Source organism: Helianthus annuus, chromosome 5 (genome assembly GCF_002127325.2).
Source record: "Helianthus annuus cultivar XRQ/B chromosome 5, HanXRQr2.0-SUNRISE, whole genome shotgun sequence".
NCBI classification, from domain to species: domain Eukaryota; kingdom Viridiplantae; phylum Streptophyta; class Magnoliopsida; order Asterales; family Asteraceae; genus Helianthus; species Helianthus annuus.
In genome coordinates, this window is record NC_035437.2 from 53,535,960 (window position 1) to 53,608,048 (window position 72,089).

Below are 72,089 nucleotides of genomic sequence, written 5' to 3' on the forward strand. Positions count from 1 at the left end.
CCAATCCAACCTTCTAGCTCAGATTCGTGATGCTCAGGTTGAAGCATTGAAAGCAGAGAACATCAGGGCTGAGTCCCTACGAGGATCGAGGCAACGGCTAGAACAAAAGGAAAACGACGCCTACTATGTTAACGGACGCATCTGGGTTCCGCTGTATGGAGACTTACGCGAGCTTGTGATGGATGAAGCACATAAGTCTCGTTATTCAGTACATCCTGGTTCGGATAAGATGTACCACGATCTAAAGACTACATACTGGTGGCCTGGTATGAAAGCCAACATAGCGACCTACGTCAGTAAATGCTTGACTTGTGCTAGAGTCAAGGTCGAATACCAGAAACCATCAGGCCCACTTCAACAACCAGAGATCCCGAAATGGAAATGGGAGCAAATTTCCATGGATTTCGTTACCGGCCTGCCCAGATCTCAACGCGGAAATGATACCATTTGGGTGATCGTGGATCGACTGACCAAGTCTGCACATTTTCTGCCTATCAAAGAAACGGATAAGTTTTCTACTCTAGCGGACATCTACCTAAAAGAAGTGGTATCAAGGCACGTAGTGCCAACCTCCATCATTTCTGATCGTGACGCGCGTTTTACCTCTGAACTATGGCAAGCTATGCACAAGTCTTTTGGCTCACGATTAGACATGAGCACCGCTTATCATCCACAAACGGATGGGCAATCTGAACGCACCATTCAAACCCTTGAAGACATGCTTAGAGCATGTGTAATCGATTTTGGTAATGGCTGGGAAAAGCATCTCCCATTAGTGGAGTTTTCATACAACAACAGTTACCACACCAGCATCCAGGCCGCTCCATTTGAGGCATTGTATGGACGAAAGTGCCGATCACCTCTTTGTTGGGCAGAAGTTGGTGACAGTCAAATCACTGGTCCAGAACTTGTGGTAGATACCACCGAGAAAATTGCTCAGATACGACAGCGAATGGCGGCAGCTCGTGACCGTCAGAAAAGCTATGCTGATAAGGGAAGAAAACCACTCGAGCTCCAGGTTGGGGATCGAGTGCTACTCAAAGTCTCACCTTGGAAAGGTGTAGTCCGCTTTGGCAAACGAGGCAAACTCAATCCGCGTTATGTCGGACCATTCGAAGTCATTGAGAAAATTGGCAAAGTCGCCTACAGGTTGGATCTACCTGAAGAACTCAGCGGAGTTCACAATGTTTTCCATGTGTCGAATCAAAAGAAGTGTCTGTCAGATGAGACCCTCATAGTTCCTCTGAAGGAACTCACTATCGACGAACAGCTGCGATTCGTCGAGGAACCAGTAGAGATTACGGATCAAGAAGTTAAGATCCTCAAGCATACCAGGATACCTCTGGTCCGAGTTCGTTGGAATGCTCGTCGTGGCCCAGAGTATACCTGGGAACGAGAAGACCAAATGAAACTCAAGTATCCCCAACTGTTTAAGAAAAACGCAACCACTACTGAGGCTGAAGCTACTGCAGAATTTCGGGACGAAATTCCAAATCAACGGGGGGATGATGTGACACCCCAGGAAAATCAGGAAAACAACGCAACTTAACTAGCTTCCTCAGTAACCACGCGCTAAATTTCGGGACGAAATTCTCTTAACAGGGGGAGAATGTGACAACCCTCAATTTACATGTATTCCGTACAATTTATTTAATAATAATTTAAGTGCTTGGTAACTGTGTTGAAATATTTAACTGCTCTCTGATTACTGAACTATACTTAAATGTGCGTGTTAGCATACTGGTAGTATACAGAAAACTCACTAAATGGTCCGGTATATTTTCCTATGTGTTAGGAATTTATTTCGTTACAAAAAAAAAAATATAAATAAGACACTTTACGATAGAATTAAGCACTTTAACGGAACAGTATCCGACCGAACAACCGGACATTACCCGGGACACCAAATATTTGTCAAACACGTTATTTTATTATTTATGGCTAGTCATGATCCCCGTATGCCGTAACACCCACTTAAATTCAATTTACTACACATAAAAGTTCATACTTACAATCTTACTATCCTTTGCATTTTAGTTACACATTTTGCAATTAGACCCCCCCCTCCCCCCCCCAACCAAATTCTTGGCTCTTGATGGACCCCACCATATCAACCTCCCATACTTCAAATATATGTATTGATTTTATGGCATTTATTTATTGGATGTTTACTTGTGTATCTAAACATAATATATGAGAGATCTTATAAGGACATGGCACTAGATTTATCATAATATCACCTCCACCATTTCACTCAACCTCTCACTTCTCTCTCTCTCTCAAAATCGGCCAGACCTGGGCTGCCATCACCACCACCATATCACCCTCATCCTCCTCCATTTTGAAGCTTCATTCAAGCTTAGAAGGTGATTCTAGGAAGCTTGCAACTTGTGGAGCTTCAAAGGGCCTTGTTTCTTGCTTTCTCATCATCATTTTCACCATCATCTTCAAAGTGTTCTTCCCTAGCTTGAAAGCTAGTTGTAAGATTCTGATTTACCCTTGTTCACTTCACATTTTAATGGTTACAAGTTGTTGTTTATTGATTCTCACTATAACACCTTTAATCATAAACAAAAATCATGTTCTTGAAACTTAAAATTTATGTAAACCTGTTGGATAGATGTTGTATAAGACATGCATGGCACTTGATCATTGTTTACTCGAAATTTATATTGTTATTCTGCTGTGCATATGTGGATTGTCGCTTATTATGATTATCGGAACCGAAATAACTCACTAAAGTTTGATAGAAAGCTGAAACAGAAGCTGTTTGATTTTTACAGCCAACTTCAGTTGGCTGTAACTGGAGTTTAACTCAGCGAAAAATGTATTTTCTGAAGTCTAAAACGTACCTTTTCGAAATACCGTTCCAACGGCTCTGGATTCATAATTTTTCGACATCGTTTACTATTTTAAATGGAATTTCTCGTAACAGCGCGCTGGGCTGTCTAGTTTCAGATGAAAATGCAGGTCACGATTTCGGTTATATCTAAGGGGTTATTGGGACTTAATTTACGAAATTTAAACTGGAGAAAATATGCGAGTAAACTGAAATTCTCCAACTGGAATCACCTCATTCGGAGACTCGGTGATTCTGGAATAAAATAAACAATGGGCAGGGGTAAAATGGTAACAAATCAGACCACTGTTCTTTGCTGGAATTTTTATGAAAAATCTGTAAACATTTAGACCTTGAAAATTTTACAGGAACATAATGAGACTTTTTCAAATGTCATATATTTTTCTGGGAATTTATTGTGACCTGTAACTATTTTATTAAAATGTCCGAAAACAGCCCGGTTTTGAATATTTATGCTGAATTGACATAAGTTGTGACTTGCGTGTCTAAATGTCGAGTATGCTATCGGTGAATTATCTAACATGTTATATGTGTTACGTGCAATATCGTATGTTTATTTATGAGTGGGGTGGATGGGAAACTTAGAGGGGCATAAACCATTAAAACGATGCATGTTGTGTGATAGATACGTGTATGAACTTTGTATTCTATTTGAAAGCCACTAAATGACTAACTGGTAAATTATATTAGGACGTGATTGACCGACCTTGACTGTTAGCTATGTTTGAGAATCTAACCGAGCGAACCGAGGTGAGTTCACACTCTTTCTAAGGCATGGGATTCCCAGGGGTTTGGGAATGGGATTGATTAACTACTTGTACTATCATTACTATTAAACTACTTTTTACTGTCCTCGGATTGAAGGGCACGTACGTAAAACCTACGTACACGATCATAAGACCATCAACTCTATCAATTTAAGTCCCTCATTTATCGACTTAATCGCCGAGGCCTATGGCGAGCGGGTCATTAGTTAATAGCGCTATTAGGTTTAACAAACTCACACCGTGCCAGTCGGACGGGCGTGTACTAATGGACTATGGGCAAAGGGTCAATGCTGATAGACATTGACTTAGGGCACCTCTTATATTTTCGTAGCAGTCGATACGCGTGGTCTAGTAACACATGGGAAACCCCCACTAATCTTCGCAAACATGTCAGAAAGACCGCGATGCAAACTCATACGATACATGGTTTTCAAAACGAACAAATGATTTACGAAACGAATGCTATAACTAAACAACCAACTGTGAATTCACTCAACTTTGTTGTTGACTCGTTGTTACATGCCTTACAGGTCGCTAAATGCTTGGAGCTTGCACGAGGAAGGAGTCGTTGTGGTGTACGGACGGTTATGTCCCGTGTTTAATATATAATCCTTATGAACTTATTAAACTCGCGTTTGAAACTTTAACTTGAACTATGGACTATGTTTTGAACTTATGTTTTATGCTTCCGTTGTTAAACTAAAATCGATTTATTTCCTTTTGGTCACCAATCGTATTGTGTTTGGTTTTATTAACTTAATTATGTTGTTCGATATGATTGGTGGCTCGATCCTGGTCACGTCACGCCTCCAAGCGGTGGTACTCCGCATGGTGAATTTTGGGGGTGTGACATTATACTCTGCCTCCACACTTCCATGGCGGAATCAAACTGACCGACTTCCCTCAATTTTAGATGGTTTTAATTTGTTTCAACGGTTACAACCAAACCACCATTACTTCAGGCAAAATGTGGTGTCACAACCGTTATTCGGTATTTTACTTATATAAGATATAGATCAACTATGGCACAAAATGGAATTTTCGTTTTTTATATTTGAAATGATTCAACAAGTAAAGATGTGAAAAAGAAAAAAGAAATTTATAGAATGCAACTATCTCCACCTGGAGTTTCTAATATTCTGTCTCATGAAAAATGCAACCCTTCATTACATACCGCAACTATTATTGAATTAATATGGTAAATTTAGAAAAAAAGTTGAAACTGCAACATTTTCTTCTATAATCACCCTTACTCATGAATTCTTTAATCAGAGTTCTCGTCAAGTCAAAATACGGGCGATCACAAGGGTGAAGACAAACACGAACCTCGTGTTCTTCTAGTCCTTCCCGATGGTCGGAGCTTCCGATTCCGGTGAGTTTGCAGAAGAATCTAGCGTCGAGTACAATGAAATCGATAGGGTGATGAAACAGAAAGGTGCGAAGAGTTGCTTGTGTGTCCTGTTTATACAAATTTGGTGTTTAAGTCCTTGAACGATTAACTCCGATGTCGTTTTCATTATTGGGTTTCAATGGAGTGAGTTATGCGGACGATTATTGGATAATATCATTCGGTTACAAGCAGGGCATGATCATTAGCAATAATGTGCCTTTAAATATGATTAAATCGGTCAAGAAACAGAGAAACGGCTTACTGGAGTTCACGCCGGAAAACTGATTTGCCGGAGAAGCAAGATGGGGAGCTTGTTTCAAGATTTCAAAAATAGAATTTGCACTTTGGTCCTTGGTTTATGAAGATGTAGACATTTTGAATTTGGACTTTATTTTCACTTTGGTTCTTGGTTTATGAAGATGGAAAACTTTATTTTTTGAAAAGACCCTGTGTTTTGTCTATTTTTCATATTTAGTCCCTAACTTTCTAAATTTACATTTATAGTCCCCAAGTTTTTGAATTTCGTTCCCGGATAGTCCCTGGCGTGGATGATGGTTAGTTTTTGATGTTAGGGACGTGTGAAATGACAAAACTTGGGGACTATAGATGTAATTTTAGAAAGTTAGGGACTAAAGGTGAAAAATAGGCAAAAACAGGGACTATCTGAGCAATTTTCTCTTATGAAAAAAAGGAAATGACAAAAATACATCTTAACTAACTAAGGAGCATGGATGGGGTTAAGTTAGTTGGATCAAAATGACAATGGTGAAATCTTTTTAGACCCATAGACAATAAATAAAACCTTTGAACTTATACTGACAAAATTGTCCAAACCACATTGACTATTTTGGCAATTTACTCTTTCTAAAATAAAAGAAAATATTTTTCTCTTTTTCGTGTAACATTGATTTAAATAAGAGTTAAATGCTTGGTTGGTCCCTGTGGTTTGCAAAAATTGCAGACTTGGTCCCAATGGTTTACTAATTACACGCGTGGTCCCCAAACTTGTCAAAAATGCACTCGGTTGGTCCCTAGCCCTAACATCAGTTAAATTTCTCAGTTAAGTCCATGTTAAATGACCAAAATACCCTTGCCTATTAATAAATTCAAGTGAGCCCTGTCTCATTCATCAGACCTTGAACCAGTCAAGGGAGCCCGATTTCCGGCGATCTCCGGCGATCTCCGGCAACCGGTTCCTCCGGCGAACCCCCATAACCACCGTCCTCTTCTTTCTCTCACACATACACACCCCTGAAGCCTTACATCACTTTCATGGACCACCCCCAGCCCCTGTTATCTTGGAATAGACAGCCGGCCACCACCAATGGTGGTGGCCTACGACGATGAGACGGAGAGAGAGAGAGAGCAGACGGCTCAGAGAGCAGACGGAGCGATCTCCGGGAAGAAGAGAATGATGATGATGATGTTTCACGGCGGCACCACCTCCGGTAAGTTTTTTTTGGTTGTCTCCCTTGTTCTATTCCATCACAGCTCCTTTAGATCCCCAAGTTTTCCCCGACTCCACAGGCCCAATCGATGGCGGATTGAAGGGTGGAATTTTCATCGTTGTTCTTGGCGGATTGAAGGTCGGATTGTTGTTGTTGGTGGAGAGTGGTGGCGGTGGAGAGAGGGAGTGCAGCGGAGGAGGGTGAGAAGCTATGGAGATATTGTTGAGTTCAGATCCGTCGGATTGTTGTTGTTGTTGAAGTGCCGTCGGAATCTCCAAAGGGGCTATATTGTTCATGCCGCAATCAGCAGTCATGGTTCGTTCTTTCTGCCTTTTTATTTTCAATAGTTGATAAGTATTTCGATCTGGGTATGATTCGTTGTTTGTATTTAATTTTGGGGGTGGGTTTTGGTTAGTTGAGATGCAGTCTTATAAACCCTATCGAGCAACAGAGAGATGAGAGACAGCGATGATGGCAGATGGCGGTGGTGGTGGTGGAGGTAGTTGCAGGTTGTGGTGGGTTGTGAAGGTGGAGCCGTGGAGGAGGCGGCAGATGGCGACTTGAACATGGTGGAGGTAGTTGCAGGTTTGGGGAAGATGATGTGGTCAAATGGATTATTTAAATTATAAAAAGAGTTAATAAGTAAGGGTATTTTGGTCATTTAACATGGACTTAACTGAGAAATTTAACTGATGTTAGGGCTAGGGACCAACCGAGTGCATTTTTGACAAGTTTGGGGACCACGCGTGTAATTAGTAAACCATTGGGACCAAATCTGCAATTTTTGAAAACCACAGGGACCAACCAAGCATTTAACTCTTTAAATAAACTAATGGCATGTTATTTAGTTAATGGTGGGTAAGAACAACAGGCTAGCCGAATTAGGAACATGAGTCAAAAAGAAAAACTGTTTGGTTCAAGCTTGTATCAGTGGTTGTTAAAACGGTAGATAACAAGCATGGATTATAGATCAGAGGGTACCTTCTTTTACTACAAATTATGGTGGCCAAAAATCTTGGTCCTTTCTGGTGGCAGTGAAGAAGCATACGACTGGAGACAACTTTCGTGTGTTGGTTGGTGCGGTCTAACATGGCTGCAAGATTCAGTGGTCGTGAGTCTCGTGACTACTGCGGCGGTATATGGTAATTTACATCGGTAAAAAGGCGGCGGCTTTACAAGAGTGGTGGTCCTGATTCGGGCATAGCAACAAGAACATGAATGGTGGCGGTGATGATTCGCGATTCCACGCAGACTTTTGTCTCTTAATCAATAATGGCAGAAGATGGTGTTATAATCAAATTCGTATGCAATCGAATGAGTGAGAACTTGTGAGACTAGATGTTAATCATCTAATACTCAATCAATCTAAGGGTGGTCACGAGTGATGGAGGGTGGCAGTGTGGTGAACGATATTGGTTTGAGGGGGTCCCATTTAAAATAATATATATTTTTTATCCCGATATATACATTCAACATTTACCCATTTATACACACTTTATATCTAAAAAATATACATTTTATATCTAACACTATATATACAGTCGTAGATTATTAATTTTTTTTTTTTTTTGCAACGTTATTTTTTAGGTTCTTTTTTATTTCCTTAAATTCGGTATTTTTTTTTCAACGTTTTTTTCTTTTACGACATGAAGTTTTATTATTATTGTTTTTTGTTTTAAGTTTAATGTAATTTTTATTTATTTGTCTTAGAGATTTTATTTTAATTAAAAATAAAAAAATAACAAAGAAGCAAGTGATCGACGTGACCATTGCAACTAAGACCACCCGTAGTGGTTTAGAAAAATAATGCCCCCACCATGGGGCATTATCCGACACGTGTCATGCCAGTCAGCATGGGGCGTTATTACAAAAGTGGCGTAGTGGGAATAATGCCTGATAATGCCCCTTACAATCATTAAACAAAAAAAAAAAAACTATTTTCTCATTGGTGGGTCAAACCCAGTCAAACCTTCCTTCTTCCAATTTAGGCGTTTTAATTATAATGCCCAAGCAATTTTTTTTCAAAAATAATGCCCCATAATGCCCTATGTAATAGGGGAGTGGGCGTTTTCTTGAAAAAATGCCCCCATAATGCCCCACTACACATGGTCTAAGATAAAGTAAAATAGGGTGGGTGATGCTATTTATACCACACCCTACTCTATAGCAAATCGTAATAAATGTTATAATTACATTCGATAAAAGCCATTACTATAGGGTTCTCATTAAACTCAGCTATTATTGAGTTATTACCTAGTATTAAATAAAAAAACATTTTTTTAAGATTGTTGGTGAAAAAAAAGCTTTACCAAAATATTAAGGTAAAAGTAAAAATCGTTTTCTTGATCTATAAGGCTAAAGTGTGTGAGAGCATGGATTGGGTCATCAATCGTTACGTTGGACTATTAATTAATTGCTATACCACCCTCTTGCCCCATCCGCTATGGTTGGCATGAATTAAACTATGCCAACCATGAGCCTACTTTCCTTTCTCGGTATTTCATTTTTCTTTTCACAAAAATAAATTAAAATAAAATAATAATGGTGTGGGTCATGACCACACCCTTAGGGTCTGTTTGGTATGGGGTAATAGAATGGACAAAGGAATGGAATAGACGAGGTAATGGAATGGACGAGGGAATGCAATGGATCATTACCATTCCATGTCTTGTTTGGTTACCATGTGTGAATGAAATGAGTTATTATCGTGTATTGTTCGGTAGGCAAGAAAAAACGGAGTAATAAAATCAGCGGTGAGTGGTGTTGGTGGTCGGTGGTAGTGATTAGGGGTGGTTATAGGTGGCGGTGGTGGGTGTCGGCGGCGACGATGGGTAGTGGTGGTGGCGGCGAGTGGCGGTGCGGCGACGACGACGAGTGGTGGTAATGGCAAGGTGGCCGTTGGTGGTGGGTGGCAGCAGAGGTGGCAGTTGGTGGCGGCGGCGGAGGGTGGCGGTGGTGATGGCGTCGGCGATGGTGGTGGGCGGAGGCGGCGAGTGTCGTTGGCGGTTGGTCGTAGTTGTGGGTGATAAAGGTGGTGAGTGGGTGGCGGCGGCGGCGGTGGTTGTCGGGGTGAGGTGGTGGCGGGTGGCGGCGATGGCGTTGGTGGTGGGTGGTGGTGGTGGTGGTGGGTTGTGGCGAAGGTGGTGGGTTATGGTGTTTTGATGAATGGTGCAAGAGGGGTTAAAAAAAAGAGGGGATGGAATGGAAAAAAAATATGGGGGATGGAAGGAATGATTTTGAGGGAATGGAATGCATTTTGGAATGGGTGATTCCATTCCATTGACCAACCAAACACCTTTTTCTTCATTCCCTCGTAATCATCCTTTCCATTCCACCTCTCATTCCAGCATACCAAACACTACCTTAGAGTAGTAGTTTTGGATGATTGATTAGAACTGAGTGACATGACGCTGATTTTGAGGATCATAGTAACCAAGAGTATCATGACCACACCCTATAGCCTAAGCTATTTAAAAAATGTACTCTATTAGGGTATGTTTGGTATGGGGTAATGGAATAGACGGTGGAATGGAATGGACGAGGTAATGGAATGGATGAGGTAATGGAATTGATCATTACCATTCCATGTATTGTTTGGTTACCATGTGAGAATGGAATGAATCATTACCTTTTATTGTTTGGTTGGCAAGAAAAGAAGAAGGAATAAAATCGGATAGTGGCGGTCAGTGGTGGGCAATGATGGCGGGTGGTGATAGGTGGCAATTGTACGGGCGACGATGGGTGGCGGCGGTGGTAGGTGGTAATGGCAACGGGTGGTGATAGCTGCGGTGGTGGTGGGTGACGACGAGGAGGGTGGCCGCGGTGGCGATGGTGGTGGTGGCGGTGGGGGTGGCGATGGTGGCGTTGGAGATGGTGTTGAGGCGGTGGTCGGGAGGTTGTAGCAGTGTCGACGATGTGTGGTGGCGGCAATAGTGGCGCAGGTGGGCAGCGGCGATGGTGGGTGGTGGTGGTGGTAGACGTGGGTGGTGGCGGTAATCGAAAGTGGCAGCGACGGTGGTGGCGAAGGTCGGTGGCGGCAATGATCGGAGGTGGCAGTGGCGACGATGGGTGGCGGTGGTGGGGACGGAGGTGAGTGGCGGCGGGTGGCGGTAGCGAAGGTGGCGGGTCGGGCGGTGGTGGCGGCGATGGTTGCAGTGGCAGTGTTGCAGTGGTCATGTCGTCGGTGGGCGGCGGTGGTGGTCAGAGTTGGCGGCGGTGGCATTGGTAGTGGTGATGGCGATGGGTGGTGGTGGAGGTGGGTGACGACGGCATGCGACGGTGGTGGGTGACGACGACAGACAGCGGTGGTGGTGGGTGGTGAAAACAGTGGTGGGCTGTGGTGTTGTTAATAAAGGGCGAAGAGGGAATGGAATGGAAAAAAACATGGGGGACGGATGGAATGATTTTGAGGGAATGGAATCATTTTGGAATGGACGATTCCATTCCATCGACCAACAAAACACTCTTTTTTTCATTCCCTCGCAATGATCCATTCCATTCCATCTCTCATTCCTGCATACCAAACGCTACCTTATATATATTATTGACGAGTGTTGATAAATAGTAACTTTATTTTTATAATAATATATAGTTTTTTTATTATTTTACTATTTAATATAGTGTAATAGTTTTTTATTATATTTACTTTTAATGACATATTTTTCTTTTTTTCTAAAACATATATTTTCTTTACTTTTTTTAATAGTTGTGTTTTTTTTTTTCCTTTTTGTTAACATATATTAATTTATCGATTAATTTGATACTTATTTAATAACTTACGTTTATAACTTTTTTCTAAAAACTTAAGTACGTAGTTGTGTTTGATTTCTTTCCCTAATATTCTGTTATAAGTTTTGTTAAAAAGCGAATTTGTACTCAAAATAAAGTATTTATTTGGTATCATAAAACGTTACGATGATAAAACGTTCATTTTCAAATCACGGTTGTTTTACATTATCATTTTCTTGGTTTCGTCACAACGCGCGATATAAAAAAAAAAAAAAAAAAAAAACTAGTTTAAGTTAATTTAGATATTTAGAATCGGATGTCAGGGTAAAAATTTGTCAACAGATTGTTAAAGATTGTTGGTGAAAAAAACCTTTACCAAAATACTAAGGTAAAAATAAAAATCGTTTTCTTGATTTATAAGGCATTCCAAAATATATTCTGTTAATATAAAATCAAGTTTATTTACATATTTACTCTTATTTTTCACTTTTAAGCTTTCAAACAAGAAAAGATTTATAGCTACTCAAGAAACACGAAATTAATTTTAGGTTTATTAGTTTGATTTATGTTTCAAACATAAGGGTTAATCTTCTTTAATCCTTCTTGAGCTTGTGAGTGATGATTCTTACTGCAAAACAGCAACACTGTTAGCTCGTTAAGAGGGGAATATGGGGGTTTCCCTCTTAACCAGACTCCGACGTGAGAATAAGTAACTGCTTTGAGGAAATAAGTGTGTGTTAAGAGTGAAAGTAGAGAGCACGGACTGTTTAACCTGAGTATGGAGGTCCCTATTTATAGCCGGAGTGGTGTAGGAGGAGATGGGCTGATGGGCCTTGGGCCGGAAGGCGACAACAAGAAATATCCTCTTTGTCTCACTGGTATCGAGCGTTAGTGGTTTCTAGAAGCTCTTCGGTGATGGCGCACCTTGATTGGAGCCACGTGTCTGGGTTGTCGGCCTTGCTGTCCTTCTGCCATCAGCAGGTGAGTGGAGATCATGGGGCAGTTGTCGCCGCCCCCTGATTGGTGCCACGTAAGCGTACTTGTGTACTCTCTGTCTCCTGCACAACTGTTAGTCGTGGAGCACGATAGAGCACAGCCTGGTGGACGCTGATTGGCTCATTCTTCTGCCTCTCGTACCTTTGGTACTTTCTGAAGTGGCCCTGCGCCGTAACTCTTGCGCGACCCTTGTTGTATACATAACTAGCCCACGCAAGGTTGTAGGAGTTGAGGGCTCTTGTTCAGGATACTAAGTGTGAAACTGATGTTATTTATTGTTTGGACCTCGCGCGGGGTTCAGGTTTTACCTAAGTAGCCCGCACAAGGTCTATGGATTAATCAGCTTATTGAGTAAGGAGTATGGTCCAGCACGCGACCTGAATGGTCTACGCGGCTTTTTGGGACCATACCCCTTCAAGTCCCCCCCCCCCAATCCAGTGCTGCTTCCATGCGCGGAGTAAGTGGTTGGAGCTCTAGACTTAGAAAAAAAGGAAGTGTATTAGCCTTTAAAAGTATTTGATAGATCTTGGTAGACGGCGCGCGTGTGAGTGCTTGCCTACTACTACGGCGCGGCTACCAGAGTTAGCTGTTGCTAGCTGTTGATTCTGGGTGTTAGCGCGGAAGCTCATGGATAATGATGAATGCGGCGTGGCCTTTGCTAACTTCTGCATGAAGTTTAGTAACTTTGGGCGAGAAAACTCTCGAAATTTGAATTCTAACAGGTTGGTGCAAATGTCGTTGATGGCGACAGTTGAGTTGACTGCTGACACGACGATCATCATGCTATCACTAACGGTTCGGCTCTCCGTCAGGCGAGTGAGGCCCACGCGCGCGTGGTAACCGTCACTCCGAGAATCCCGCCTTACGTGGCGGCTCCTGATTGGTTACTCGCGCAGTGATCTCGGCACGTTTACCCATCGCATTAAATGCGATGGGTATATATATTCGACGATAGGAGAGAGAATTGCACGATCCTTCGTCTGCTTTCTCTTCTTTCTCTCTAATCTTCAAAGTTTCTTCAAATCTTCAAAGATTTTGAAGGTGATCTTCAAGTTTTTCCCAGAAAATTAGAAGATCTTCATCTGACTTTTTACTATTTTTACACACATGGCTGAAGAAGAGTCAGTGCAAATCGAAGAAGGTCCTCTCCCTGTTCTTAAGTGGGATCAGGGGTTGTTCGAGCAGATCACCAGAGGGTTCCGGTTCCCACCGGAATGGGATGTAAGGTATCCCCGGCAAGGCCAGACGGACGCCAACACACCGCCGGGATACATAATTCTATTTGAAGATTTTTTCTGCAAGGGAACTTCCGACTGCCGGCGACGGAGTTCATGGCGTCTATTATTCATTTCTATGGCTTTCATATTTCTTAGATAAGTCCGGCAGGGATGGTGAGAGTCAGACACTTTGAATTTCTATGCCGATCATAAGGAATGGAGCCCACTGTCGAGAAGTTCCGGGCCTTTTACCAGTTGATAAGGAATATTGGTTTCTATTCCTTCAGTAATCGAGGTGCGGCGAAGAAGATCTTGACAGGCCCTCCCAAGAGTTTCCATGACTGGAAAATGAAGTTGTAATCTCGATCGCGATGATGTTTCGTGAGCCGGATAAGATCGAGAAGGAGGAGCTCCCTATACCGAAAGGTTCTGACTGGTATATGAATCTGCTTGCGACGCCTAACCGAATATTTGGCGAGAATGTGCTAGTTGTGGCGCATATGAGTGATAACTGGCCGGAGACCAGCGAAGAAGTACCAGTGCTGAAGTTTGAAGACAGAGGTATGTTTTGCTTCCTTTTTCTTTTCTTGTAATGTACTTGCGCCTAATTATTGGTTCTTTATCGCAGAGGCGCACCTTTATCAGGCAGCCTTTCCCACCTTTGGTGGATCTATGGGTGTGCGCCCGTTACGATCTGGGGAGCCCTATTGGTATGAGCAGATAAAAGGCAATTTCCTCTATCCTCCTACTGGAGTCTTTGCCAATCCTCCATCCGCAACCGAAGGTGCGCTACTTCCCAGATCGCGACCTTTGCGCGGTGTGACTTCTGCTGGAAAGGAGACCTTGTATCTTTCCAGCGAGGAGTCTGTAGGTTTATCGCAAGAAGAGTTGAGCTCATGGTCTAACATCTTTGAAGGTGTGATGCGCGACTTGGGGATAGACCCAGAGGAGAGGGTGTAGAAGGCTCCTACCAAGAAGAAGACCACGAAGGTGACTGTTGATACTGGTGCAACTAGTAAGAAGGGTGAGAGTAGCCGCGCGCCAGCTACGACTCAAGATAAAGGTACTCTTCGATTTCGGCAAAGTAACCTTGAGGATTATGTTGTCGCTAGTGACTCACTAGAGGGTTTATCCCGTATAGGTGAGAAGAAGAAAAGCAGCGCAGCTGGGTCGAAAAGCTCTGGAAGCGCAGGGTCCAGGATCCCTGAAGCTGGCGCGACCCCCTCATCGATTTCCATGGATGAAGAGGAAGAAAAAGAGCATGAAGAAGAAGCTGCTGCTAAGTTGGTGAGCAGGAAGAGGTCCCGAGAAGAGGCTGCTGTTGGAGCCAAACCGGTGTAGAAGGTTGTGGGCCTGGTGATAGGGAAACAGAGCTGCTTGCGCTCTCTTTACAAGTTTTTGCCAGATTAGTGTTGTTGCATTTAATATACTTTACATTTTGCTTGTTAAAATCTTCTCACACTTAATTTCTACACTTAATTTCTGCAGAGGCCTAGAAGAAAACCCCTGAGAAGGTTAAGGGTGTTGAGCTGGAAAAACCGAAGGAACCAACGGCGAAGAAGACGAAGTTTATCATCAAGCCTCCCAAGACAAATGAGAGGGAGGTTGAGAGAGTGATTGAAGAGCCTGCGGGCAATGTAATCCCTGAGAAGGAAAAGACGAAGGAAACCGAGACCGCTGCTGCTACAGAGCATGATACGACGCATGGTACGGAGGTCGTGCGTATCACAGGGCTTGACTAGCCCCTCAAGAGAAAAGAGGCTGAAGTTATTAAGCAAAAAGAGACTGAGGTTGTTAAGCCAACGAAAACTGCACAACATGATGCCCCCGCCCAAACTATACAAGTGACATCCGTTGCTGGGGGGTCAACTGCTACCGTACTAGAGCAGGCAGCGCACAAAGTGACTTCTGCTGTTGCGGGTGGTGCAGGTGCTGGAGGTTTTGGCGGTGCTGGAGGTGCTTTTGCGGCTGGACAGAAAGGTGCAAGGAGCCAAGGGTCAATGCCACAAGCACCCATAAGTCCTAAGGATACCTTGGGGGATATCTACTACAAAACATACACCGAAGAGGCTCGCGCTGATGCTCCCCATCATCCTGTTTGGGGTTTAAAGCAGAAGGATACATTTGTCGAGTTTGGAGCCTGCCAGCATGGGTACTTGGGTTCTTTCCCTCCCGGAGAAATTAATAGGCAAAGAGCGCGTACCCATGAGGGGTTATATCGCGCTTACATTGTTGGGGAGGCTAACACCTGTGCTGCCAACCATCAGATTGTGCGTGAGTGGCGCACGATGGTTAAAGAGCAAGCTGATTGGGAGAAGTACCGGGAGCGTTTGTTGAAACAAGTCCAAGACTTCGAACAAATGAAAAATACCTTTGCTGAGGAGAAGGCCTCCTTTGAGGCGGAAAAGAAGTCAGAAGAATGGGGGCGCGAGGGCCTGAAGAGCAAGCTCCAAGCTGCTGAGGAGCTGTTGTCTAAGGAGTGTGTAGAATGGAAGAAGGTATGTGAGAAAGATAACCAACGCATGTATGCTGCGCGTTCCATAATTACCGACCTTAAGGCTCAGATTACCACTCTTAAAGGGAAGGTTGAGGAAGTTCAAGCAGATAAGGATCGTGTTGAGGTTCAATAGACTTTAACTCTTTTCCTCTTATATTGTTTTACTTATTAATATATTTCTAACTCTTTGTTTAAACACTTGCAGGCTGAGTTGAATGCGCGCAAGGATAAGGAGCTAGCTGCAAAGGATGTGGAGATTGCAGAGCGAAAGCGCCGATTATTTGAGGCTCATAATAAAAATGAATCATTAGAGATAGACCTCGAGGCCGAAAGGGTGAAGGCTGAGACCACCGAAGAGGCGAAGAAGAAAGCTGAGGAGGCGCGTGATATCAGCACTTCCGCCTGAATATGGCTCAGAATAATTATGCTGAGGCCCAAACAATTGTAGACATGCTTATTTCCGAGTCCGAGTGGATGCGCAGTACATGAGTACCTGCAGTGAGTTTCTTCTCATTTTGCCTTAAGTTTTGTTTATTGTTGTTTTGTTCTCATGATGTCCCTCTTTTTGTGCAGATTGCCAACTCCATTTCAAATGCTACCGAGCTGGATACAGCTGTTGATGCTCTGATAGATGCCTCACGTGCTGCCGGGCATCGTGGTGGCTATCTGGAGTGTGCCCAACATGTTGAGGAGGTATTTGGCTAGCAGTTCGATACTCATCACGGCTCGGTGACTGATCAGGGTGACTACATGCTCCCCCGTACTGAAGAAGTTTATGACCATCTTTCGCTACCTGTTATGGAGTTGGTCACTGATGCGTTAAAGCATGATGACTGGTGCGCGCGGCTGAAGTCCGTTTTTGATCCTCTAGAAACTGTGGAGCTAACGGACGAAGAAGAGGAAGCCGGCGGTGATGGCGATGGTGATGGTGATGGTTATGAATAGGTTGTAGGATTTGTAGGCGGGTGCCTTGTAATTTTCCTGTTTTTAGTTTACATGTAATCGTTGCGTTGATGCGCTTTTTGATTGGAATACATTATGTTTGCTTTTTATTCTCGTCAAGTTACAATTATTGCACTTTTGTTAGAAACTTTGGTTAAATTAGCTCGAATAAATGTAAGTGTGGCTCGTGTATGAGTGTTACTGCCCGGTCTCGCGCTATGTTCGCAGAGGACCTTGGAGGCTTAACTCAAGAGCTCGTAATTTACTGAAGTGTTTTCGTGCTAATTAAAAGTTTAACATGCATTTGTAACGTAGAAGACATAGGATGGTAATCATAAGGCATAGCACTGGAAACAGGCGCAAGGCCATCAGACATAATCGAAAGAAAAGAAAAGGCACATGGCCAACATAGGTAATTAAAAGGCGCGTGGCCAACATAAATGACTGAAAAGGTGCGTGGCCAAGGGTGATCACATGTAGCACTTGCGTAGTTGTTGCGCGTTCCATGTGCGTGGGATGATATGACCATCTAAAGTACGAAGTTTGTACGCCCCTTTTCCTAGCACTTCATGAACCAAATATGGGCCTTCCCGTTTTGGTGCTAGTTTTCCAGAGCGCTCGGCATTAGAGGCTTCGTTTTCCCTTAACACATATTCTCCTGGGGTATACGTATAGATGCGCACCCTGGCATTGTAGTATCGCTCCAGCTGAGTCTTGTACTTGGCCTCTTTGATTCGCGCGATCTCGCGCCTCTTTTCGAGCAGGTCCAAGTCTAAACGGTGCTCCGCCTCGTTATCAATCTTGTTAACTGCTGATAAGCATGGTGAGGGGAGACCAATTTTTGCCGGGATAACCGCCTCTGAGCCGTAAACAAGGCTAAAGGGGGTCTCGTCGTTGCTTGTTTTCGGCATGGTTCGATGAGCCCACAGGATGCTAGGAAGCTCATCAACCCAGCCTCTTCTTTTGGTGCCCAGACGAGCCTTTATCCCTTCAACAATGCTTTTGTTGACACTTTCTACTTGACCGTTGCCTTGAGGGTGCGCAACTGAAGAGAAAGTATGCTCGATGTTCAGCTCCTTCATCCATTTCTGAAGGTCTTCGGATGCAAAGTTGGTGCCGTTATCAGTCACGATCTTGAGTGGGAGGCTAAACCTGCAAATGATGTGTTCCCATATGAATTTGCGCAACATCATCGCAGAAGTTGAAGTGAGAGCCTTTTGTGACAACCCTCACCAAATCAGGTATCCGTACGACTTAAATTAATAACTAATTACTGCTTAATTACTGTGCTTGATTGAAATTATGGATAAACTGCTACTTGAATACTGATACATGTACATGCTTGCATCATACTTTATTTGCTGTCACTCCATGAACTACATACAGAACTCTAGTGACAACCTTGATGCACGAAAGCACAGTAGCACTATGAACGGATAACCTATTAAACATGCTGATATAGCCAGCATCAGGCAGACACTGCCTCTAAGGCCTGTTTGAGCCCGAGATAGTTTACTACACTAGTAGAGAGTGTGGGGATATAAGGGTTGTAGAACTGCGTCACTAGGTATAAGTTATAGTGACCGGATGTGCCTAAAACGTACTTTAAGTACAAAATTCAGCACTTTAATTAAAAATTCAGCATCTAGCTAACTAATAAAGTGCCAAAACATGAGAAAAATATTACTAGACACTTTCCAAAGTGTCGGGAATAAGTTATGTCACTAAAAATAGTATTAACGACACTTTAAAGCTTTGTTAAGCACTTTAACGGATCACTATCCGACCGAACAACCGGACTTTACCCAGAACATAAAAAAAAATATTGCCAAAAACATTGTTTCTCTTTTTCTGAACCAGTTAGGGTCCCCGAATACCCTAACACCCGCTATAACGCACTATACGCTAGTAACCGAGTTAACCTCCAACTTAACTTAACTAAATCCTAACTATCAATTGGAATCTAACTAAGGACCCCCCCCTCTAACCGAATTCGGTCCCCAAGGGACACCCTTGTCCTATTTTTGATTAAACTAATCACTCTTGCCCCATATCAAGGTGACACTAAACCCTTTGGTTAATGATCTTGAAATTGCATATAAGTACCAAGCTTAAACAAACATAACCTTCACCACAACACTTGAACATCACTCTCTCTCTCTCCCTTGGAGCTTTCGGCCGAACACACCCACAAACACCCAACCACTTTTCGATTTTGATCTTGCATTTCCAAGTGTCTATAAGTGTCAAGGATCTCATACAAGGAAGCTTGGAGCATTCGGATCGTGAAGGACCTCACCTCATTGCTTTTATCCACGCGTTTTTCGACTAGTTTCTTCCCTAGCCTCGAGCTAGTAGTAAGTGACTTTAAACACACTCTTGATCTATTCTAAAGTGGTTAAAACGAACTTTGTCGGTTAAAGGTCATGAACTTACAAAAAGACATACTAGAAGTTTACATAAATGATGAACATGTTGGTTAAAAGCATAAGGGTTGTGTAAATCTTGTAAGACTTGTTTTGTGTAATTATTTAGTGCCGATCTATGTTGTGATAGCACGGATCATCATCTAACCCGGATTAGTCATGTTCATGGATCATGACATAGAGTATGTTTAAGTGTAAAAAGGGTTAAATGATGAAACACTACTACACACTAAACATGAACTTGTGTAAAAACGATTTTACTTATGAAATAGTGTTCAAAACTAGTAGATCTACGGATCTACAAGTGGTATTTTCAAAGAACCAAGCGTCAAAGAAAACATATTTTACAACTGGATTTTTCATAAACAAGAGTGATTTTTGTAAACACACAACTGTGTAAACACTTGTGTAACTCAAAGTTTGACAAAGGAACTATTTTTGTAAGTGTTGACAAGAAGTTGTAAAGACGATGCTTCTTTAAAAACAAGGTTTTCAAGAAACCGAATTGATCCATACAAAGATCCACTAAAAGTAATGGAAATTACTACATATTTTTGGACAAACCACAAGTTCATGTAATTTTTGCGATTTATATACATTTTGACTAATTTGATGGTTGGATATTGTTATTGTTAAACGAGAAAATTGATTGGTTAAATTTTAAAAGAAAATGATACGCTTGAAAGCGTGGCCACCTCCAGTTACAGGGGAAACTCTGGCGAAAATTTTCCAAAAACCTAACACTTGGAAATATTTTCATCACAAGTGTTAGAAATACATTTTTAACTTGTTTTCAAAAATATAAATTTCGCCATGATTTTATTTACAAAATTTCTAAATATCGGAGGTGGGATTTTCACAAAATAAAACTTGATAAATATATATTTAGTATATATTTTTCATAACAACACTTGTGAGATTTTTATGATTATTTTGTGAACTATACAAATATTATTTTTAGGGTAAAAATAATATTACCAAATGTTAACGATTCCAAACTAATATGAACGCCTTCACAATATATATTTAAGTTACAACGGTATAATTATTACCACCCAACCTATATCCGTAACTTACGCATTTTCGGAAAAATACTAGTGAACGCGTATTTTGACAAAGGTATTATTTTGGAAAATTATAAGGATTAAAATATAATATTTTTGGGAAAAATATTTATATTTTGGAGTTAGAAATAAAATATATGTTAAGTGAGACTTAATAATATATTTCGAATCTTACGAACGCGCATGTATAAAAAGCCCCAACCTTGGGAAGGAATTTATTTACCAAAATAATTACTAAGTGTAATTACGAAATAGTTGTCTAACTATTTCCCAAAAACTTAAACCTTAAAGCACGGCCGTCCGTCTAATAGATTTAGTACGTGTAGGTCGTCGCTCAGTGGTTTGATCAGGAGATCTTCTTATTAGAGACGCACCACTGTGAGTTCATGTCCCCCTTTTCTCTTAACTGTTTTCAGTTTTCTAAACTGCGGGGGTGAAATACATGTTACTTTGATTACCAGTACTTTTACATGGTATGGTTAGCGTAAGGAGGGTTACTAATTAGATCATGTGAGTGGGTAGGCGGAAACTTGAGGCCATTAATCCTCATAGTAGGACCGAGGGACAGGAGCGGTAGATCTATCTGGGTGTAGCGAGCCCAGCCCCAGGCCCAGCATAACGGACCTCGGGGTGACTTTGTGCCCAATGCATAAATCCGCTAGGTTTGAGTCTTCCTACTTGCACTTCACACATATCAATGGCCTTGCAAACCATTGGTGATCTCTTTTTCCTTATTTGCTACATACCTGGATTTTTATACATACAAAGGTTTTTATTACTCACTTACACATGAACTCGCTCAACATTATTGTTGATTTTTCAACTTACATGTATTTCAGGGAACTAAAGATCTGGCGCGGTATGTTGCGTTTTCCCGCTGCATAAGAGTCCGAGGTCATCCAAGTTTAATGGATGTGACTTTTTCCTGGACGAGTCACAGTTCTTAGACTGTGTTCATTTCATGTTGATGTTTATGTCTTCCAAACAATGTTTCAATTTTCATGGTTGTAGTTTCCGTTGCATGAGTCAACGCCGTAAGACAATGTTATGTTACTTATGTTTTAAAACTTAATTAGATGGATGATCTTGCATGGTTTTTATTTCATATAGCTTTGTTATGATTAAGCTATGGTATTAAGAAGTCACACCAAATTAACCACGCTTTCGCAAAGCCAGGGTGTGACAGCTTGGTATCAGAGCTCTGATCATAGTGAACTAGGATTCCTTCTCGAGTCTAGACTATGATCACTAGGGCTCTCACGAAAACATTTTTACACTGCATACCACTTAAGTCCAGATCCAAAACGTTTTTACAAACAAATGTTGAGCACATTTTATTTATTATTTATAGGCTCAGTCTGGGAGGCTGAGGCTCGGTTTGGGAGGCCGAGGCTCGGTCTGGGAGGCCGAGATAGTTGGCTAGTGGGACTAGGAAGAGCAGTTTGAGAGGCTGGGAGAATTGGCTGGTGGGACTAGGAAGAGCAGTCTGGGAGGCTGGGAGGCTAGTGGGACTAGGAAAAGCAGTCTGGGAGGCTGGGAGGCTAGTGGGACTAGGAAAATCAGTCTGGGAGGCTGGGAGGCTAGTGGGACTAGGAGAACTATTTGATTGCTTAATTGGTGACTAATGTGTTTATCTGATTGTATGATTGATTATTTGTGCATATTTGTGTTTATGATACATACACCATGGACTCATCAGGCACTAGTGATTCGGACACCACGGGCCCTAGGCCCATTGTATCAGACGACCTAGAGTCTTCGGAGCATGAGGGCCACACATCAGATGTTACCAGCACAGATGAGGATGAATTCCAGCCCTTTGCGCTGCCCGACGCTGTCGACGAGCCCGCTGATGGCCCTTTTGCCGGGGACCTACCACTCGTAGAGATCCCTGCCCCGATACCACTTGCTTCATACCCTGCTCTTGATATACTCCTCGACGCCGACGCTGATGACGACGTCGATCTGTTTGATGACGAGCTCCTAGAGGATGATGTTCAGGGCGAGGCCCTTCTAGCTGCTGGTGATCTTTTGTTGCTCGCAGATGCTCCCGCTGAGGAGTCACCTGCTCACTCACCGGTCTCAGATTCTTTCGAGTCTGTGGCCTCCGCACCATCACACACTCAGGATGCGCATCACTTTTCTCCCGGTTCAGATCCTGATAGGGCATCCTCTGTTGCCCCTGCCCCGAGCTTTGCTTTCGATCACGATATTGAGGAGGATTCCGATCCTGTCTTTCCCCCTGGGTTCGACCCAGATCAGGAGATCGAGTTTATACCCCTGGATCAGCCTATGGAGGACCCGGTTGACCCAGTTGACCTTGCTGACCCTGCGTTTGCTGACCACGCAGATTTTGAGATGGCGTTTGATGACCCCGAGCCTGCCATGGCCCCCGAGCCGGTAGCCGCTCTTGACCCTGTGTTTGAGCATGACCCTATTCATGCTGGTATACCCGTTGTTGACCCTGTGATTGCCGATCTACCCGTTGATGATCACCCTGTCGATCCTCCACTTCTGGAGGGCGATCATGTTGTTGCTGCTGATCAGGCTGATGCCCCTTTCATCGCTGATGCACCTGTTGACCCTATTGTTGCTCCCCTACCTGATCCTGTTCCCCTGGAGCCCGAGCATGCACTATTCGCGACCCATATTGATCCCTGGTATGCGCACACCCAGAATGGGTGGATTGACGCTGATGATGAGCTCCCACCTATTCCCCCACATACCACCGATGCACGTCACATTGATTTCTCTTTTTCGTTCCCTCAGTTCACACCTCCAGCTCGACCTGGAGAGGGTTCCTCGGCTCATCCCTTTGGACATGTGCCGGTATCTATCCCAGTGGTACCACAGTTTTCTACTGCTATTCCCCATGTTCCTCCATTCGCTGTGCCACCTTTCGATCCAGCCAGTGAGCCATTTCTCTATATGTCACCGCCTGTCTTGCCGCCATCTGACCCCTACCATCCTTTCCATATGGGGTATTCTGTTGAGGATGTTCTTATGTCGTTTATTGTCCAGCAGGAGGCACTGACACGGCGCATTCAGGAGCTCGAGAGAGCTCAGCCACCGTCGTGCCAGTGTCAGGGTCAGACCCACCCTGCTTCTTCGCAGCCCTCTCGACCATTACCACAGGACTCTGCTACATGCCTTTTGGCACTGGAGCAGCAGATGGCGTCCTGGTTGCGTTCCCAGAGAGCCATGGAGGAGGACTGGCTCCATTTACGATGATTGTTTTATTCCCATTTTCCCCCTCCTCCACCGCCATCAGCATAGGGCATCTTTAGTACAGCATGGGTGGACATTGGTGAGAAGACGGTGATTGCTCTGACTACACAGCTACTTTTTGGAGACTGCATTCTGATTCGGACTTTTGTTGATCATGTATATGGGATGTATTGACACTGATTTGATATTCTTTTGGACTGGGGTGATGTAGCCCTTAGTCGATGATGATGTATGACACTATTATGTACTTGTACACTTTACCATGTGGTCTCGATTTATAGCAATGCAATCGCAGTATTCTCATCATATGTGATTGTTTTGATTGATTATTTATGTTTTATAACATGGGATGTTGTGTGATTGATATGATTGTAACATGAGATGTTATGTGATTAGTCTATTTATAACATGAGATGTTATGTACTATTACTATCATTATATACGTACGCTTTACTATGGCCTGACCCACGTGAACTCATCTTTTAGAAGATGCCGCCGAGACGTCAAACGCCGATGCCTACCAATGAGGCAGAGCTTCAGCAAGTCATCGCTGCTGCCATCGCACAGTACGCCGCCTCTCTAGGAGGGACTAGTGGAAGTAATTCTGGCAATACTGGCAACAACAATCCACCTCATGGGTGCACCTACAAGAAGTTTCTAGACTGCAAGCCTGTCAACTTTGATGGCACCGGAGGTGCTGTCGCTTTTGTTCGTTGGGCCGAGAAGACGGAATATGTTCTCCGCATGAGCAAGTGTGCACCAGACCAGCTAGTCACCTACATTTCTGGGCTATTCCTGGATGGAGCCCTGTCCTGGTGGAATTTGCAAGTGCAGACTCTTGGAGAAGCCGTAGCCTACGCAATGACATGGACCGAACTGAAAGAGCTTATGCGTAAAAAGTATTGCTCTCGCGCTGAAATCCAAAGGTTGGAAACTGAATTCTGGCATTTGAAGATGGAAGGTCCGAAGATCGCAGAGTATGTTCAGAGGTTTCATGACTTATCGCATGTGGTACCTTATATGGTCACTCCAGAATTCAAGCGGATTGAGCGCTTCATTTGGGGATTAGCTCCTCAAATCATAAGTATGGTGACCTCATCCAAGCCTGCGACAATCACTGAGGCAATTGATCTGAGCGTGGCTCTCACTGAGGAGGCTATCCGCCTAAACAAGTTCGATGATGTCGAGACTAAGAAGAAGGAGACTCACGTCGAGTCATCCGGAGGTAACAAACGGAAGTTCTCGAACTTCAAACAAGGCACTAGTGGGGTTGTTAAGAAAGGAGAGCCAAGCACGCCAGCTCAGGTTACAGCTAGTAGTGGAAAGAAAGGAAAGGGATATATGGGCACCCAGCCCAAGTGCAACACCTGCCAGCGTCACCATTCTGGCCGGTGTGGTTTGAAAGTGTTTGAAGCGTGTGGGAAACCTGGCCACTCGAAGGATTCTTGTTGGGCCACTGTTGGCCAGGGAGGCCAAGGAGGATTTGGAAACAGAAACAATATCCGGGGTGGAAATGGAAATCGACCACAAGGAAACAATGGAGGTAATGGGAATCGAGGCAACAATGTGAATCAAGCGGGCGCTGTGAATCGTAACCAAAGGAATAATCAAGCTGGGAATGGAGGTGGAAACGGGCAAAGACCTGGATGCTTTAACTGTGGTGATATTGGGCACTATAAGAGAAACTGCCCAGAATTGAACCAAGCCCGTGGAAGAGTTTTCAATATCGAAGCAAGGGAAGCGCGCCAGGATCCCAATGTCGTTACTGGTATGTTCCCTGTAAACCAACGCTATGCATCCGTTTTATTTGATACTGGTGCCGATTATAGCTTCGTATCGTTAGAGTTTAAGAAAATACTTGGGATAGCCGCTAGTAAGTTAGATATTCCATACTCAATCGAATTGGCGAATGGAAAGTTAGTAGAAGCCAATGAAGTTGTCAGAGGTTGTGTAATCGAATTGGGAGAGCGTGAGTTTGCTCTGGATCTACTACCAGTCCAGCTGGGGAGTTTCGATGTGGTTGTAGGAATGGATTGGTTATCAGGCAACAAGGCTGAGATAGTTTGTCACGAAAAGGTCGTTCGTATCCCAACCAAAGATGGTGAAACAATTGTGATTCATGGAGAGAAGCGTGATACGCCTTTAAGAATTATCAGCTGCTTGAAAGCGCGAAAGTGTTTACAGAAGGGATGTGCTGCCTTCCTGGCACACATCGTGGATAAGAAAGCCGCTGAGCCGAAAATCGAAGACATCCCTGTCGTGAGGGAATATCCAGAATTCTTCCCAGAGGACTTGCCTGGATTGCCACCTCAGAGGCAAGTGGAGTTCCGCATCGACTTAGTTCCAGGCGCCGCGCCTGTGGCTAAGGCACCTTATCGACTTGCCCCGTCTGAGATGCAGGAACTGTCGACACAACTTCAAGAGTTGTTAGACAAGGGATTTATCCGACCAAGCTTCTCGCCTTGGGGAGCTCCGGTCCTGTTTGTCAAGAAGAAGGATGGTAGTTTCCGTATGTGCATTGACTACCGGGAGTTGAATAAGCTGACGATCAAGAATAGGTATCCTCTACCAAGGATTGATGATCTGTTTGATCAGCTACAAGGTTCAAGCTATTATTCGAAGATCGATTTGCGATCTGGATACCATCAGTTAAGGATACAAGAGGAAAGTATCCCGAAGACAGCCTTCAGGACTCGTTATGGACACTACGAGTTCCTAGTTATGCCGTTTGGGTTGACAAACGCGCCTGCAGTTTTCATGGATCTAATGAACAGAGTTTGCAAGCCGTATTTGGATAAGTTCGTGATTGTGTTTATTGATGACATTTTGATTTATTCAAAGACAAAGGCTGAGCACGAACAACATCTAAGAGCTATTTTGGAGCTGCTGAAGAAAGAACAGCTGTATGCCAAATTCTCTAAGTGCGAGTTTTGGCTACGTGAAGTCCAATTTTTTGGACATGTGGTAAATGGAGATGGAATCCACGTGGATCCCACCAAGATCGAAGCCATCAAGAATTGGGAAACGCCAAAGACGCCAACCGAGATTCGTCAATTCTTGGGTTTGGCTGGCTACTACCGAAGGTTCATTGGGGATTTTTCAAAAATCGCCCAACCATTGACACTCCTCACGCAGAAAGATAAGAAGTTTGATTGGGGAATCAAACAGGAAGAAGCGTTTCAGCTGTTGAAGGATAAGCTTTGTGATTCGCCAATCTTAGCACTACCGGAAGGTACTGACGATTTTGTGGTATACTGTGATGCCTCACGTCAAGGTTTGGGTTGCGTGTTGATGCAACGCCAGAAAGTTATAGCTTACGCATCACGCCAACTGAAAGTACACGAAAAGAATTATACCACACATGATTTGGAACTTGGCGCAGTGGTATTTGCATTAAAGATCTGGAGACACTACCTTTATGGTATGAAATGTACGATCTTCACAGATCACAAGAGCCTACAACACATATTCAACCAGAAGGAGTTGAATATGAGACAAAGACGATGGGTTGAGTTGTTGAATGATTACGACTGCGAGATAAAGTATCATCCAGGGAAGGCGAATGTGGTCGCTGACAGCCTAAGCCGAAAGGAAAGGATCAAGCCCATAAGGGTTAGGGCTTTGGAGATGATTATTCAAACCGATCCTTCCTTGCGCATTCGTGCCGCGCAAAAAGAAGCTCTTGAGGAAAGAAACCTTGAAGAAGAATATCTCCGTGGGATGGAGAAGCAATTGGTGCCAAACGAGGAAGGAACATTATGTTTTGAGAAAAGGATTTGGGTTCCTCTGTTTGGTGGTTTGAGGAAAGTTATTTTTGTTGAGGCACACAAATCACGGTACTCTATCCATCCAGGAGCGGATAAGATGTACCAAGACCTTAAAGATTATTATTGGTGGCCTAGGATGAAAGGCGACGTTGCCGTTTATGTGAGTAAGTGTTTAACGTGTGCTAAGGTTAAGGCTAAATACCAGAAGCCTTCGGGACTTCTGCAACAACCCGAGATTCCCAAGTGGAAATGGGAACAAATCTCCATGGATTTTATTACAAAGTTGCCAAGAACGCAAAGAGGTCATGACACTATTTGGGTAATAGTGGACCGATTAACGAAGTCTGCGCACTTCTTACCTATCAGAGAGAAGGATAATACGAGCAAGTTGGCTGAAATTTACATGAGAGAAATCGTTACGCGCCATGGAGTACCTCTCTCGATCATCTCTGATAGAGACGGAAGGTTCATATCAAGGATTTGGCAATCCTTCCAAGAAGCTTTTGGCTCACAATTGAATATGAGTACTGCATTTCACCCACAGACCGACGGACAAAGCGAACGGACGATACAGACTTTGGAAGATATGCTGAGAGCATGTGTTATGGATTTGGGAGGTAGCTGGGATAAGCATTTGCCATTGGTCGAATTTTCATACAACAACAGCTATCACACCAGTATTGGTGCCGCGCCATTTGAAGCTTTATACGGCCGCAAGTGCATATCACTGCTTTGTTGGTCTGATGTAGGTGATAGACAATTGGTTGGTCCTGATATGGTCCAGGAAACCACAGACAAGATCGCACAGATCCGAGATCGCATCAAGGCGGCTCGTGATCGTCAGAAATGCTATGCAGACCGAAGAAGGAAACCTCTGGAGTTTGAGGTAGGTGATATGGTTTTGTTGAAAGTATCTCCCTGGAAGGGTGTGGCACGCTTCGGGAAGCGTGGAAAGTTGAATCCGCGGTATGTTGGTCCGTTCAGAATTTTGGAAAGAATTGGGTTAGTAGCGTACAAGCTGGACTTACCTACTGAGCTGAATGGTGTTCACGATACATTTCATGTATCAAACTTGAAGAAAAGTCCAACTCAAGATACCGTTGTCATTCCCACCGACGAGATTCATGTTGACGACACGCTCCATTTTGTGGAAGAACCGGTTGAGGTTACGGATTGGAAAGTAAACAAGACCCGCCGGAGCAGTGTCAAGCTCGTCAAGGTTCGTTGGAATGCCAGACATGGTCCTGAATCCACCTGGGAGCGTGAGAACCGGATGAAAGAGAAATACCCCCATTTATTTCCCAAGAACCCTGCTTCTAGGAGCAGAACTTAAAAATTTCGTCTGAGAAATACCCCCACTTATTTCCCAAGAACCCTGCTTCTAGGAGCAGAACTTAAAATTTCGGGACGAAATTTTTCTAACAGGGGGAGAATGTGACAACCCTCACCAAATCAGGTATCTGTACGACTTAAATTAATAACTAATTACTGCTTAATTACTGTGCTTGATTGAAATTATGGATAAACTGCTACTTGAATACTGATACATGTACATGCTTGCATCATACTTTATTTGTTGTCACTCCATTAACTACACACAGAACTCTAGTGACAACCTTGATGCACGAAAGCACAGTAGCACTATGAACGGATAACCTATTAAACATGCTGATATAGCCAGCATCAGGCAGACACTGCCTCTAAGGCCTGTTTGAGCCCGAGAGAGTTTACTACACTAGTAGAGAGTGTGGGGATATAAGGGTTGTAGAACTGCGTCACTAGGTATAAGTTATAGTGACCGGATGTGCCTAAAACGTATTTTAAGTACAAAATTCAGCACTTTAATAAAAAAATTCAGCATCTAGCTAACTAATAAAGTGCCAAAACATGAGAAAAATATTACTAGACACTTTCCAAAGTGTCGGGAATAAGTTGTGTCACTAAAAATAGTATTAACGACACTTTAAAGCTTTGTTAAGCACTTTAACGGATCACTTGAAGGATATCCGTGGTATATATTTTAGTTTTATTTTATGAACCCGGTTCATATTAAATATGTGTTTATTTGTCACAAGGATTTAGTCAAAAACATTTTTGACAAAAGAGTGCATGTAGAAATATGTTATTCAAAATAAACTTTAACTAGTTAAAAAAAAACATATACACATTTTTTGGCAACCGAAGCGTATGTAACAAAATTAATATAAACACTTTTATACCAAGGATTACCCGTAATGGAACAAGGTCACCAACATGCAAACACGAAATAGAACATCAACCATAGGGGGTTTAGATATACCTTCGGTTAGTAAATAACCGGTTGAGACACCGAGGTTCAACGATCGAATGCTAGTTACACGAGCGAGAGATACGCGAATGTGAGCCGGGTCTCGGCGGTGGTGGCCGGCGGCGGGCGGCGGCGACCGGCGGAGAGCGGCGGCGGCGGGCGGTGGTGACCAGTTTGGGTGTGTGAGTTGAGAGAGGTTTTTAATCTTCTCTTGCATCTTCCACCAAATACAAGACCCACTTATATAGAACATGGACATTCATGTATGTTAGCCAAGTGTCAATCATGCAAAATTGCATGTAATTCTATTGGCAAAAAAGGGTGGCAAAGTTGCATGTATTTCTATTGGCCAAAAAGGGTGGCAAGTGACAAGTGGCGGTGGGTGAGAATACCCGTGTCACCCGGCCCATGTACCCGTCTCTCCGTTCAATACCCGCGTATCGTTCGTAATTACCAGTTATTAGTTAAGTGGATTTTTAGTTCGTTGACCACGGTGTAACTCTTACGGGTCAAGACCCGGTCGGCAGCGTTGACTTATCGAACCGGACATAAATATCCAACAGCTCCCACTTGGACGGTCTCTGATAAGATCCCAACGCAGACAGCCAGCGGTGCTCTAGCTACACATGGCTGCCCCCAACAGGTCATGACATTTTAAAGTCACTAACCAAGGTATCTTCCCTTTAGCAATGGCTTGCTACTTGAAGACAATAGACTTATGGCAATCGTTGTCATCTATCCCTTCTGTAAAAGACATCAATTGAACAATGAGACATGGATCAGATTCAATCTCATATGGCGTTCAATCATTATCGTTCTCGTTCAAGAATCAAAGTGGTCCAATCAAACACACAGTAAGTTTGGGTAAGGCATTACACTTCACCAGTTTGAATCAACGAGGGCGCCCAGATGTCTAACTGTTACATATAATGTAAGAGTACAGAATCCCATCTTGACTACATACAACTCCCACTGAACTTCAGAACCACTCCCAACCAATGCCTTTATGACTGGCAGTTACGCGACAGCGATTGACACTGATCAAAGAATAGTCTTTAGTAAACAGAAGTTCTAGTATGTATCTCAGGTCAGAGGATACTAAATGAGTATGCCCAAATCAAAACATCTTATGACTAAGATCCATGAAGATGATTTGATGCGAGTTACATCCAGCATCATTCATAATGAAGCCTGTGAATTTGGAAGTCAATTCCTTGAGTCCAAAATCAGAATAGTCTTAATTCAGAGTCGTTCCCACGAGTCTGATCGACTACGGATAATTTAGAATACAAGATTCACGGATTAAACGTATCAAAATCGAACACAGTTGTAGGATTCAAGAATTGCATTTAACTAGTAAATCAAAATGAATACAGGAATACAACTGTTTGATGTTCGTACATCCAAATACTAAATCAAAACATTTCACTAGCTAATCTAAGCCCAATAGCATCCATATGACGGTCATGTTTCTCTTGAGTCATTGGCTTAGTAAATGGGTCAGCTAAGTTTTGATCTGTGTCAATTTTGCTTATAACGATGTCTCCACGTTCCACAATCTCACGTATGTAGTGAAATTTTCTCAAAATGTGCTTGGCTTTGTGATGTGATCTAGGCTCCTTGGCTTGAGCAATAGCACCTGTGTTATCACAAAATATCTGGATGGGTTTCATGATACTTGGAACCACATCGAGATCAGTTATGAACTTCTTCATCCAAGCAGCTTCCTTTGCGGCATCTGATGCGGCAATGTACTCAGATTCCGTGGTGGAATCAGCTACAACACTCTGCTTGGAGCTTTTCCATGAGACAGCTCCTCCGTTGAGAGTGAACACGAAACCCGTTTGTGAGCGAGAGGTATCTCGATCAGTTTGAAAACTAGCATCAGTGTAACATTTTACAATGAGCTCCTCATTGACTCCTCCAAATATCAAGAACATATCTTTTGTCCTTCTCAAGTACTTAAGGATGTTCTTAACTGCAGTCCAGTGGGCAACCCCAGGGTTCTGCTGGTAACGGCTGGTCATGCTCAAAGCATACGAGACGTCTGGTCGAGTACATACCATAGCATACATGATAGAACCAATCGCTGAAGCATATGGAACTCCTTCCATTTGCTTTATCTCTCGGTCCTCAGAGGGAGCTTGCGATTTGTCCAAAACGGTTCCTTTAGTCATTGGAACACCTCCTTTCTTGGAGTTTTCCATCTTGAAGCGTCTCATTACTTGATCTATGTATGTGCTCTGAGTTAGCCCAAGAAGTCGCTTAGATCTATTCCTATAGATCTTGATTCCTAGAATGTAAGCAGCTTCTCCAAGATCCTTCATTGCAAAACAAGATCCCAACTAATGTTTAATTTCCTTAAGCATGGGGATGTTGTTTCCAATGATCAATATATCATCCACATACAAGATGAGAAATGATATAGCACTCCCACTAGCCTTTCTGTAAACACAAGGTTCATCTTCGTTCTTGACAAAGCCAAACTCTTTGACTTTCTGGTCAAAACGAAGATTCCAGCTCCGAGATGCTTGCTTGAGTCCATAAATGGACTTGTTTAGCTTGCATACCCTATTAGGATATTTTGGATCGATAAAACCGTCAGGTTAAACCATATAAACATCTTCGGAAAGATGTCCATTAAGAAAGGCGGTCTTAACATCCATTTGCCAAATTTCGTAATCATAGTACGCAGCTATGGCAAGTAATATCCTGATCGATTTGATCATAGCAACGGGTGAGAAGGTTTCATCATAGTCAATACCTTGAGTTTGAGTGAAACCTTTCGCTACTAGCCGTGCTTTATAGGTTTGTATATTTCCATGCATGTCAGTTTTTCTCTTGAAAACCCATTTGCTCCCTACTGCCCGAGATTCGGGGGGTAGCTCAACCAAGTCCCAGACTTGATTGTCACGCATGGATTGCATCTCGGCTTTCATGGCCTCTAGCCATTTCGCAGAATCTGGATCAGAAATAGCAGATTTGTAACTAGTAGGCTCGTCATCAGACTCGGCTACTGTCAGGACTTCAGAACCCTCAACATGCCAAAGGTATCTATCGGGTTCTTTACGAGTCCTGATGCTCCTGCGAAGGCTTGTGTTCGGGTCTGATTCGGTATCAACAATTTGTTGTGGTTCAGACGTTCCGACCTCGTCAACGGTTGCTTGTAGTCCTTGGACTTCTTCAAGATCTACTAAGTTACTTCCAGTTCCTCGACTAAGAAGTTCATCTTCAAGGAACCTTTTAGCCTTCCTTTTGATGGAAATCGTATTTGCATCAGGATGGTAGAAGTAATAATCGCATTGGTTATAGTATCCGACGAAAACAACCTTTTCGCCTCGAGGGTCGAGCTTGTCATCAGAGTCACTTGTGATGTAAGCATCACACCCCCATACTCTTAGGTAACTCAAATTCGGCTTATGCCCATGCATATCTCATATGGAGTTTTGTTTACCTTTTTGGTCGGCGCTAGATTTACGAGTCGAGCAGCAGTCATAAGAGCAAAACCCCAAAAGGAGTGAGGTAAATTTGTTCTACACATCATCGATCGAATCATATTTAGTAAGGTTCGATTTCTCCTTTCACACACGCCATTAAGTTGGGGTGTGCCTGGTGGAGTGGGTTGTGAAACTATTCCACGTTCCTTTAGATGATCGAGAAATTCCAAGCTGAGGTATTCACCGCCTCGATCTGAGCGAAGCATTTTAATCTTTCTATTAAGTTGGTTTTCAACTTCGTTTTGAAACTCTTTGAACTTTTCAAAAGTTTCATGCTTATGCTTCATGAGATAGACATAAGCATATCGACTATAGTCATCGATGAACGTAACGAAGTATCTCTCGTGATTCCTAGTCATGGTTCTAAAAGGACCACATACATCTGAGTGTATGAGTCCTAGTAGATCGCTAGCTCGCTCACCAACATGGGTGAAAGGATCCTTGGTGAGTTTGCCAGCTAAGCAAGACTCGCAATCATCAAATGAGTCCGTTCCGGTGGATTCAAGAATCCCCTCAGATTGGAGCCATTTTACGCGTGCCTTGCTTATATGGCCAAGTCTACAATGCCATAGGAATGAATCACTAGTACCATTTTTCTGACATTTAGAAAGGTGATATATGTTACTGCTAGGCTGAACATTAATTTCATAGATACCGTTTCGAGGTTTAGCCTCAAAATAGTAAATACCATTTAGATAAGCAGAAATAGCAATACCATTAAAAACATATCTAAATCCTTGTTCATAAAGCAACGAAACTGAAATGATGTTTCTGGTTAAACCAGGTGCATAAAGACAATTGTTCAAAACAACGATAAGACCAGAAGGACATGTAAGATTAAATGTGCCAGTTGCCAGAACTGGGACTCTTTTCCCATCGCCAGCAATGAGCTCCATGTCTCCCGGCTTCAGTTTCTTCCACTTCTCAGGCTCCTGCAAGACATTAATGATGTGATAACCACACCCGGTATCAAATACCCATGTGTTGCTTGAAACAGTGAAAAGTTCGATAACATATATTAGAATACCTGAAGAAGTGCCTTCTCCATTAGCCTTCTTCACTTTGAGCTTGGCAAGATACTCGGGGCAGTTACGTTTCCAGTGCCCCATCTTGTTACACTCATAGCATTGCCGCTCTTCCGGAAGAGGGGCTTTCACAGCTTGCTTGCTCTTGTTGGTGGCAGGTTTGGCAGCAACAGGAGCCTTTCCTTTGTTTTTGCTGTTATAACTTTTCTTCTTTGTTTTGGGCTTTTTAACACCACCAGATCGAACCATTAACACTTGGCTTACTTTGTTGGAAATGTTCATCTCTGCCGTTTTGAGCATCCCGTGTAGCTCTGGCACTGTCTTTACCCAGTCATTCATGTTAAAGTTCATAACAAATTGATCATAGTGACTGGAAAGAGAGTTGAGAATGAAGTCAACAGCCATCTCATCTTGGAGAGGATAACCAAGTTTGTTCAGTTGGTCGATGTAGCCTTTCATCTTGAGGACATGAGCACTAACTGAGGAACCCTCTTGCATTTTACAGCTTATGAGCTGTTTCATGGTGTCATAGCGTTCCTGACGGGCTTGTTTCTGAAACATGCCCTTGAGTTGTTCAATCATGTCGAAGGCATTCATGTCTTCCATATTCTTCTGAAGATCTGGAGACATGGTGGCTTGCATCAGGCAAGCAACTTCCATGGCATCTTCTTTATGTTTGTCAAAAGCCTTCTTCGCAACCACAGTGTTGTTCTCGGGTGCGGTTGGGATCGGGGTTTCCAAAACATAAAGCCTTTTTGCCATCTTGAGAACGATTCTCAAGTTGCGGTGCCACTCAAGAAAATTGGTGTTATTCAGCTTGTCTTTCTCAAGTATGGACTTGAGAGCAAAAGAGGAGTTGTTTTCAGATGACATCTGTTAAAAAATTATTTAATTAGTATTTTCAATGTATTTCCTTATTTAGTAAGGTGAGACGATAAGGAGTGAGAATCCGGTTAGAAGCTCTTTCTAAAGGCAGCTGGGGCATGCAACATTAGCAAGAGGTTCAAGCGGACTGACAACGATTGTCAATTGTGAGAAAAGCACAACTCCCGGGGTTTATGAGGCTGCGAGGACAATCTTTTGTCCTTGCATTGATACGTTTGGCCTCATCTATGCCACTTTTGTTCTCGAGACGGCTGGGGCACGCAACACGAGAAGAAAAGTAATAGTCGTCCTAAAACGGTCACATGTGGAAGGGCCGGATGTGTCGACGGAACCCTTGCACCTTGGAAGGATAAACTAGACACCAAGTGTCGTGCTGTGGCTCCAACACTGATGGTTCGCATTATGCCCCAAGTGTTACTAGTAGTAGGATGGCATAGACTATTGATTTTAATTTTTACCAAATAGGGTCGTTATAATCGGTTTTAATCTAAATATTATATTTGCGACATAACCAAAAAGACCTTTTCACCTCTCGGGACAATTAGTTTTAGATAACCTATAAAACTAAGTTTGTCGCGACTTGGAATAACCAATTAAAGTTAATAGTGAAAACTATTAAGTTTATGAGTTTTAAAGATGTGAAAAAAAAACATGTTATAAAACTCTAGTGGTTATAAAAAATATCCAAGTTGATAGAACTTGCTTTTTCCGATTTCTTTTAAAAAAACTTTTAAGAATACATTTTGGTATTAAGTTGAAGTGTGATAACATTTATCAAAAGGCAACCATAATAGCAAAATGAATATGTAAATCATATGGGCATGATTATGATCTTGCTAGAGCCAATTAGCAAGATCAAAGGGGTCACGGTCACAAAACACAAAACAACCACAAGGATGGACTTGAGTGCATCTTGTTGTCTTGAGCGACTCCCACTAACTCCAAGACTCTTCTTGGCATTCGGTCTTGCTTCGGGTCTTCGGTTCAACAATATTTAACAAGTAAATATAACAAAGACAAAGAACCTTATCTATTACAAATTTGAACCACAAAGCGGGCCAAAACCATAAACTAATCTATTACAACTTTGAGCCGCAAAACGGGCCAAAACCATGAACAAAACCAAATATAAACACAACCACAAGGTCGGGCCCGATTTACATATTCAACACAACCAAAAAAAAATTTGGGCAATTTTGGTCAACAAAAAAAACGAACAACTAAAATATGACCAAAAATATATATAGCCCAAAGATAAAAATAAATCAAAAACTTTAGACTTTTAAAGTTTGTGATTTATTATTCCGGTAAAAAAAAAAGGCCGGTTTCGATTTGCATGTGGTGAGCATCGGCTCTGATACCACTGAAGGATATCCGTGGTATATATTTTAGTTTTATTTTATGAACCCGGTTCATATTAAATATGTGTTTATTTTGTCACAAGGATTTAGTCAAAAACATTTTTGACAAAAGAGTGCATGTAGAAATATGTTATTCAAAATAAACTTTAACTAGTTAAAAAAAAACATATACACATTTTTTGGCAACGGAAGCGTATGTAACAAAATTAATATAAACACTTTTATACCAAGGATTACCCGTAATGGAACAAGGTCACCAACATGCAAACACGAAATAGAACATCAACCATAGGGGGTTTAGATATACCTTCGGTTAGTAAATAACCGGTTGAGACACCGAGGTTCAACGATCGAATGCTAGTTACACGAGCGAGAGATACGCGAATGTGAGCCGGGTCTCGGCGGTGGTGGCCGGCGGCGGGCGGCGGCGACCGGCGGAGAGCGGCGGCGGCGGGCGGTGGTGACCAGTTTGGGTGTGTGAGTTGAGAGAGGTTTTTAATCTTCTCTTGCATCTTCCACCAAATACAAGACCCACTTATATAGAACATGGACATTCATGTATGTTAGCCAAGTGTCAATCATGCAAAATTGCATGTAATTCTATTGGCAAAAAAGGGTGGCAAAGTTGCATGTATTTCTATTGGCCAAAAAGGGTGGCAAGTGACAAGTGGCGGTGGGTGAGAATACCCGTGTCACCCGGCCCATGTACCCGTCTCTCCGTTCAATACCCGCGTATCGTTCGTAATTACCAGTTATTAGTTAAGTGGATTTTTAGTTCGTTGACCACGGTGTAACTCTTACGGGTCAAGACCCGGTCGGCAGCGTTGACTTATCGAACCGGACATAAATATCCAACATCACTATCCGACCGAACAACCGGACTTTACCCGGAACATAAAAAAAATATTGCCAACAACATTGTTTCTCTTTTTCTGAACCAGTTAGGGTCCCCGAATACCCTAACACCCGCTATAATGCACTATACGCTAGTAACCGAGTTAACCTCCAACTTAACTTAACTAAATCCTAACTATTAGTTGGAATCTAACTAAGGACCCCCCCTCTAACCAAATTCGGTCCCCAAGGGACACCCTTGTCCTATTTTTGATTAAACTAATCACTCTTGCCCCATATCAAGGTGACACTAAACCCTTTGGTTAATGATCTTGAAATTGCCTATAAGTACCAAGCTTAAACCAACATAACCTTCACCACAACACTTGAACATCACACTCTCTCTCTCCCTTGGAGCTTTCGGCCGAACACACCCACAAACACCCAACCACTTTTCGATTTTGATCTTGCATTTCCAAGTGTCTACAAGTGTCAAGGATCTCATACAAGGAAGCTTGGAGCATTCGGATCGTGAAGGACCTCACCTTATTGCTTTTATCCACGCGTTTTTCGACTAGTTTCTTCCCTAGCCTCGAGCTAGTAGTAAGTGACTTTAAACACACTCTTGATCTATTCTAAAGTGGTTAAAACGAACTTTGTCGGTTAAAGGTCATGAACTTACAAAAAGACATACTAGAAGTTTACATAAATGATGAACATGTTGGTTAAAAGCATAAGGGTTGTGTAAATCTTGTAAGACTTGTTTTGTGTAATTATTTAGTGCCGATCTATGTTGTGGTAGCACGGATCATCATCTAACCCGGATTAGTCATGTTCATGGATCATGACATAGAGTATGTTTAAGTGTAAAAAGGGTTAAAGGATGAAACACTACTACACACTAAACATGAACTTGTGTAAAAACGATTTTACTTATGAAATAGTGTTCAAAACTAGTAGATCTACGGATCTACAAGTGGTATTTTCAAAGAACCAAGCGTCAAAGAAAACATATTTTACAACTGGATTTTTCATAAACAAGAGTGATTTTTGTAAACACACAAGTGTGTAAACCCTTGTGTGACACAAAGTTTGACAAAGGAACTATTTTTGTAAGTGTTGACAAGAAGTTGTAAAGACGAAGCTTCTTTAAAAACAAGGTTTTCAAGAAACCGAATTGATCCATACAAAGATCCACTAAAAGTAATGGAAATTACTACATATTTTTGGACAAACCACAAGTTCATGTAATTTTTGCGATTTATATACATTTTGACTAATTTGATGGTTGGATATTGTTATTGTTAAACGAGAAAATTGATTGGTTAAATTTTAAAAGAAAATGATACGCTTGAAAGCATGGCCACCTCCAGTTACAGGGGAAACTCTGGCGAAATTTTTCCAAAAACCTAACACTTGGAAATATTTTCATCACAAGTGTTAGAAATACATTTTTAACTTGTTTTCAAAAATATAAATTTTGCCATGATTTTATTTACAAAATTTCTAAATATCGGAGGTGGGATTTTCACAAAATAAAACTTGATAAATATATATTTTGTATATATTTTTCATAACAACACTTGTGAGATTTTTATGATTATTTTGTGAACTATACAAATATTATTTTTAGGGTAAAAATAATATTACCAAATGTTAACGATTCCAAACTAATACGAACGCCTTCACAATAAATATTTAAGTTACAACGGTATAATTATTACCACCCAACCTATATCCGTAACTTACGCATTTTCGGAAAAATACTAGTGAACGCGTATTTTGACAAAGGTATTATTTTGGAAAATTATAAGGATTAAAATATAATATTTTTGGGAAAAATATTTATATTTTGGAGTTAGAAATAAAATATATGTTAAGTGAGACTTAATAATATATTTCGAATCTTACGAACGCGCATGTATTAAAAGCCCCATCCTTGGGAAGGAATTTATTTACCAAAATAATTACTAAGTGTAATTACGAAATAGTTGTCTAACTATTTCCTAAAAACTTAAACCTTAAAGCACGGCCGTCCGTCTAATAGATTTAGTACGTGTAGGTCGTCGCTCAGCGGTTTGATCAGGAGATCTTCTTATTAGAGACGCACCACTGTGAGTTCATGTCCCCCTTTTCTCTTAACTGTTTTCAGTTTTCTAAACTGCGGGGGTGAAATACATGTTACTTTGATTACAAGTACATTTACATGGTATGGTTAGCGTAAGGAGGGTTACTACTTAGATCATGTGAGTGGGTAGGCGGAAACTTGAGGCCATTAATCCTCATAGTAGGACCGAGGGACAGGAGCAGTAGATCTATCTGGGTGTAGCGAGCCCAGCCCCAGGCCCAACATAACGGACCTCGGGGTGACTTTGTGCCCAACGCATAAATCCGCTAGGTTTGAGTCTTCCTACTTGCACTTTACACATATCAATGGCCTTGCAAACCATTGGTGATCTCTTTTTCCTTATTTGCTATATACCAGGATTTTTATACATACAAAGGTTTTTATTACTCACTTACACATGAACTCGCTCAACATTATTGTTGATTTTTCAACTTACATGTATTTCAGGGAACTAAAGATCTGGCGCGGTATGTTGCGTTTTCCCGCTGCATAAGAGTCCGAGGTCATCCAAGTTTAAGGGATGTGACTTTTTCCTGGACGAGTCACAGTTCTTAAACTGTGTTCATTTCATGTTGATGTTTATGTCTTCCAAACAATGTTTCAATTTTCATGGTTGTAGTTTCCGTTGCATGAGTCAACGCCGTAAGACAATGTTATGTTACTTATGTTTTAAAACTTAATTAGATGGATGATCTTGCATGGTTTTTATTTCATATAGCTTTGTTATGATTAAGCTATGGAATTAAGAAGTCACACCAAATTAACCACGCTTCCGCAAAGCCAGGGTGTGACACCTTTGCCTCCACCCATTTAGTGAAGTAGTCAACAACAACAATTATAAACTTCACTGTGCTGGGGGCTTCAAGGAAAGGTCCCACCATGTCAATCCCCCACTGCTGGAAAGGCCAGGCTGTGGATACAGGAATCAGATCATTCTTTGGGCGCAAGGTCTTTGGAGCGTGCCTCTGACAGGCGTCACTTTTGCGCAATTCTTTCAAAGCATCGACATGCATCCCTGGCCAATAGTAACATGCGTTCATTATCTTTACTACGACCATGCGCGGGCCCGCATGAATGCAGCAGATGCCTTCATGTATCTCCCTGATCAGATAGTTTGCATCTTGAGGGTCTACGCATCGTAGCAATGGCCCTAAAAAGGATCTTTTATAAAGAATACCCCCGTTTATCTCGTAAAACAACGCTTTGTTTTGTATCTTTCTAGCTTCCGCTTTGTTCTCTGGGAGAATTCCCTCTTGAAGATATTGAATGATAGGGGTCATCCACGAAGGTGGCCCTACCTCAATCACATTGACTTGGCGTAGTAATACCGATGGGTTTTTCAAGACTTCAATTCTTACATCTTTGGCGAGATGTTGAAATGATGTTGAAGCAAGCTTGCTTAGCGCGTCAGCTGGCTTGTTCTCTGATCAGTTAATATGAACAACCTTGTATGACTTGAACTTTTGAAGCAACTCTTTCTCTTGTTCTAAGTATAAAGCCATGACCTTGCCCTTTGCATCGTACAACCCGTTGATTTGACTCGCGATCAGGAGAGAGTCGACGTGCACTTGTAAATTTTGTGCTCCCATCTTGATGGCCAGGCGCAAGCTTGCCAAAAATGCTTCATATTCTGCCTCATTGTTGGTATTTTTGAAATCCAACTTGATGGCATATGTGAACTCATGCTTCTCTGGGCTAATAAGGCGCAAACCAACTCCTGCGCCGTCTTCATTTGAGGCTCCATCCGATGTGTCTTTGATGGGAGTGTCTACTGCTTCACATTCCTTGATCTTGTCTTCAGGGACTTCAGTGATGAAGTCTGCTAATAGTTGGCCTTTGATAGCTGGGCGCAACCTATACAGGATGTTGTGGCCCCCCCCAGTTCAATTGCCCACTTCGCCAAACGGCCTGATGTCTCTGGTTTTTGAAAGATTGTGCCAATATGGAAGTTAGTGAGTACAGTGATTACGTGCCTAGTGAAATACTTGCGCAGCCTCCTAAAGGCGTGTAGTAGCGCGAGCACTAGCTTCTCCGTGGTTGAAAATCATGTTTCCGGATCCGTGAGCACCCTACTAACATAATAGATTGGAGTCTGAACTCCGTCTCTTTCTACTAATAATACCGACCCAACTGCTTTGTCTGAGGAAGACAAGTACATAATGAGTCGCTCTTCCTCAAATGGTGCGGTTAAAGTAGGGAGCTCGATCAAGCATTCTTTCATCTGTTGGAAGGCTGCTTCCGCCTCTAGTGTCCATTTGAATTCTTGTTTTTTCACACAGTTGCGCAATGTGCTGAGGAAAGGATAAGACTTTGATGCGTGGTTTGACAAAAAACGATTAAGCGCGGCTAGACGACCGGCTAATCTCTGTATTTCGTTAATCGTGCGCGGTGACGACATCCGCTCGATGGCTTGAACTTTTTCGGGGTTGACTTTAAAACCGCTGTTTGTAACCACAAAGCCTTGAAACTTGCCTTCCTCCATTCCAAAAGAACATTTCGCTGGGTTCAGCTTCATGTTTACGCTTCTTAGAGAATTTAACGTCTTCTCTATGTCCTTCAGCATTTGGTCCTCTTCGGGACTTTTGATCACAATATCGTCAATGTATACTTCGATGTGCTTTCCAATGTCATCAGCAAATATCTTGTCCATTAGATGCTGGTAGGTTGCGCCAGCATTTTTGAGGCCAAAAGGCATCTTTGTGTAATAGAAGATTCCGATGTCAGTGTGGAAGGCTGTTTTATCTTCATCATCCAGCTTCATCTGGACTTGGTGATACCCCTTATAGCAATCCAAAAAATATTTCCACCTGAATGGAGCGAGAGAGTCTATCTTCTTGCCGATCTCAGGCAATGAATAGCAATCTTTGGGACATGCCTTATTGAGATCTGTGTAGTCAACACACATTCACCAGCCTCCCGTAGACTTCTCGACCATTACAGTGTTTGTGACCCAACTTTGGTAGCGCACCTCTCTCAGTATGCCTGCCTTCAATAGTTCACAGACTTGTTCGTTCATGGCTTTTGTCTTATCCGAACCTAGGCTGCGCCTTCTTTGAACTTTAGGCTCAACGGATGGATAAGTGTTCAGACAATGTTCAGTGACGTCGTACGGGACACCTGTCATGTCAGACGGGGTCCAGACGAAGATGTCCATGTTCTAGAACAGTAGTTGCTTGAGGTGCGTCTTGATACTTGGTGAGACTGCATGGCCAATCGTCACCGTTTGTTCGGGGTACTTGCGGTTCAAGACCCATTTTTCTGGTTCGGTTGATGAGACTTTGGTTGCTTTGACTGGGCGCGCATCTTCTGCTGCCATCACTTCTTTCTTTGAGTAGATAATCGCTACCCCTGTTTCAGTTGGGAAACCAATGGCCGAATGGGGCGTTGAGGTTAACATGTTCATCTCTCCCTGGGTTTCTCTTCCTATTAGGACGTCGTGCCTTGACTTGACTGGCATTACCATGAAGTTGACGTTTGTGGTTCTTGAATGCTTTCTGTCAGACAGCGTGACGGAAAAGATGATCTGGCCTAATGGGAAGACTGTCCCGTTGCAAAATCCTGATAGTGGATAATAAACAGGCTCGAGGCGCAGGAAGAATCATCACTCACAAGCTCAGGAAGGATTAAAGAAGATTAACCCTCATGTTTGAAACATAAACCAAACTAATAATCCTAAAATTAGTTCCGTGTTTCTTCATTGGCGCCCACCGATTTTTACAATCATTTCATCTTCTTTTTCCCGAGCTTTTCTATGTTCTCTTGATCATGGCTGGTCAAGGAATACCCGATTTCGGTTTCGGTACACACTCTCAACTGGGCAATGGGGAGGACAACCCACACGTCCAACCCCATCCTACTGACGAGTTAATCGCAGGTGAAGGAACCAGCACTGGGGGGGACTCCGAGCGAGCATCACGCAGATCACTCAAACGGGTACCCCAGCGAGTAATGTTGCTGGACCCTCAAACTCAGCTCCAGCTCCAAACCCGAATGTTTCGGCGTTATTAGGGCTACCAGAAGGCGAAACTTTACCCTCTTGGTATGCTAAACAGATTGCTACTATCAATGCGGCTTACCAGTCATTGAGCGCACAACAAGAAATTTTGCAAGCGGAACCATCGTTGATGACACCCCTGGACCAGCACAGGGTGCGCGCCCACAACAAAACTTTCAAGGGCAACTCAGCAGACCTCCCCCTCAGAGGAGACCAAGCGTACATGACACGCACAATACGTGTGGGGGGACAGAAAGTTACTATGATCATCCATCCAACTTGCAGCAAAGGCGCCCACTGCACAGCCGGCTAGGGCCGCGCAACATGAACAACGAGTGGGCATACACAGATCCGGATGATCCTACTCGGCAAGATGACGAAGGTTCCTCCGTTTTCAACCGTTTACAAAGAAATCACGAGTATTATAGACCAAGGTCGCACGACGTCTATGCCGAAGAAGCAGAGCGTGATTTCAGTCTCTCGTTTACAGACCAGCAGAGGCCGTTGAACATTCGAAATTTATCCCAAAAATCGCTCTAGCCCTGCTAGAAAAAGTAAAGCTACCCCAACAGTGGTAAAGTTTAACGATCTCACTGAACCTGATGATCATGTTCGAGTATTTACAAGCGTTGGTGTAGGCAGGTGGACCATGCCAATTTGGTGCCACTTGTTCATTCAAACTCTTGCAGGGGATGCTCGCGCCTGGTTCGGCAGCCTTCCATCCGGAAAAATCAAGTCATGGGTAGACTTCAGAACCCAATTTGTAACCCATTTTAGCCAGCAGAGACGTTATCAGCGCGATACGTCCAAAGTAACAAACATCTTGCGTAGAGATAATGAGGGGTTAGAAGATTTTATCACTCGCTTCAACAAGGGGTGCTTAGAGATTGGAGATGTAAACGAACAATTAATGCGCGCCCACTTCAAAAAGGCCATCCGTTGCGATAGTCTAATCAGGACTATCACATGAAAGGACGGTATGCCCAAAGAATGGGACAAACTCATGGCAGCTGCAAAGACTGTAGCACAGACCGAAGAATCATTGGCTGGAGCCAAAAGCTCATACATCGAAGATCGTTTTTCAAAAGGAAGCTCGCGCGACAATAGCAGGCGAAACAGAAACAGAAACCCTGGATGGAGGACAAACCAATCCAGTGGTTATGAAGAAAGGCCTCGCTTTAAAGAAGACGCGTGAGACACAATTGATCGCATCGGCTATCGAAAAGCCGTCAAGAATGAAAATCGAGAGAAACATTAGACTCCGCTCACTAAGACACCAAAAGAGGTGCTTATGACGGAGAATCACGACTTTAAGGAACCAAAGCCTATGACGAACAATAAGGGGCAAGACCTAAACTTGTACTGCGATTTTCACAAAGATACATGTCATTTGACAGATGACTGTATTAGCTTAAGGCAAAAGATCGAGAAGGCGTTGAAGAGCGGCAAGCTAAGCCATCTGGTTAGGAACGTGCGCAAAGAAATGCGCCAGATTCAAAGGAATGACGATGGAAACCTGAAGAAGGTTAGGCGTCTGGAAACTCACATGGTCAATGGACCAAGGCATGGCGCAAGAAACAAGGGCAAGCGCCCATTTGAACCAGCATGGCAAGAATAACAAGTCATCTTTCCGGTAGTGCGTGGCGGACGACGCGCCACGCGCCCCATTGTCATTACCGGCATCATAGGCCACTATGAAACAGAGTACGTCTTCATCGATCCAGGAAGCACAGCTGACAACATTTATTAACAATGTTTCAACCAGTTTGATGAAGAAGATAAAGCACAAAACAGCAACACTGTTAGCTCGTTAAGAGGAGAATATGGGGGTTTCCCTCTTAACCAGACTCCAGCGTGAGAATAAGTAATTGCTTTGAGGATATAAGTGTGTGTTAAGAGTGAAAGTAGAGAGAACGGACTGTTTAACCTGAGTATAGAGGTCGCTATTTATATCCGGAGTGGTGTAGGATGAGATGGGCTGATGGGCCTTGGGCCGGAAGGCGACAATAAGGAATATCCTCTTTTTCTCACTAGTATCGACCGTTAGTGGTTTCTAGAAGCTCTTCGGTGCTGGCGCACATTGATTGGAGCCACGTGTCCGGGTTGTCGGCCTTGCTGTCCTTCTGCCATCAGCAGGTGAGTGGAGATCATGGGGCAGTTGTTGCCGGCCCCTGATTGGTGCCACGTAGGCGTCCTTGTGTACTCTCTGTCTCCTGCATAATTGTTAGTCGTGGAGCACGATAGAGCATAGCCTGGTGGACGCTGATTGGCTCGTTCTTCTGCGTCTCGCACCTTTGGTACTTTCTGAAGTGGCCCTGCGCCGTAACTCTTGCGCGACCTTTGTTGTATACGTAACTATCCCACGCAAGGTTGTTGGAGTTGAGGGCTCTTGTTCAGGATACTAAGTATGAAACTGATGTTATTTCTTATTTGGACCTCGCGCGGGGTTCAGGTTTTACCTAAGTAGCCCGCGCAAGGTCTATGGATTAATCAGCTTATTGAGTAAGGAGTATGGTCCAGAGCGCGACCTTAATTGTCACACCCCCAAAATATCACATGCGGAAACCTCCGCTAGGCGTGTGACGTACCAGGATCCAAGCCACCAATCACTTTGAACTACGCATAATATTTAAATAAAACATTCCATTCATTTCAAAATATAAATCCAAATCATAAGTTAAACCAAAGTAGATGTTCAGCGGAAGCATAATGTAAACTGTAAATCAAATGTTTCAAAACATGTGTTCATAATCAACGAAGCAAGTATCCAAGAGTCTCGACCCATGACCACTCCAGCACTCCCAGATAGCAAGTCCATATCAAGAATCTAACGACCTGCAAGCATGCAGACAAGTGTGTCAGACGACACTGGTGAGTTCAAAGTTTTGTTAACGCGTTTAGTTACTAGATATGAGTATAAAACAGTTCAATGATTTGATTTGATGTTGTTATTAACTCGATTACCGCAGAGGGCAGCTAGATTTGTTTGCCCAACCCCAATGTCTCTATCAAAACATTGGTCAAGTGGTTAAGGTAATTAGTTCACGCCCGTCCTCCCCGGTACGGTGTGAGGGTGCCAAACCTAATAACGCTATCAACTAATAACCTCGTTGCCTCCCCGGCAACTATTGGTAGATGTAAGGGGTCTTAATGATAGAAATGAGTGTAATAACCAACATCCCAATAACCTGACGTTCCTCCCCGGAACAATTACCAGATATCCCTCCCTGGGATGCATGCTTGGAAAAAGAGTAGGGAACTCACCTTGGTTTGCTCGGTATGATTAATTACTTGCTCACACTTAAACAGTCACAGCCTATGGTATTCATGTTTACGTAATTAGTTTATGTGCGCATGGTACACGTATAAGTTTATAGTCACGGTGTGCATTCAGAATCGCAATCACTAAATAACATATAACAGTTATTCAAGCCCGTGCAAGATCATACTTCACATATATGATTCACAACAACACGTAACAGTTAACTGTGCCATTCATAAAGCTGGTTCCATGTTCCTCAGTCTTCACTATCATCATTAACAGATAGTAACATAGTTATTCATTATCTTAAGTGTTCTAAACTACAGTCTGTTGTGAATTACTCACAAGGCGGCGAAACTCCAAACGGCGAAACATCCAGTGTTTCGTCAAGATGCTATGTGGCGAAACATGTAGTGTTTCATCGAGATGTTATATGGCGAAACATATAATGTACTGTCAACAATGTGAGGGACGAAACATCAAGTGTTTCATCATGATGTTTACAGTTTCATCCAATGGTTCTAACTATTCACTGTAGTTCCCGTAACCACCTCCCACGTTTCAAAATCAAACAAACAAACAACCCTAGACACGAACCCTAGATTACCAGATCGTCATCATGAACGTATTCATATTACCAATTCATTTGATATTCACAGATAGCATAATATTCAACCAACAAACAGATCCCATGATTTGATGCAGTGAATGTGTGTGTATACAAGACGTAGAATTTTCATTCTGTGTGTTCTAATCTAATGGTTTAACAATAAAGTATCAAAACCCTAGTTAATAAAATATCACAATCATCAGAATCCCATAGATCAAACCCTTAACACAAATCGATACAAAACACTAACCCTTGTTCACAAATTCAGATCATACAGAACAGGTTTCGATAGCAAACATCAGTAATTCAACAAGATTACAATCGGGTATAACAAGAACTCGAATCTCATATTGATAGAATGCTAACCGATCGATGGAATAGTCATGAAAACACAAGAGATCTTCTAAGGAACAGATGGGTGCTGCCGACGATAAGTTGAGGGAGTTAGGGTTCGTATAATTGTGCAGGTGCGAAACAATTATAACCGATACATTGATGGGCCGTACTTGGGCCAAAGGCCCATCTTGGCGAAACTCCAACCTCGACGGAAGTCCATGTTTCGTCGGCTAAGTTTTGTCGACTACGGGTGTGACGAAAGTCCATTGTTTCTTTGAACAGTATGCATGTGATAAGTCTAATCTTAAACAGTTCATGAATTTTCATTAAATAATCAAACAATAATGCCACACAATAATCCTATACCAAACACGTACAAGTTTCAATAAAATACGAATTATGATAACACTTTGCGAAACGAATAACGTGACGAGTAAGGACATTGAAAACTCAGGTTGTCACATCATCCCCAACTTGAAAGAAATTTCGTCCCGAAATTGGATCCGAAATTTGAAAAGCAAACCCAAAACCGCAAGACGTTAACTCAGGATGACTGTGGATTTTCCGCGGGTACCACATCATCCCCAACTTGAATGGGAATTTCGTCCCGAAATTCACTAGTTGTGTCAGACTTAGGCTTGTCATCTGGGAATAAATGTGGGTACTTGAGCTTCATCTGATCCTTGCATTCTCACGTGAACTCTGGTCCACGTCTTGAGTTCCAACGAACTCTCACAATCGGAATACGGCTGTGCTTACGAACCTTGACTTCCCAGTCCATAATTTCAATTGGTTCTTTGACAAACTGCAACCTGTCGTTAATCTTTAACTCTTGAAACGGTACAACAAGTGTCTCGTCAGATAAACACTTCTTTAGTTGCGACACATGGAAAACATCATGAACGTTACCCAACTCAGCAGGTAACTCTAACTTGTAGGCCACCTTACCAATACGTTCCAGAATTTTGAATGGCCCTACATAACGTGGGTTAAGGTTGTCGCGTTTCCCAAAACGCACCACACCCTTCCCGGGTGAGACCTTCAACATAACACGATCATTAACTGCGAACTCCGAGGGTTTTCTACGCTTATCAGCGTAGCTTTTCTGACGGTCGCGCGCTGCTGCCATCCGATTCCTGATCTGAACAATCTTTTCTGAAGTTTCCAACACAAGTTCAGGGCCTATGACCTGGCTGTCACCCACCTCAGCCCAACAGAGAGGTGAACGACACTTTCGTCCATACAATGCTTCGAACGGAGCTGCCTGGATGCTGGTATGGTAGCTATTGTTATAAGAAAACTCTATCAAAGGTAAGTGTTTCTCTCAACCCTTGCCAAAATCAATCACGCACGCCCGCAGCATGTCTTCTAGTGTCTAGATGGTTCGTTCACTTTGACCATCCGTCTGTGGGTGATAAGCAGTACTCATGTCGAGGCGTGAGCCAAACGATTTGTGCATCGACTGCCACAAATCTGAAATGAAACGCGGGTCGCGATCTGAGATAATAGAAGTTGGCACCCCGTGCCTAGAAACCACCTCCTTAAGGTATACAGTAGCTAATTGAGAGAACTTATCTGTTTCCTTGATCGCCAGAAAGTGCACTGACTTCATGAGACGATCAACGACCACCCAAATTGTGTCGTTCCCGTTTTGAGTTCTAGGTAGTCCAGTGACAAAATCCATTGCGATTTGCTCCCATTTCCACATGGGTATTTCTGGCTGTTGCAGCAATCCAGACGGTTTCTAATACTCCACTTTAACCTTCGAGCAGGTGAAACATTTACTCACATGAGTCACGATATGAGCTTTCATCCTTGGCCACCAATACATGACTTTGAGATCCTAGTACATCTTATCTGAACCTACGTGAACAGAGTATCGAGATTTGTGTGCTTCATCCATCACAAGCTCCCTGAGGTTACCGAACAAAGGAATCCATACACGTTCCATGAAGTAGAGGATGTCACACCCCAAAAACATCGCAGCGGAATATTAAATGTAGTGGAGACGGAAGTTGGTGCCCATTTATATCTTGTCGAGCGATGTGTTTTATTGTTAGACATATTGGTTTATTTTAAACATAAGTTATTAAACATTACGTTTTAAGACACGATGCAACTACATAGTTAAGATGTCTTTGATCCTCGCGGCTCTTATTACAAAAGTCCCAGAAAGTTTAAAAGTTGTCCAATATATTTAAACAAAACAATATGCATCATCAAATACAAGATACGCCATGATTTCCCGAAGCCGAACTCAAGTACCTGGAGAACATGTTAAAATCAAGTGTCAACACAAAGGAAGGTGAGTTCACTTATTCGATTACTAACAAATTTTATTCCAAGGAAAACTTTCTGATTAGGTTTTTATTTAAAAACATCCATATAAATTTTAGAAAGTCTAATTTACTTTCTTAATAAAATTCATAGGCCTTCCGTCGCAGTTTCTCGAACCCGACAATATTGTTACTGCCCAAGTTTTGTATATTAAATTATTGCGTCAACGTTCAGACTCGTATGTTAGATAGACGATACGAACTATATATTAACCATGCAGGGATAATCAATGCTAGACAATAAACAGAATCAAAATTCGTCGCTTGACTTGACACGGGGTGACCGGTTACGACGGGATTGTCAACCCGATAGATCTACCAACAATTTCTCGCGTACATTACTTAAATGATTAAACGACATCATGGGCGCAAGGTTCTTTCTTGAAGAACAATATGATGTCTGCCTCACATAAAATATATATATCCTACTAATATGACAATTTAATACACGACGATTTACGAATTCCCCTGTCACTCAAATGTTGAGACCCAGTCCGGAATTCATCCCCAATCCGTACGGTCTCGTTTCACTTAAGAAATATCCCACATACAATATTCATTCATCAAAAACGTTTTACTTCGAAACGTATAACTTATAAAATTCATATATTTTCAGTGAAAATATATATTTTATATTAAAAGGTATGTTTTATTTCGTAAACATTATTAAACCCTTTTAACGACGTGTTCCACCCCCAAAATATATACAAAACAGTAAAAAGAGGGGTTTAGTGACACTCACCTTTGGGTGCGTATTTTAATATCGCAATCCCATAGATTGATTTTTATATACGTCCTAATATAGGAACAATTCTAAATCAATATATATTTAACACAAAAATCCTAGGTTTCTCCGTTTCTTAGAATTATCACATAACTTTGAGATTTTCTCGAAAAGTTGTCATTTTTTATTATGTTGGCACGTTAATATATATATATATATATATATATATATATATATATATATATATATATATATATATATATATATATATATATATATATATATATATATATATATATATATATATATATATATATATATATGTATATATATATATGAGTCCATATACATATATATATATTTATGATTTTTGCGACTTGAACGATTTTATTGGTGACCATTATTGTGTGAATCCATTAACTCTCCCGTTTATACGCAATACATCTACGATTCGCGCGTCGTAATGTATATACATAAACGTTCACAGAATTTAATACCGAACACGCAAAATATTACTAACTTATCTATTTTGTCATTTTTAAAGCAATTATACATAAAACATCTCATATGTACCAAATTTCATGCTCGACAAACAAGTTACACATTTAACGCAATTTTATCGTTTCTACCGCACAAAACGTACATGCATACATGCGTAGTCTAAATTTCCCACTATCAAATTAACACTTAACATATTATCAAATTTACATGTTTAAATCACCTTACACATTTTATCACATAAGATTCACTCAAAATTCACCCATACTAGTGTTCATCGAAAAATGCGTATTTTAGCGATTCGGTAACGTTTTCGGGCGTTGGAAGTCACGTATGACTAGCCAAGCACCGAGTAAACTTAATATTAGTTAAAATACTTGTTTTTAAACTAAAAACATCAGTTTGTTTACTGATCTAAATCAGTTTTATAAAAATCACCCGAAAAGCCGATTTTTGACTGTTTTAATGCATAGTTTTGCGTTAAATGTTACTATAATCATCCCAACTCGAAATGACTTGATATATTAACACATACATGATATTTACTGATTAAAATAGTGGTTATAATCAGATTAGTGCAGTTTTTGTGTAAGTCACATAAATCATGCGATTTCACGTATTTTAGAACTTTTAATGCACCAAGTACAACATGCAAAGCTAGCAAACATTATGACAAAGTTATATATCATTAAACACTTCAAAATAACTTTATTTTAAGGTTTATAATCTGATCAAAATTAATTTTTATCAAATCATGCTCAAATGATCATTTCATGCTTTCATATTAAAATGCATGTCCACATATGTGCATCTAATGCACTCATACAACATCATCAACATTATTTATGATCTAATCATACATCAAGAACACATTAATATCATGTTCTTACAAAACACAACACACCTCATCATGATCAACCAATCATTCATACACAAATGCTAATATCCTTTATATTTAAGAACATAGAACAAACTTTTATACGCATGCATACATACGTACATACATATATATATATACGAAATATATATACACACATAAACCACCAAAAATTCACTTTCATCATGTCACTTTCAAATCTTAAATCATCTTTAGAACATTCTTATATGACACACTTAGATTCTTACATGCATCCTACTTTTCAAGTAATCATGTAACTTAAGAATCTTTCAACAAAAATCAAAAACACAAACACTTACATATACACATACACACGGCCGTACATACATACATACATACATATGTATATATATATATACACACACACATCCATTTTATTTCATTCCAAATAAAACTCATTTGTTTAATGTTTCAAGTTTGTTATTTAAACTCAAGATCAAGAGAAACTTCCATCTCTATCAAGAATATCAAGAATCAAAACAAAGTTTTTAAAGTAAATTTATACCTTCAAGTTCTTGAATGATTTTTAGTAAAGATTGGTGATGTGGGTCTTGATTGTTGTTTGAAGTGCGTTGAAATCACCTCTAAACACCCATTTTAGCTTGAAATCACCATGAAAGGGATATGAATCTTCAAGAAATGACTTGAAATTTTTGAATGCGTATGTATGTGAGGGTGTTCGGCCGTGGGCTTTTAGAGCGAGAGAGTGAGCTTCTTTTTGATCAAAGAGTGATGAAGATTGTGTGTTTAAATGAAGGTGATGATTAATCTTTTGACAAAATCAACACTTGGCATTATTCTACATTACCAAAGAGGGGTGGCACCACCTTGGGCCGCCAACTCCTCATCTCTCTCTTATACACACATGATTATATATATATATATATATACATACATACATATGTAGATTTAATGAATAAAACAAGCATTTTACTGGATACCGGGTATTTTATCTAGTGTTTTGAACCTATTTTAGTGCGTTTTAAATTATTTTTAACATTCTATAAAAACAAACCTGCCAAAATATTAAGGAACAATATTTTGTTTACCTGGACTGGCTACTTTTGTCACACCCCCAAAATCCACATGCGGAGTATCACCGCTTGGAGCGCGTGATTGACCAGGATCAAGCCACCAATCATATTGAACGATATAATAAAGTAAATAAAAAATCCAAACCAAACAATATAATTGGTGTCCAAAACAATACAACCAAACCTAAGTTATCAGCGGAAGCATTAAGTTCAAAACCAAAATAAAGTATAAAAGTTTGTAAGTTTAACATGGAACTCAACAGTCCATGTCCCACAACGAATCCTACTCCCCTGCAACCTCCAGCCAAACATCTAACGACCTGCAAGGCATGTAACAACGAATCAACAACAAAGTTGAGCGAGTTCACAGTTGGTGTTCATTATTAAGTTGTTTCAAAACCAAGAGTTCATTTGTAAGTTGTAAGTTAATCCGTTTACCCTGTTTCCCAAACATATCCATAGTTGGTGGGGGCTTCCCCATGTTAACCACTAGACCTGTTTACCATATCGACCACTGACTAAAGTAAGTTGGTGCCCTGACGTCAATGTCTATCATCATTGACTAGTGCCCAGATCCATTAGTCCATTAAACACTTCAAAATAACTTTATTTTAAGGTTTACAATCTGATCAAAATTAATTTTTATCAAATCATGCTCAAATGATCATTTCATGCTTTCATATTAAAATGCATGTCCACATTCGATCCTACAGTACCGTACAGGTAATGCCTCCAGATTTTGAGCGCAAACACCACGGCTCCCAATTCTAAGTCGTGCGTCGTATAATTCCTTTCGTGGACCTTCAACTGTCGCGAGGCGTAGGCTATCACTTTCTCGCGTTGCATCAACAAGCAATCGAGACCCTGAATGGAAGCGTCACAATATACCACGAAATCTTTATGTACCTTCGGGTAGAGACAAGATCGGTGCGCTGCAGAGTTTTTGTTTTAACAACTGGAAGGCATCCTCTTGCTTCGTTCCCCACGAGTATACAACGCCTTTCTGTGTTAATGAGGTAAGAGGTTCGGCGATCTTCGAAAAGTCCTTGATAAACCTGCGATAGTACCCAGCGAGTCCAAGAAATTGTTGCCCCTCTGAAGGAGTCTTTGGTGCCGCCCAATTTCTGATAGCATCAATCTTGGCAGGATCCACATGTATCCCTGATTCATTCACAATGTGGCCAAGGAAGTGTACCTCTCGAATCTAGAAGTCACACTTAGAGAATTTTGCGTAAAGCTGCTCCTTCCTCAGAAGTTCCAAAATAAGATGCAGGTGCCGCTCGTGATCTTCGTTGCTCTTTGAATAGATCAGAATATCATCGATAAATACAATAACGAAGTCGTCGAGATACGGTTTGCATACACGGTTCATGAGATCCATGAAAATTGTTGGCGCATTCGTCAACCCAAACGACATAACTAAAAACTCATAGTGTCAATACCGCATTCGAAAAGCCGTTTTAGGAACATCCTCCTCTCGGACTCTCATCTGATGTTAGCCCGATCTTAAGTCGATCTTCGAATAAAAACTTGACCCTTGCAACTGGTCAAACAAGTCGTCGATGCGTGGCAATGGATAAACCAGGAAGTTCCTCAGGAAACACATCGGCAAATTCGCATACCACTGGCAGATCCTCGATCCTTCTTCCTCCTGACGGAGTATCAGTAACAAGTGCTAGAATAGCAGGATACCCCTTCTGTAGACATTTCTACGCTTGCATAGATGAGATGATACCAACCATCGCACCACTGCGATGCCCCTGAACCGATAATGACTCTCCACCAGGGAGAGGAATACGTACAATCTTCTCCTTACACAGAATCTCAGCTTGGTGTTTAGACAGCCAATCCATACCAACCACTATATCAAAACTACCAAGGGTAACAGGAAGGAGATCAATATCAAACACTTGACCCACAAGATCTAGTTTACACCCAAATAGGACATGCGAAGCTTCAATCGTTTTACCATCAGCTAATTCTACTACATGCTTAACTTCTAAAGGTGTTGGGGGCTAACCCTAATCATTGACCAAACTCTAGGGACACATAACTCCAATCGGCACCGGAATCAAATAACACAGAAGCAATAAGATTGTTCACAGAAAACGTACCAGTCACGACATTGCCGTCGTTCCTAGCATCACCAGCACCTATCGTAAACACCCTACCACGAGCACCATTGCCTCCATTGTTGCCGTTATTGTTGTTGTTTACAGCATTGTTGTTGTTGTTCTGGTGGTTGTTGTTGTCGTTAACATTCTGATTCAACTGAGGGCAATCCCGCTTAATGTGGCCCTCATCCCCACACTGGAAACACCCCTTCTTAAAGCCCTAGTTCTGATGGGGTTGTTGCCTTTGCTGTCGCTGATGCTGCTGATTTGGCCGCTGCTGCTGATTTGGCTACGGGGCTCTACAGTCTTTGGCCTCATGGCCCACCTTTTCGCACCTACGGCAAGTCCGGACACACTATCCGAAATGATGATAACCACACTTGTTGCACTGTGGCTTCTTTCCAACACAGGAGCCCTGATTCTGATTGCTGCCCTGGCCTTGGTTAACTGAGGACGACTGACTGAAGCTACGGTTATTGCTGTTGTCAGGCCTTTTCTGAGATTGACTGGCACTGGTTGCCTTGTCAGCGTCGTTCCATTTCCGCTTGTTATCACTAGCAGGTGTGGTAGCTGTAGCAGCAGTGGTAGTAGCATATTTACGAGGCGGCAATGAGCCACGCTCGACCTCTTGGTCAGTAATCTTATGTGCCAAACGGATGATCTGGGGCAGATTGTTAAGGTTTGCAGTAGTGACATACCCCTTTACAGCTGATGCTAGGCCCTTGAGATACAACTCAATTCGTCGATGTGGAGGTCGAGACAGGTTAGGGCACAAAATTGCTAGTTCATGAGATCGTTTCTTTTAAGCCTCGATCTCGGATCCTTCCATCTTCAAATCGTAGAACTCGTTCTCGAGCTTCTGGATCTCATCACGAGGACAATACTCTTCTCGCATTAACTCCTTAAAATCATCCCAAGTCATGGCGTTAGTCATCTCGATGCCCAACATTTGCACCTAGGCATTCCACCAAGTTAAGGCACCATCCTCCAAAGTGCCAATAGCATACTTCACCCGGTCCCCCACGGGACAGTTACACATACCAAACACCGATTCAGCCTTCTCAAACCAACACAGTAACCCCACAGCCCCTTCAGTCCCGCTGAACATCTGTGGCTTACAATCCATGAATGTCTTGAATGTGCAGACAGGCGGATTGTTCTGATGCGCTGGCTGACCTAATGGATGAAAGAAAATACAACACAGGGGTAAGAGTTGTGTACGCGACACAAGATTAAAGAGTATTCGGCACATTTCGTACCAACTTGGTACGCTGCCAAAGCCTCAGCCACACATGCGTTGATTACGTTTGTCAGCTCAGCTTGGGTCATCGCGGTGTGACCACGTCCATGACCTCGTCCACTCATGATTCTATATAAGGAGAGGGAACAAATTTAAGGATCGAGATAAGGCAGGAGTCAAATATCACGTTGACATCTACAAACTACATAGTTTAAACCAAATAATAGGGCAGAACCCTTCTCACACTCGTTAAGCCTTACTGGGACTCACATGCACCTCACGTTATTATTATGTGTGCACCCATAATAATAAGGAAATTTGCATGCTCATCTCAGTGCCTCTTAACTTGCGCTAAAAGTTTCCCCCGCATTCAAGTTTCAAAACAGAAGGTATTACAGGATTACGAATCACAAAAGTCGAAGAGTAGTGTCACACTATCAAATCACCATAGTATCTAGTATGTCGTTTCATGCAAGCTGTGAGTGTGTGACTACTAAACAAGTAATGCATAAAGTAAACAGAAGATGAACCTTGCAATCTAGAGCTGAGTGTCATGGTCGGTTTTTGAAGTTGTTCGGTTATCGTATGGTTTTATAAAAACGTTTTAAAACCTAGTTCACTATAACCAGTGGCTCTGATACCTAACTGTCACACCCCCAAAATATCAGATGCGGTAACCCCCGCTAGGCGTGTGACGTACCAGGATCCAGGCCACCAATCACATTGAACTACGAGTAATATTTAAATAAAACATTCCATTCATTTCAAAATATAAATCCAAATCATAAGTTAAACCAAAGTAGATGTTCAGCGGAAGCATAATGTAAACTGTAATTTAAATGTTTCAAAACATGTGTTTATAATCAACGAAGCAAGTATCCAAGAGTCTCGACCCATGACCACACCAGCACTCCCAGATAGCAAGTCCATATCAAGAATCTAATGACCTGCAAGCATGCAGACAAGTGTGTCAGATGACACTGGTGAGTTCAAAGTTTTGTTAACGGGTTTAGTTACCAGATATGAGTATAAAACAGTTCAATGATTTGATTTGATGTTGTTATTAACTCGATTACCGCAGATGGCAGCTAGATTTGTTTGCCCAACCCCAATGTCTCTATCAAAACATTGGTCAAGTGGTTAAGGTAATTAGTTCACGCCCGTCCTCCCCGGTACGGTGTGAGGGTGCCAAACCTAATAGCGCTATCAACTAATAACCTCGTTGCCTCCCCGACAACTATCGGAAGATGTAAGGGGTCTTAATGATAGAAATGAGTGTAATAACCAACATCCCAATAACCCGACGTTCCTCCCCGGAACAATTACCAGATATCCCTCCCCGGGATGCATGCTTGGAAAAAGAGCAGTGAACTCACTTTGGTTTGCTCGGTATGTGTAATAACCCGTAATTTCAAGGTAAAACCGTTTGTTTTGCTTTTATAAATCAAATCACACGCTTTCATTATTTGATGAACTAATTGTATTTAATCCTTACCGTGTTGTACCGACCCGAACCGTTTGAATCGAAGCACATGTCTTGCTTGTCGATCCGACTTACTCGCGTAACTCGAAACCTATGAGGTCCGGACCATAACATGAATATTATACATTTTTTTTAGTTAATTGATTACATTTTTTAATTGGTTAAAAATAATAATAATAATAATAATAATAATAATAATAATAATAATATAAATTAATGTATGCATGATCGATGCATGCATTGATTCCAATCAATATTTTCAAAAAAAAAAAAAAGTTGAGCCTACCTCCTCTTTTGTTCCTTGTGCTTACCCACACCCCACCATTTTAATTGGTACAAAACCCAAACAAATAAAACTGTTTTTAAATTCTGTTCGGCCCATTATCCCAAACCGCCCCCAACTCCCTTCACCATATTTAATTTACGTTGCATATTATCTTATATCATAACTCCCCTAAAACAAAACCCTAACCCACACACACAAGGAAACCTGCGGTCATACCAATTATTCTTTGCATCTCCTCCTGTCAATGTAAGCAAGGGTTCCAAGAGGTTCTTTCTTGACCTTTGATTGAAGTTCTAATCGGATCTCACATCATATCTAGGCAGGTAACCTTTTTGGTCATGGTTTTTTTATTGGTTCTTTTAGTTAAATAATAGATGTTAATATGTTGCGGCTGTGCCATGTTGATTGATAATTACATGTGATATTAAGTTTTAGAAATCGCATTTGTTGCTAATTTATTTGATTAGGATGTTCAGTTAGTCGCTAGGGTAGTGTTGGTAGGTTTAATATTGTGATTTCTTGTGAAACTAATTGATAAGTAAATCTGAGTTTTGCATTAACCTAATGTAAGTGTGTTTAAGTGTCGTTGTTGTCCGCTAAACACGTAAATGGAACCGTTAGAACTCGCGTAGGAACATTAATAACCAAAAACGGTAGGCTGTCCATCAGTTACAGCCGACTTCAGTTGGCTGTAACCGGGTCATAATATAATGAAATTTGGGTTTTCTTGAGTCTATAACGTGTTATTTTGAAATACGAATCATATGGCATTGGAATCATAATTTTTCGACACCGTTTGATATGCTTAACGAATTAATTAAGAACAAACACTAAAGCTGCGAAAATCTGCAGTAAATGGGTCATATGTTTTGGGTCATAACTTGCTGCGTAATTGGAGTTTTGCTATGAAATTTGTACTGTCGATGGCCACTGATGTCTTTGTAATTCTCCAACTAGAATTTCGTCAATCGGACTTACGATGAATCTTAAATAAATTTTTCCGTAGACTGCAGTCAGAAAGTGACGAATCTGATTGCAGCCCGGTAAATGAATTTTATAAAATAATTGGTGATGAATTGGATCCTGATATTTTGACACAATAATATTTGGATCATTTAAAACATTCTGTAAAAGTTTGGGAATTTTTGGAACAAGTTAACTATTTTATTAAAATACCCGAAAACAGCCTAGTTTCAAGTATTAAAGCTGAAACGTATTAAGTCGAAATGTGTGCATCTAATTGTTAGTTGTGTTATCCGAGAATGATCGAACAGGTTTAATGTCAAGATTAAATGTCCTTTAAGTTGTTGTATGCTACGACCATCTATATATTCGTATACATATACCGTTGGAACGAAAATATATATGTGGAATATACATGTAAGTTGTCAACGTGATTGCATGATACGTGTAAGGATTTCATGCTTTATTTGAAATCACTAATAAACTAAATGGTAATCATACTAGGACGTGATTGACCAACCCTGAGTGTTAGCTATTTTTAAGAGTTCAACCGAGCAACCAAAGGTGAGTTCACACTATCTATAAGGCATGGGATTTCCTGTGGTTGGGAATGGGTAAAGGATTAAATCGGAAACCGCGTGATCTCCTGGTTTGGAACACGTACTACATCCTCTTTATTGAAGGGTGACAACACAGAATCTGCGTGATCTCCTGGATTGGGGACACGTGCCACATCCTCTTTATTGAAGGATGACAACACTGATACTAGACCAACAACTCTATCATGAAGTCCCTCACTTTTATATCGACTTAATCGCTGGGCCAATGGCGAGCGGGTCATTAGTTAGATACCGCTATTTAGCTTTGACAAGCCTCACACCATGCCGCAGAGGACGGGCGTGAACTAATGGATCTGGCACTAGTCAATGATGATAGACATTGACGTTAGGGCACCAACTTACTTCAGTCAGTGGTCGATATGGTAACGGGTCTAGTGGGTTAAACATGGAGTAGCCCCCACGACTGGATAGCCAGAGGAAAAATGAACCATACAACTTACGTTTTAAACTATGGGGTAACCCCCACGGCAAGTAAGCCAGCTAACAAGAAACTATAGTTTTTGAAACAACTTAAAACGAACACCCAACTGTGAACTCGCTCAACTTTGTTGTTGATTCGGTACTATATGCCTTGCAGGTCGTTAGGTGCTTAGATGGAGCTTGCACAGGAGGAAGAGGTCGTTGTGGGACATGGACTGTTGAATTCCATGTTTAACTTATGAACTTTTACACTGTATTATGGTTTTAAATTTAATGCTTCCGCTGACAACTTAAATTTGGTTAAACTGTTTTGGACACCAATTATATTGTGTGGTTTGGAATTTCTTTATTTACTTATAATGTTTAATATGATTGGTGGCTTGATCCTGGTCATGTCACGCTCCCTGCGGTGATACTCCGCATGTGGAATTTAGGGGTGTGACATATTGGTATCAGAGCCATTGGTTATAGTGAACTCGGTTTTAAAAAGGGAAAAGCTTTTTGACAAAACCAGACTATAACATGTTTAGTGCTCAACGATCCACAATGACGCTTCGCTCCACGTGCAAGGCTCAACACTTTAGGTGGTTTTATTTAAGTTTATATTGCCTACTTGCCAGATTACTTTTGCTTAGTATGCTGTTTATGGTATGTTTATTTAGAGTAGTAGCATGCTGCCTATTAGCCCTACTGCGTTCTTTATGACACACAAATGTTTAATTATTTGACAAGTGGTGGTCAAACTCCTTTCTGATTTCTCATGACCCTGCTACGACAATCATCTATGCGTTCTATCTATTCATATGCTTATCTCGACATGACGTTGCCATTTGACCCTCCGTACGTTCGGATTGTACGTCAACATTCGCGAAGACCAGACCTGGCTCAAACGAACTCGGGTTTAGGAGAACTATACCCACGTATCCCTGATGATGAACATTATCATCTCCACCGGTCATCGTCACCAGAAACAAAGCAGTCACAATTACACGCATTCATCGTTTTGCAGCTTGAAACCCTACCAACCAAATTTTGTTTCGGACAAGTGATGTACTTCCACGACCGCGATGCAACGAACTTCTCTTTCGTGCCTTGCCGCCATACACCACTACATGAAATGCCCCTACAGAACAGATTAGATGATTGAATTTTTAGTTATTTTTTAACTCTTGTTTTCACTCAACTCTTTGTATGAACCTCACTAATCCCCTGTTTCTTCGATTAGCAACCGATTTAACGAAAGGCTAACAACCATACCACGATTCCCACCGATCACAAAGATTTCCCTCATTACCCTGTTGGATGGATAACTCTCATTCTACTTTGATTTACACCTTCGTATACCTAACTTAACAAATGGATGCTTCTTAATGTCGGGATAGCCTTCGGGACATTCGTGAATGGAGATATGGATCACTCAACCTACAGACGAACACGATAATCTATACGTTACCTTACCCCTTTACTCTACAGGAGCCGTATTTTAATTCCATGATAGTTTTCTTAAATATGCGGAATCTTTGCACTGACACATGATTGATGAATAATGCTATGCCCAAATTCTACCATTTGCTTAGACCAAACCATCACTCTCTTACCATAGTGATATTATGTTCTCGCTCCTCCCATGCAGGGACGCTAAGACGAACACACTCTAGCTTAGAGAATTTGGAAGACTCGACTTTCGATCATTGGTAATCACTCCTTGAAACCTTGAGTGTGATGATGTGTTGTTGATACAATTATACTCTCTTGAACACGTTTTCGCGTCCTTTCTTTGGAACCTCACGATTACACAAGCGTATTTTTGGATTCATTCGCATGACCTAAGGAACTCCCCCGAATTTTGGTTGTTTATCGACACGATGAATCACAAATACACCTAAGTTATGGATCCAGGTGAATTGTTCCTCCATCGCATGTGGGCGAGACCAACGACTCTTGATGGAAGTCTCAATGAATCTTAACACTACAAACTTGTACGGCAATCAGGTTGCTATGGTGAATTCGTCTTCTGATTGATTTAACTTCCTGACATCTCTATTTGATCAACAACATATTTTGTCTTAACTATATACAACTTGCGCACGACCAGCTGTACTTTCGACATCATGTAAACCCCTGTTATGGGTTATTAAATGCCTACTCATCGATTGCGACGACCCTTTTCTCATGTTTCCACATCCATACACAATATACTTTTGAACCCTACGATCTTAACAGTGTTTCCCCCGGACACTTGCTTGGACAAGTTACGCTCTATGAACGTCACTCAATGAGCATTGGGCCATAAACATGATGATACCCCAGGTACTGTTCCTTGATCTTGATACGGCCGATATGGATCCTCAGACACGACAGATATGTCCCTTGTTTTCTTTGACGACATCAGAATCCACTTGAAAAACTAGTAGGGATCCGAGCGACACCCACACCTTACCATGGAGCTCCTACGACACAAACAACCCCACGTTAAGTCCCCAACGTACGACTTTTGACATAACGAAGCCCATCTTCTTGATTGTATGCTCAAACCCTCACAACTCTAGCCCAAAGGATTGCTCAGGAATCCGCGATTCAACAGTTAAAGGTGAAGCTCTGTAGCGCTCCCATTCTTTCGTTACCAGAGGGTACATATGATTTCGTGGTTTATTGTGACGCGTTTATCAAAGGACTTAGTTGTGTGCTGAAGCAACGTGAGAAGGTCATCGCATACGCATCACGCCAACTCAAGGATCACGAAAAGAACTACGCTACCCACGACTGGGAGTAGAGAGCAGTAGTGTTTGCACTCAAGATACGGAGACATTACTTGGACGGTACCAAGTGCACCATTTACACCGATCACAAGAGTCTGCAGTATATCTTTGATCAGAAAGAGTTGAACATGCGACAACGATGATGGGTCGAACTCCTTAACGACTACGAATGCGCAATCAAGTATCATCCAGGCAAGGCCAATGTTGTGGCCGACCCCCTCAGCCGTAAGAAACCAAACCTAAGCGTGTACGTGCGTTATAGCTTACTATTCACTCCAGTCTTCCTGCCCAAATTCGTGATACTCAGTTGAAGCATTGGAAGAAGGGAACCTTTTTAGCTGAGCCCATGCGGGGCATGGAAAAGCAACTTGAACCCAAGGAAGACGGTACTCACTACTTCATGGAACGTGACTGGGTTCCATTCTTTGGAAACTTACGAGAACTTGTGATGGGCGAAGCACACAAGTCTCGCTACTCGGTGCATCCTGGTTCTGGCAAGATGTACCAAGACCTCAGAACTCTTTGCTGGTGGCCCTACATGTAGGCTAACATAGCAACCTATGTTAGTAAATGTTTGACCTGTGCGGGGGCCAAGGTTGAATACCAGAAGCCATCAGGCCTACTTCAACAACCAGAGATCCCAACATGGAAATGGGAACCAAATTTCCATGGACCTTGTTGCTGGCTTACCTAGATCTCAACGAGAAAATGACACCATCTGGGTGATAGCTGATCGATTGACAAAGTCTGCGCACTTCTGGCTATCAAGGAAACGAATAAGTTCTCTACCGTAGCAGACATCTACCTGAAGGAAGTAGTTGCGAGCAATGTTTTGAAAACCGGATCGGACCGGCCGGTCGGACCGGTTGGACTGGGAACCGGAGGTCTGACTGGTCCGGTTCAGTATATTGGACAGGATTTACATCGAACCAGGGTTGAACCGGTGAACCGGCGGTCGGATCGGAAAACCGGCCGGTTGAACCGGGTTATTAAGGGATTGAACCGGATTTCAGATTTTTTTTTCAAATTTCACCCTATTAATTTTAAGACACCAGCCGGTTCTTACATCCGGTCGAACCGGTTGAACCGGTCGGACCAGTGGACCAGTGACCAAACCGGTTTGACGTCCGGTCCGGTTCTGAAAACATTGGTTGCGAGGCACGGGGTGCCAACTTCCATCATTTCTGACCGTGACCCACGTTTTACATCTGATTTGTGGCAGGCGATGCACAAATCCTTTGGCTCACGCCTATACATGAGCACAGCGTATCACCCACAGACGGATGGGCAGGCAGAACGCACCATCCAGACTCTCAAAGACATGCTTCGAGCATGTGTAATCGACTTTGGTAAGGCATCTACCTTGGGAAGGTGTAGTTCGTTTTGGCAAACGAGGCAAGCTTAATCCGCCTTACATTGAACCTTTCGAAATCACTGATAAAATCGGCAAAGTGGCATACGGACTGAATCTGCCCGAAGAGCTTAGTGGTGTTCACAAGGAACTCACTATCGACGATCAGTTGCGATTCATTGAGGAACCAGTGGAAATTACGGACCGGGAAGTTAAGACTCTGTTAGTGCATTTATGTCTATCACCTCCGTCAATTCCGTTCCTAGCAGAAACAGAAGAAGTTTAGTGGTTATAGTGTAATATCTAGTTTCTAAAAGGCAAGGTGGCATAATTGTAAATAAGGAGAACCTCCTTATTCCTTGGCCTATAAATAGATGTGTTAGGGTTAGCATTAGGAACTTTTATCACTTTGCTCATTTGAAGACTTTGGAGAAGATAGAAGCTAGAGAGAGAAACTAGAGAAAGAAAGTGACATCGTGATTCAGGTGCTTTGTACGTTTTCATATTCGTCAATAGAATCACAGATTATATTACGTCTCGTGCGTTCGGTCACTTTCGTGTACGGATTCCGCACGTCACACGTTCGGTTACGCAATCGTTTCGGAGTCAAAACCGGTCCTAACAAGTGGTATCAGAGTAGGAGCTCGATTGCACGAATCAAACGCACGATTACGCACGGAAAATCATCAAAATCAGATCCAAATTTCATTCAGATTTGTCAAATTTCTTCACTCTTACATCTTCTTCACGTTTTTAACAGAAAATCATCAAATTAAACGACCTTTTACGGTTAAAAATTGCTAATTTTTGGATATGTTGTGCGAAAGTATCTGATCTACAAGCCTACAAATTTTCTGGTCAAAATTCCATGCCGTTTGGGAGAAATCTGAGTTTTTGTGATCGTTTTTTGCTGAACTGTTCGTCACCAGCCGTTCGACCAGCCTATTCGATCGAACAGCAAAAGCATAACCATTCGGCTAGCCTGTTCGATCGAACAGACTCACCGTTCCATTGCACCATACTTTTCATTTAAGTGATTTGACTTTTGTTGACTGCTGTCTAATCGAACACGTTGTTCGGTCGAACAGTCTAGTCGATACACTGAGCATTTAATAGGTTTGACCTTGTTGACTTACTAACCGATCGAACACGCTGTTCGATCGAACAGCCAGTTCGTTCCAGTTTCACTGCATAACTGTCATTCATTTAAAGTCTTGACTTGTCAAACTCAACCGATCGAACAACAAATCAGTTTATTACACGTCATTCTTTTCACGTTACATTGTCATTTAATAAAATCAGAAATACATGTGATCATTCAATTGTGTCAGCAACTTTTATAGATACATGTGATCATTTGGATTTACTATTGTAATTTGGTCGAATCACAATTTATATCAAAACAAACTTATCGGCCATTGATTAAAATTTCAATGTAAATTGCTTCAAGATCATCACGTGTACTGATTCTTTTAGACGGCCCAATCAAATTGATTTAGATTTCATTTCACGTGATATAAAGTGGCGGCTGAGGTAGTTTGCATGTGAATTCTCTGTGCATTTATAATCGGCCCAATCAATATCCTTTTCATATTGTCGGCCCAATCATATTGTAAGTATTATTGGCCCAATCACGATTTATATGTGTTAACTGTTGTCGGCCAGTAGATATCATAATTGACTGATATTCGCATGTGAGGTTTAAATTGCAAGATCAGTTTTCATGTGAAATATTAAACACATTGTCGGCCATTATTGATTTTTGCATGTGATTTTGTTTTGAATGTCAATATTCATCATTTAAGAATCATAGCATTTTGTTGTTTAGTGTAATAGGCTAACCGATTGATCAATAATCTTGTCGTTTAGTGGCATTGAAACGGTTAGCATCATCTCTTGATCGAGCAAGCTGTTCGATCGATCACTCTGTTCGTTTTATTGTATCACATGGAACGGCCAGCCTAACCGTTCGGCTAGACTAACCGTTTGAACAACATATATTTGTCGTGTAGTGATTTTGTTCGAACAGTGGGTTGTTTGAAGTGCCAACCGATTCAAAGTTCATTGTTGTGAAGTGTTTCCAATCGGCTAGCCTAACCGTTCGGCTAGCCCAACCGATCGAACCACAAGTTGACTTTTGTTGACTCACCTGATTGAACAGACAACATAATTTTTATCGCGAAGCGCCAGCCAATCGAACAGCTTTCCCGACCGATCGAACAACTCAATCTATTCAAGTCAAAACGCCAACCGATCGGCTAACATAAGCTAACTGTCACACCCTCAAAATCCACCCGCGGAGTACCACCGCTTGGGAGCGTGACTGACCAGGATCAAGCCATCAATCATATCAAACATAGCATTTAATAATAAAAGCAATCAAAGTAAATCATCATGACATGATTGACGTTTCAAAACCAAACACCGTTTTAATAGCGGAAGCATAGTATGTAATCTCAAAATAGTTATAAGTTCAGATAAAGTTCATGATCCATATCCGACAACGACCTGCTCCTCCCTGTGCAAGCTCCATAATGTACCTAAGGTCCTGCAAGGCATGCAGCAAATAATCAACAAACTAGTTGAGCGAGTTCACAGAAAGTAAGTTCATAACGTAGTGTATAAGCATAGCTAGTGGGGGCTTCCCATACTAGTGTGTACTAAAGGTGGGGGCTTCCCAAACCTTGCGTTCATATTACTGGTGGGGGCTTCCCACGTCTATCCTGGCTAATGAGGGCTTCTCATTAACGGTACTTACTAGACTAACTTCCGACCATGTGTTCTTCTTTACTGAGAACAGGAAAACGTACAGGGTCACGTAGGCTTTACGTGACGTGCCCTTCCCCGAGGACAGTGGTACGCATGGGGGCTACGTAGGCTTTACGCAGCGTGGCCTTCCGACCTGGAAGCCAGTAGATGGTATTGGGTTACGTAGGCTTTACGTAACGTGTCCTCCCGACCCGGGAGACATATGGCAATTTTACTGGGTTACGTAGGCTTTACGTAACGTGTCCTGACTAACCTGAGGACGATGGTCTATAGTCTAGAGAATGCGTAAGTACGAGTAATCATTCCATATTCAACATATCCAACCCAATTCCCAACCCGGGAATCCCATGCCTTGGCTGTGTGAACTCACCTTGGTTTGCTCGGCAGATACACAAATAAAAGACTCTTGAACTAAGGGTGGTCAACCACGTCCTAACAGGGTTACCACACACGTCAGGTTCGTATAAAACACGTTGGTTACTAACACGTATTGATCATGGCAATGAACACGTATTCCAATAGCAGCCCAAAGCAAACAGTTAAACAAATAGCCAAAAGTCCGGCCCAATCAGTTGGGTCTGTAATAGTAAAAGTCCAATAGCAAACAGTCCACAAATCAAATTATTGGGCCCGTGACAGTGAAGGCCCAAACAGTGTGCGTGCAAATGGTGGTCTCGAGTCGCAACCGGCGATCTCAAGTCGCAACCGAGGATTACGAGTCATATCAGGAGATTACGAGTCGCAACAGTAGGTTGCGAGTCGCAATGGCTGGTCTCGGTTCATCATGGCCCGGTTACGAGTCGCAACGGGACTCGCAACCATGGTCTCGGCTTGTGCTGTTTGTGGTCTCGAGTGGGGTTCCGACTCGCAATCCGAGTCGCAACCGTGTGTGTAACTGGTTTCCATAATTCCTGCATTGACTTATCCGTGATTCTAGCAAACATCTAGGGCAGTTTCGAAATCAGATTAATCACAGAAATTTATCAACAGTTTCATATCAACAATAGATCATGTTCATAGCAATTTCATATTATTAAGAACAGTAACAATCCATTCAAACCACATGCAATCGGAATACCACACAAACCTTATACCGAATCCTTAACTATCATGCATCCTAGCCGGTTAACCACATATCCGAACTAATCTTCATAAAGCCAAACATACATATAACCGATTTCATGTCAAGTAACCATATAGCTTAATCATTCATGAGAACCGATTAACAATACCAAATTAACACCAACGTTTAATCAGTATTGCTAGCATACACCCTAGTTACATCACCTAACAGAATGATAACAATTACGTGGTATCACATATAATCGAAACATATCATCATCACTAACCGGATTAGGGAAGGAAAAGAGGGTGATCCGAATTGTGGAGGCTCTTGCCGTCGGGTTCCAAGCAAACGAGAGGGAGATAGAGAGCAAGTAGGGTTGTGTGTGTTTGTTGCAAAACAATAAACAAAACCCTTAAACTCGGTTTTGTGTTGCGAGTGGGGGAGTGGGCCGAGCCCATCCAGTTATCTAATGGAGTCCGATTTCAAAGTGTGGCCCAAAGGGCTTGTGTGACCGGTTATAATGTGCAATCGGGTTTTAGTGTGTGGTTTGGGTTCGTGTACACACAACATACATACATACATAAGGCACATAACATCATAACATTCAATAGCATCAAAGTTTGTAAAATCATAACACGTTCACGTATGTTACACAATGATAGGTCTAAAGTTCGAGTTGTCACATTATCCCCAACTAATTGGAAATTTCGTCCCGAAATTTGGTATGCACTCACTGAGGAAGCTAGGTAAACTGTATCGTTCACTGATTTTCCTGGGGTGTCACATCCTCCCCCCGTTGATCTGGAATTTCGTCCCGAAATTCCGAAATAGTAGCTTCAGCCTCAGTAGTGGTAGCATTGGTTTCGAATAACTGGGGGTACTTTTCTGTCATCCTGTCTTCGCGTTCCCAGGTGTACTCTGGACCACGTTTGGAGTTCCAACGAACTCGGACAAGAGGGATTCTCTTGTGTTTGAGGACCTTCACATCCCGGTCCGTGATTTCAACTGGTTCCTCGACGAACTGCAACCGCTCGTCGATAGTGAGTTCCTTAAAAGGAATGATGAGAGTTTCATCTGATAAGCACTTCTTTAAGTTCAATACGTGAAAGACATTGTGAACTGCCCCGAGTTCAGCTGGTAGGTTCAACTTGTAGGCTACTTTGCCAATCTTTTCTATGATTTCGAATGGTCCGACGTATCGCGGATTCAGTTTACCCCGTTTGCCAAAACGAACCACACCCTTCCAGGGTGAAACTTTCAATAAAACCCGGTCCCCGACCTCAAATTCCAATGGCTTTCTACGCTTGTCCGCGTAGGCTTTCTGGCGGTCGCGTGCTGCCGCCATGCGTTGTCGTATCTGTGCAATCTTTTCTGTGGCATCCACTACAATCTCTGGACCCGTGATCTGACTATCCCCCACCTCTGCCCAACAGAGAGGTGACCGGCAATTACGTCCGTACAATGCCTCGAATGGAGCGGCTTGAATGCTGGTATGGTAACTGTTATTGTATGAAAACTCCACCAATGGGAGGTGTTTTTCCCAGCCGTTGCCGAAATCGATGACGCATGCCCGAAGCATGTCTTCTAGTGTTTGAATCGTTCGCTCAGACTGCCCATCCGTCTGAGGATGATATGCTGTGCTCATGTCTAACCGTGAGCCGAAAGATTTGTGCATTGCTTGCCAAAGCTCTGACGTGAATCGTGCATCGCGATCCGAAATGATGGACGTGGGCACCCTGTGCCGCGAAACAACTTCTTTAAGATAGACGTCTGCGAGAGTGGAGAACTTATCCGTTTCCTTTATAGGTAGGAAGTGTGCAGACTTGGTGAGTCGATCCACGATCACCCATATCGTATCGTTCCCACGCTGGGATCTAGGTAGGCCTGTAACGAAATCCATGGAAATTTCTTCCCATTTCCATTGCGGTATCTTAGGCTGCTGAAGTAGGCCAGCTGGTTTCTGATATTCAACCTTGACTCTCGCACAGGTCAAGCATTTTCCAACGTACGTAGCGATGTGGGCCTTCATACTAGGCCACCAATAAGTAGTACTGATGTCGTGGTACATTTTATCCGACCCTGGATGTACCGAGTAGCGAGACTTGTGTGCTTCGTCCATCACAAGTTCGCGTAAACCGCCATAAAGAGGGACCCAAATCCGGCCCGTTACATAGTAGGCGCCGTCTGCCTTCTGTTCCATCTGTTGTCGTGAGCCGCGTAAGGCTTCAGCCTTGACGTTTTCGGGCTTCAGTGCTTCTGTCTGAGCAGCTCGTATCTGAGCAGGAAGGCTAGACTGAATCGTAAGCTGTAGCGCTCGCACGCGGTTCGGTAAAGTGTCCTTTCGACTAAGGGCATCAGCCACAACATTGGCTTTGCCTGGATGATACTTGATAGCGCATTCGTAATCGTTAAGTAACTCGACCCATCGTCGTTGACGCATATTCAAATCCTTCTGCTTAAGGATATGCTCGAGACTCCTGTGATCGGTGTAAATCGTGCACCTGGTACCGTACAGGTAGTGTCGCCATATCTTAAGCGCGAAAACGACAGCTCCCAGCTCTAAATCGTGCGTCGTGTAGTTCCATTCATGAACCTTTAGTTGACGAGAGGCGTAAGCAATAACCTTGTCGCGCTGCATTAACACACATCCAAGTCCCCGAATGGATGCATCACAATATACCACGAAGTCGTCTGTGCCCTCTGGCAATGAGAGGATAGGTGCACTGCAAAGTCTATCCTTTAGGTGCTGAAAAGCAGTCTCCTGGGGCTCTCCCCAGCGATAGGTAACACCCTTCTGTGTCAGTAACGTAAGCGGCTGAGCAATCTTCGAAAAGTCTCTAATAAACCGTCTGTAATAACCTGCCAGACCCAAGAATTGGCGTATTTCTGTCGGCGTACGCGGTGTAGGCCAGTTCCTGATCGAATCTACCTTGGATGGATCGACATGGATCCCATCCTTGTTCACTACATGGTCTAAGAAGTGGACTTCACGAAGCCAGAAGTCGCATTTGGAAAGCTTGGCGTACAACTGTTCCTTCCGAAGGAGTTCCAATATCAAACGAAGATGTTGCTCGTGTTCCTCCCGACTTTTGGAGTAAATTAGAATGTCGTCGATGAAAACAATGACGAACTTGTCAAGGTAGGGTTTGCACACCCTGTTCATAAGATCCATAAATACCGCGGGTGCGTTCGTTAACCCAAATGGCATGACGAGAAACTCGTAGTGACCGTAACGAGTTCTGAATGCAGTCTTGGAGACGTCCTCATCGCGGACTCTCAGCTGATGATAACCAGACCTCAAGTCTATCTTGGAATAGTAGCACGACCCTTGCAACTGGTCGAATAAGTCGTCGATGCGCGGAAGAGGATAACGGTTCTTCACCGTCACCTTGTTGAGTTCACGGTAGTCGATGCACATCCTGAACGTACCGTCTTTCTTTTTCACGAAAAGTACTGGAGCTCCCCAAGGCGAAGAGCTTGGACGAATGAAACCCTTTTCCCAGAGTTCCTGCAGTTGCTTTGACAATTCCTCCAATTCCGATGGAGCTAGACGATATGGTGCGCGAGCTATGGGTGCTGCTCCTGGAGCGAGCTCGATCTGAAATTCGACCTGACGGTGAGGCGGTAAGCCAGGTAAGTCTTCAGGAAACACCTGAGGGTAATCACGTACTATTGGAATATCCTCCAATTTCTTTTCCTTTGCTGATGCATCTGTAACGAGTGCCAGAATGGCAGTGTGCCCCTTTCGTAAACATTTCTGAGCCTTCAAGAAAGAGATGATGCCAACCACTGCACCACTCTTGTCACCTTGAACTTCTAGAGGTTCCTGACCCGAACGAGGAATGCGAATTACCTTCTCACTGCACAAGATTTCTGCCTGGTGTTGGGATAACCAATCCATCCCAATCACGACGTCGAAACTACCCAAAACTATGGGGATGAGATCAATAGAGAAGGCTTGACCAGCTAGGATAAGATT

The 72,089-nt window shown here is 42.3% G+C and overlaps 2 protein-coding genes across 2 annotated transcripts; both read right to left on the bottom strand.

Moving 5' to 3' along the window:
• Positions 1 to 10,096: 10,096 nt before the first annotated feature.
• LOC110943041 (extensin-like) lies at positions 10,097 to 10,687 on the bottom strand. Its single transcript, XM_022184799.1, has one exon. The coding sequence runs from the start codon at positions 10,685 to 10,687 to the stop codon at positions 10,097 to 10,099; it is 591 nt and encodes a 196-aa protein (XP_022040491.1).
• Positions 10,688 to 34,161: 23,474 nt separating this feature from the next.
• LOC118492106 lies at positions 34,162 to 36,826 on the bottom strand. Its single transcript, XM_035989894.1, has 3 exons — positions 36,693 to 36,826; positions 34,232 to 35,012; positions 34,162 to 34,181 (listed from the first exon to the last, which is right to left on the bottom strand). Exons 2-3 carry the CDS (start codon positions 35,010 to 35,012, stop codon positions 34,162 to 34,164), a joined length of 801 nt encoding a protein of 266 aa, XP_035845787.1. The 5' UTR covers positions 36,693 to 36,826.
• Positions 36,827 to 72,089: the final 35,263 nt, after the last annotated feature.

Bases quoted from the DNA above. Each gene is read 5' to 3' on its own strand.
- LOC110943041 (XM_022184799.1), bottom strand. From the start codon at position 10,687: ATGCCACCGCCGCCAACTCTGACCACCACCGCCGCCCACCGACGACAT.
- LOC118492106 (XM_035989894.1), bottom strand. From the start codon at position 35,012: ATGTCATCTGAAAACAACTCCTCTTTTGCTCTCAAGTCCATACTTGAG. The intron at 34,182-34,231 runs GTAACAAGATGG...TATCTTGCCAAG, and splicing joins AGAGCGGCAATGCTATGAGT to CTCAAAGTGAAGAAGGCTAA.